We start from the raw sequence: 60,948 nt of genomic DNA on the forward strand, positions 1-60,948 counted from the left end.
GTTTTTCATTATGGCTAGTTGGGTGCTATTTATCAGTGCAATGATGTGAGCCTATCTTCATTTACTATTTACTTTTGATAATGCAATCTGCTTATTTAGTATTGCAGGCTACTGCGCATATAGTATATGAGCTAACCTACAATGAGCCATGAATGTAAAAGCTTGCAGTCTGAATGAATAGCATAATGGGGATGAGTTCGCTTACAGACTAATGGATGATTAAATATAGTATTTTATTAATTAAAATGCGTTATTTCCAAAGAAACGTCTGCTTTAGACACCCTCACTGCCTCAGATTTGGAGAGGCACCCGCAGTTGGCCACCAGACCAGACCTCTTTTCATCCCTATAGCTATACTACTGGTACTGAGAAACGTTGGACAGTGGCTGTATAGTAGCCTATACTGTTCTGCCTGTAATCGACACTGTCATAAATAGATTGTAACATCTTTAATGTCTCTCTCACAATCCTACTGTACTTAGTCTATCTGTCATAAGCCATGAATAGCCTGACCAATGATGCATATGTCCAGAGATGGCAACCTGAGGACCTTTTCATAGCCTATCATGTGCATTTTAAAGGAAAAGGGCACCATAGATTATGCTTAAAGGAAAGGGCACCATAGATTATGTTGTTCTCTTATTAGATTTAAATGAAAACTATAAACTGCATGGAGTTCAGCTCTAACAGGATAGAGGGGCTATGTAACTGTATAGGTAGGTGATATGGACGAAATGCTTTCAAAATGTGCTCACTGACACTGAGTTAATCAGATATAGCTACGCCTTCTTATAATTCCCAGTATCTCTTCCGTCTTTCACTATCATGATTGCATGTACTGTATATTCCTTCTTATGCAGGCTTCAGCATATGGAGCATTGTGTTCATATTGTAAAAGAGTATTGAGCTGGGCACGTACAGCAGGTCCATTCAGTGGTCATAGGTCAGGAGCAATCTGGCTGATGTACTGGACATCTCCGCTGACTTTGACACGTCAATGACAATTTTATGCCTCTGGTGTACACCCCTTCACCCGTTCACCTTACGTCTTAAATCAAATAGGGTTGGCCGTGTGACAAAGGTCCCTTGTTAGGGGCTACTGTGTGCCATCATGGTGACTTGTCACATCAAGTCAGGGGCAAACCATAATTAATTCCAATTTCTGTGGCACATGATGGAGCTACTGTACAATGCCATGCCGTGTCAGCTGATTCTCTTGTGAAATGGAACAAAAAGAATGTCATATATGGCTGATTTGAACAGATTGTGACACAATGCAGTGATCTCAAGCCTACTTTTTAACTGCACAATTCCTATAATGTTATTACATAATGTCCACATACAGTAGGTCCCCATATGCTAATGGGTCACTTAATTCTAACTCTATCCATATAATTTATAAAGCACTTATCAAAGTGCAGTGAAAAATAAAACATAAAGAATAACATTTCAACATTGTCATTATGGGAAAGTCCTTTTACGTATCCAAATGAAAGATGTGATCTATAAGAATACAGTGCTTTGACAAGCCTGAGCTCCGCAGGTCATTCCAGAGTGGAGGAGCCCTGACAGAAAAGGCACGGTCACCCCTTGTCTTTAGCTTTGACTCAGGAACAACCAGCATGTTGCTGCCTCAGGCTGCATGAGGACCACAGGCTGTGTGCAGGCTCAGTTATGCCCAGGCCACGAGGTCCCTTAAAACTTATCAGCAACATCTTAAAATAAATCCTAATAAACAGGCAAGCAACCAGTTAAGGGAAGTTAAAATAGGAGTAACATTCTCCTCTCATGGTTAGCAACCATGTTCTATACGAAGAAATAAAAGCATGCATGATCTTGGTAGCTTTAAAACTCAATGATGTTATGAAAACTTTTGAAACTGATATTATCCTAGATAAAGTACTATGTTCTATCCGTCTGTCTTTCAATGTTATATGAGATACTTAAAGTGTGGTTCCTGTGGAAATAAGCCTTGGCTTTCTAGGATCTCCTTTTAGTTTACCTTGTACCAGTGATTTGTACTTCAAATAAATTCTTCAATCAATCAATCAATCAATCAAAAGTTATCTGATCCTGAGATGAAAAAAATAACATGTTTGTTAACGTGGCTCTCAAAGTTTAAGCTGGGATCAAATAATTTTTTGTTGTAATCTATTGATAAGAATATTATTATAAATAAAGTCAAAGGCTGCACTTGGAATTGCATGGAACATCACCAGTGTCAGCATCCATTAAAACATGTTTTTACTTTAATCAATGCAGTCTCAGTACTGTGGTGCTGTCGAACAAATATTTCTATATATTATTATCTTTCACAGCTGCCAGAAAATATAACAGGTCTTTTCCAGAATTCTTTTTTAATGAATGGCAATTTAGAAATTGGCTTGTAATTGTTACAAATGGGTGGGGAAGACCTTCCTTTTTCTTTTTTCCTATTTTAAATTAGGGACAGATCCAAAAGATCGATAGCTTTTTAAGCAAGTAAGAGCAACTACATCCAACACATCTACAAGAAATCTGGAGGTATATCAATAGGACATAGAGTTCAATTACAAGGGTTGGCATAAACTGTATGGTAAGTGAAAGTAAATGTACATCAGTAAATTATATCTGAGCCGACATCAGACATAATTAAAGCTACAATCAACGATGTCCGAATTCCAATGAAGATGGCAGCACATCATTGTCCATTCTGGTGCACTGTCTGCTTTATTGCCAAATTTCTCAATGAAAGAGTAAGGAGACCACCACCTCCAACGACTGCAGATGTGCTGCTTGTATTGTATATCATACATTCATACATATTGGTTAGATATTAGAATAGCATTTTCTTAATTAAATGAAGTCCCGGCAGGGCTGTATTAACCATTGGGCCGGTAGGGCCGTTGCCAGGGGCCCTTGGCTCTCAGGGGCCCTTGGGGGAACTGGGCCGCGTGGTCATTGACAACTTACTCAAATTAAATGTATATGTTAATTCAAAATCAAATGTGTGGGCCCCTCCTCTGTTGTATACAGGTGCTTTCTTGGCCCGCAGGTGATCATCATGGCTTAAAATCCGAGCTGGGTAGTGCGTGTCGGGAGGGAGGGGGGTGTATTGTGGGGGGTGGGGGGCACCTAAAAAACTATAGGCCAGGGGCCCTCGTGGGGGTTAATCTGTCCATGAGTGGAATGTAGTTTTAAGAATTTCAACTGTTGGTGTGAACCTGAAGCTTCTCCATCTACATTCAATCAATTACAATACACATGTTGCTATTTAGCAGATGCTCTTATCCAGGGCAATTTAGGAGATCAGAGTAAATTGCATGAACCCTAGTCAACAAACAGGAAAATGGTCAGGTCCTCCTAAGTTCTTTTTTAAAATTCTGAATATTCTCACTGATCTAGGAAATGGCCATGTATTATTAATTATTACTGTATGCTTAATGCTAGATGTATTTTAACAGATGCTAACACAACTAAAGTAGAGGTATAGTCTAGAGTAGATTAAAACCACTAACTATCAACATCAGAATGTTGGGATAAGTTAACTTTAGCCAAAAAGAGGGACGTATAGATTTTGAGGCCGCTTTTTTAATACTTGTAATTTTAAATTTCTGGTCTATTATAACACATTGGGGGAAAAAAAATCACATTACATAAAATGCATGAGTTATTATTAGACACAGAGAGATAACCTAGTTAAAGCTGCACTATGTGACTTTCCTCTTCTAACCTGGATTTGAACCCGGTGCTGAAATGTTTACTATTAGCCCTATTCACGGCCCGCCCACTCAGCATCCCCCGGGTGCTGAAGTCACGTTTTGAAGGGGAAAATCCTACTATAAGCCTATAGAGTTAACACAGAAATAGCTAATTTAATGCAATTTCCGAATAGTAAAGTATAAATTACGGCTAGCATGATCAAGAACACAAGATAGTAAAAGGCACAAAGCATTATAATTTACTTTACCGTTCGAAATAATGATTTGTTGGCTTTAAGTCCAGCTATTTTTGTTATAGTTTCCCCTTCTAGATTGATGTCAGCACCCGGGGGATGCTGAGAAATTTGCTGAGTGGGCGGGCCGTGAATAGGGCTAATTAAGCATGCCTGCTTGCTCAGGGGATGAATTGAATCTTGACCATCAAGTAGGGCATTCAACAAATATTCGAATATTCGAATATCAAAGTCACTATTCGACGTTGTTCACCGAAGTCGAATATTCGCCTTTTTCTTTTTTCTCTCTTTAAAAAATATATAGTTTATAAAGCTTGGCTAGATAGGAAGTCATAAGAATGAGTTGTCATTGCCCCTGGTGGATGCATTTGTTAATGCTCTATAGCAGGACGTGTTCTCAAACCTTTTTATGCTGTGACCCCCAAAATAAACATATTTGAACTGGAATTGTAGGTATTACATTTAATGTGACTCGGTTCCGCAGATAAATATTGTGAAAATAGCAGATCTACATGCTCACAACGCCTCGCAGCGCGACTCGAGGCATTGTGAGCATGTAGATCGGCTATTTTCACAATGTTCGCCACTTGCTTACTTAATATTTGACAGTTTGGCCAGTCCTGTCGAATATTCGAAGAATACTAAAAATCACTATTTGTGAATGCCCTACCATTAAGTCAAAAATTGTGTCAGATCCTGTGTCTAGGTGAGACATGACCGTTGCCACAATCTAAATGTCTCAATATATAAAAGCAGGGAGACAATATAATTAGACTGATCAATGATCATCTATCTATCTATCTACCGTTATCTATGATCAGAGGTTCCCAAACTTTTTAGCCGTGACCCAAAAGAGAAATTAGACATTTGCCTGGGACCCAAACTAGTGAAAACAGCAGAGCTCACAACGGGTCGCTTCGTGCCGCGTTGAGAGCTTGTAGATCGGCTATTTTCGCTATTTCTTAATCATTATATTTTATTCATGGAATTTCTTACATGTGTGTTTGAACATTGATACATTTATAACATTCTTATTTATTTATTTATTCAAAAAAAACGAAAATGGGATTTCTACTTGAGTAGTGAACCATAAAAATTGGTTTGTGACCCACATATGGGACCCGACCCAGTGGTTGGGAAACTGTGATCTACATGAATATTTAATTGGCAAAATATCTCATAGGTATAAGTACCATAGAGCAGTGGTTCCTAACCCAAAGTAGAAATTTGACGTCTCCTAGGACTCAAACTAGGAGACGCACTAGCGTGCGCGCACACACGCACGCACGCACGCACGCACGCACGCACGCACGCACGCACGCACGCACGCACACACACACACACACACACACACACACACACTTAAACCTGAACACAAGCGCCTAAAAACTTGAGATTTCACTCAGAGTAATGGGCCAGCATATTAAAAACAGCTACACTCCCACTATGGCCAAGTTGTCTGGACCGACTAAAACGCTCATAAAAAAATCACTCTAGAATTCAGTAAGAGCGAGATCATTTAGCGACCTACAACCGGGTCGCAACGTGGTCGGTAGTTTTCAGCGACCGGGTTGCTAAATCGAGCGTCCGGGTCGCTAAATCAACCGACCGGCCCAGTAAATCACCGACCGCACCGCTAAATCGACGACCGGGTCGCTAAATCTACCGACCTGCCTGCAGTTTTAGGTCGGTAGATTTAGCGACCCGGTTGGTAGATCTAGCAACCCGGTCGGAAGATTTTGCGCCCTGGTCGGTCGATTTAGCGACCCGGTCGCTCGCTTTAGCGGCACGGTCGGTGATTTAGCGACCCGGTTGGGAGGTTGCGTCGGCAGGTTAGCCTACTGAGGTAAGGTTACTGAGGTTAGGTTTAGGGTTAGGGTTAGGGTTAGGGTTAGTAGCCCGGTGGTCGGTGGATAAGCGACCACCGGTCAGTGGATTTACCTACCCAGTCGTGGATTTAGCGTCCCGGTTGGTGGATTTAGCGACCCGGTCCGTGGATTTAGCGTCCCGGTTGGTGCATTTAGCGACCCGGTCCGTGGATTTAGCGTCCCGGTCGTTCGATTTGGCGACCCGGTCGCTCGCTTTAGTATCACGGTCGGTGATTTAGCGACCCGGTCGGAGGCTTTAGCGGCACGGTCGGTGATTTACCGGCCTGGTTGGATGCTTTAGCGACCCGGTCGCTGAAAACTACCGACCACATTGCAACCCAGTTGTAGGTCGCTAAATGATCTCGCCCTCTCTCCCAGAATTTGACCATCATCACCATGTTTTTACTACGTCATTGTTAAACACATGAAAATCAAGCTTAGCTCATCATTCAAAATGAAAGTCTTATTTGAGATTGAACAAACAACATTTTGCGATCGTATTAGAAGAAGATGGAGCAACATGTTTAATTTATGCTTATCAAGGTTATTGATATCAACATAATGATTACACATACCTGAGCTTAAGGCAATTAGCGTTAACATTTCTGTGTACAATAGAACAATGGCTAGGTCTGTGGTTAATAATTTCAGGAATATTAGAACATGAGTTAAGGGCTTTGCACACAGGAGTGTTGCGTTATTTCTGTATGCCAATGGGTTTTTACCGCATGCGAAAAGACGCACTAAACGAACTGGGTTCGATTTGGAAAAAAACATACTGCCGCAGCCACTTGTCACACGTCAAATTCGGAGCCGGTGTGCATGAGGTCATAGAGAATCATTGTATTCTTAAAAAAATGAAATCGTCCTTTTTTTTCTGTGTGAATAATTGCGCACATCTGCAAAGCCCTTTACTGTCGGTAATTTGAGTTACATTTCTAAAATTACAGTCAGTGTCTTTACATTTAAAGAATGCTGACTGCATAACTTTCTTTAATTGAGACGTATCCTGAAGCATACCTAGAATCAGTGAATGTACACAGAGATCAATTATTTATGTTAACACTTTCAAAGTGCTGTTCTTCGCCTACTAGTGTCACCCGCTGGCTAGAACCATGGAGCCATGAATATTCAGAGATTACACTCTGAATCTCACCACTTGTCACTCTATTGAAAGTGAGAATGAAGCCTCCCTCCAATTTATTTTTCCTTCAATGGGGTGAGGCAGTTCAGTGACTCATTAGGACCATGCTAGGACGTATTGTGCTCATTATGATGTCTCTGAGCTTTTCCTGGAGAATGAAGACAGAAAAGCATTGAAAATGTTGGATGATCAGAAAAAGAAGGCCAGTAACTGTAGGCTATATAGTAGTTTCTGTATGCCACATGTACTACTGATGGTGAATGCATATACTGCGTGTGTTTTTCACTATATGTTGCAGTACTATTGGAAAACCATAGTCAGGTTGAAAAATGAGCACTCGTTTTTCGTCAGGAGACGAAGCGAGCGGGAGGCTTTTATGTTGCCGCGGTACAAACCGAAGCTCTGCTCATGGCCAAAAGCCGCGCCCCGGGTGGAGCTTACCCTGGCCTTGTGGGGGGGAAATGGACGCAATTAAGGTTGGAAGCGCCCGTTTCATAGCGTGGGCACTCTGACTGGTTTTCCCATCTGTATACTGTGCTGTATTTACTATATATATATAGTATATATATATATATATATATATATAATCTGAACTAGAAGCCCATACCGTAACTGAGCTCCCTGTCCACATTTATTATGCGTCCGGCCGTCCGCTGGTGGACAGCCGTGGCCGGAGGCGTTATGTTTTCAGATTTTACACCGTCCGTCCAAGGCGTCCATCCATCCTTAAATTGTGAACGTGATATATCAGGAATGCCTTGAGGAAATTTCATGACATTTGCCACAATTGTGGACTCAAGGATGAACTGATTAGAAGTAGGTATAGCCAAAGTTCAAGGTCAATGTGAGCTCACAAAACACGTTCATCTTCATTCACTACTACCTGTGTATCTGTCCAGACATGGATGTAGAACAGCAACTGGTTGGTGGAGGCATAGGACGCTATTAGGACGGCAATGCAGTATTTCTAGTTATATCCAGTTTCTATTTCTTCCCAACAGTCACCCTGGAGAGGATGTGTAGTCTGTCACTGTGAAGATGGCCATACGCACATCTCTCACAATTTAGCCCCAAAACCAAGCAATGTAGAGCAGTGATTCTCAACCTTTTTTTTTCAAGGACCCCAGTTTGATATGCATTAGGCCATTGATTCCCATTTCATAAAATCAATCTAGACTGTAAAAACATCTGTGTTAATTTAACTCTGAGAGTGTACAAATGGAACCAAATTGACCAATAGAGGACCATTTGGTTCCAACCACTTCGATGCACATTCTTGGATTCACCGACCCTTAAAATTCCCATCACTCATTTATCCGTGGACCCCCTGGAACCCCCCAAGGACCCCTGGGGATAGAGAAAGCTATTATATATCACACCTGATGTTCTTGTGCACTCTGTGGATGTACAGTACAGTGTGATTCATTCATCCGTACAAACTGTTCCAGATGCTCAATTTATAGAGGAGATAGCCAAATGTCCTCATCACTATTTGATGAACAAACAATAGTAGAATACAAAAAGACTGTGGACGTTTCACTTAGAGTGCAGCAAAGTATAATCAGTCATTGTTGCCACAGAGTCAATTTCATGTAAAACCACATTTGTTACTTGTCTGGCATGGTGGAGACTGATGACTAATCAAGCGAATTCACTCTAACTCTCATGGCGGGGAAGAGTAGAAGAGACAACACTCATTTATATGCCCCTCATACAGCAGCCCTTCTGATTTAGAGGTTCAGGATGGCGACACAGACCACAGCAGAGGAGCCCTCACTTCCATCCCAGGTGACTAACAGGGGTGTTGCACCAAATTCTGGGCCCTGGGTAGAAAAATAGCAGATATGCTGCACCGTGTGCCGTGCTGCGAGCTTGTAGATCTTCTATTTTTGAAAAATCCTTGTCAGTGGTGCTCAAATATTTTCATGTGAAGGACCCCCAAAATGATATGTATTTGGCCACGGACCCCCATCTCAAAATATTTAGTTCCAGGGACCCCCCAGAAGAAAAATCGTAGTTACAAATGTTCGCTTAAAAAGTACATTCAAAGATTTGCACGCATTTTCACGACTTTTCAAAAATAGCAGATCTACAAGCGTGCAGCGTGAGCTTGTATATCTGCTATTTTTCAATAGCTAAAGTATAAAATAATTAAGGCCCCTCCACCTTGGGCCCTAGTAACTCAGTCCCACTTCCCCCCCTTGTGACACCCCTGCTGACTAATCAAAGCATAAGTGGTTGAATGTTACTGTAAACAACAGATGGTTGTGTTCTTATTTGTTAACATATGAGTAACTAAAGTAGCCATAAAAGAGTCACTGAGTAAAACATTAGCATTCATCTCCTCCTCTGGATTTCTGTCCAGGGCTAATATTTCCTGGATGCTTTAGCAGCATCTACAGTAAGTAGTAAGTACTAGCCGAGGCTGGACAATTTTAGGTCATGTTTGATTAATGTGGACACTGTGCTTATTTGTTAAGCACCATGACAGCCAAGTACAGTAGCTGCCTATTACTTTTTGCTCAACCTTGATTTCAGATGGTCCTTTCCACTTAAAACCTTTTTACTGTGTTGCCGCTGAGCATTTTTAAATTACTGCATTCCCTGAATTGCAAATAACTCCTGGCAATAAAGATAGGGTGCAGTGATTCAGAAAGTGTTAAATGTGTGTTTTTATGTGGCCACACCCACCTGTTCATTAAGTATACCTTGTTTTCAGGTGGGTGTTGATTGATTGATTGATTGATTGATTGATTGATTGAAGACTTTATTAGGAGTTTGCATAGGAAAGGTACAGTTTCATGACAGTTCACTGGTACAAGGTCTACTAAAAGGAGATCCTAGAAAAGACTAAGCTTATTTCCACAGGAAACCATTTAAAGCTATACTGTGTAAGTTGCTCAACTAGTGGTCAGTAGCGTCCGCGTCTTTCGGCCGTTTTTCGCCGCGGACCGGGCCTCACACCCCCGCGTCACCCCCGCGTCTGCCTCCACCTCGACGAGATCTATCTTTAGAGGGGTCCCTGGTTCCTGTGCGTTCAGGCATTCCGGAGAAACGGAGTGTTTCACCCGAGTATAGATAGAGACACACGGGCGCCTACAAATATGGCCGCCCTATTGTGATAGCTAGCGACCCCACTTCAAGATGCGCTGTGATTGGCCGGCAGTGTATAACCCTCGCTGTGATTGGCCGGTAGTGTATGATGACGTAACTTTTGCGCGAAAACCGGACCCCGGTCAGGATCATAGAAAACATATAAAGAGAAGGCTTCAGAAGCTGAAAATAACGGAGTGGGTGTTCTAAAACTTTAGCGATTTAAGAGTTAGGACAATTTTAAGATTTGTTTTATAAAAAAAGTTACATGGTATAACTTTAAGTTGACCCCGCTGAAGTTAGCCACACCCACAGCTTCTGCTATTTTGAAAAACATTTTAAAATAGTTTAACTAGCCGATCTACATTGACTCGTTGTGAGCTTGTAGATCAGCTATATATTTTAGAGAACTCCATAGTCTAGACACATACAAAACAGAAAAAGAACAAAACTATGGCACCACCTCTTTAACACAGTTCACTTGAGAAAACAAAAATGTACTTGCCCAGATGTTTTTGTCAGCTTCCAGTATTAAGACAAACAGTTTCCCATGATACTGAAGATCTGGACAGTTGTTTCAGAACACTTAGGCAGTGCATTATGCTATTATTAGGATTCATTTCATTCCAGCTGAAGGGCATGGTGTATGAGAAGACACATAACCATTGATAGTGTTTCATCAAGAAATGTTATTATTATTACTAAATGATTTGACTTGAAACCCAGCACCGTTTTCTGGGGGGAACATTTGCAGAAAGTAGCATATGTACAAGCTCACAACGTGTTGCATTGATTTGCGATGCCTATTTTCAGCGAAGATATTTAATGTAGAGCAAACGGAAAAGACACTTGCACTTGACCAGTAAACCATATTGGTTTTAAGTGTCTATTTTATGTGTCCTCTGAGTGTTTACTGTAGCATCACTTTGATCTAGTCTGTCAATATGCCAAAGCTTTAAAAAAAAATAAAAAAATAAAAATGGTGCATTTATATAGCGCTTTTAATCCAAAGCGCTTTACATAGATTGTGCATTACATTCACCCATTCACACACACATTCATACACCGGTGGCGGAGGAAGCCATGCAAGGTACCAACCTACTCACCGGAGGCAATTAGGGGTTCAGAGTCTTGCCCAAGGACCCTTCGACATTAACTCAGGGGGAGCCCGGATTCGAACTGGGAACCCTTCGGGATTTATACCCTTCGTGCTCTAATACCAGTTTCTCTACCCCTGAGCTATGCCGCCCCATTGTGACATTTAACATTGTAACGTATACTCTGCACAACATGATACCCTTTTCAAGCACCAAGGTCCCAAATTAGGCCCTTTAATTCTGCCTGGACACATTTCCAAAATGACAATATTGAATTTTTACATGCCATTGCACCTTGTGTTATGTGCCATTCTGAAATAAATCACCAGAGTGAATATTGTGATTTATAATACTTTAATGACCATGCCCGTTTCATAGCGCCTAATTGAGACGATGTAAGATAACATGCTTCGCTTATCCAATCCATTTGCCTATAGGCTCAAAGTTTACATTAATATATCATATGTTAATGAAACACAGCTAATTGGTTCCAATTAGGGAATGCACTGGTAAGGAAAAGAGTTATTGGGCTGAAGGGTGACAGTTGACCTCTAAACAATCCTTTACTCTCTTTTAAGTTAATCACTGCATGTCACCACACACCATACAGCCGCGTTCGAGCCCATGCGGTCGTCTCCACTGTTCCTCGACATCCTATGCAGGGGCATCACAAGGGGTAGGAAAGTGGGACTGAGTTCCTAGGGCCCAAGGTGGTGGAGGGGCCTCAATTATTTTATACTTTAGCTATTGAAAAATAGCAGATATACAACCGAGTGCCGCGCTGCGAGCTTGTAGATCTGCTATTTTTGAAAAGTTGTGAAAATGTGTGCAAATCTTTTAATATATGTATTTGTTAAGCGAACATTTGTAACTCAAATTTTGCTTCTGGGTGGTCCCTGGAACTTTTGAGATGGGGTTCCGTGGTCAAATACATACCATTTTGGGGGTCCTTCACATGAAAAGGTTTGAGCTCCACTGACATAGAAACATAGGTTTTTCAAAAAACCTCAGAAGGATTTGAAATATTCAAAGATTTTCATGATTTTTCAAAAATAGCAGATCTACAAGCTCGCAGCGCGGCACTCGGTGCCGCACTGTGAGCTTGTATATCTGCTGTTTTTCAATAGTTAAAGCACAGGGGCCCCGCCGCAGTGAATTCTTGTACCCAGGGCCCAGAATTTGGTGTGACGCCCCTGATCCTATGATATAATAAGGAACCAGTTGTGAAATGGAATGATTCTCCTGGACCACCTGATTGCCGAAGGCACCCCTTTGCCAAAAGCCATACATCACAATCAGGAAGGTCAGGAGCTTGGTCCATAAATGTGTCTATCACTAATTTACTTCTGTGCTGTATCACCCATGAATGCATTTGGCGTATAGAGAGCGGCACTGCCTGTTACTGGGTCTCAAGTCTATTGACTGAGAGGTAATAGAGGGCTTATATAGAATTTTGACAGTTGCTTTAACGTGACACAAAACACAAGATGTCACTCTTGACTCCGGGTAGAATGATCAATGAATGCAACACTCATTTAAGTAAGTACACAAAGTAGTCCTCGTTGAGCTGGAGATGTTGTTGGTAAATGCAGCGCTGCACAAAGAGCTGCTTCATGAACTGAACCAACCCAACAAGAAGACCAAGTGCTCTGTTTATGATTCTGTCACACAAATTGTCAGGTGAAAAGAAATCTGCAGACCTGTCATGAAAGTGTAAATGCAATGACAGAGGATATTTTGTAATGTAGGGTGTAGACACAAGTCCCCTGTGATTGACACATGAATTCAACTAACTCCTCTCTTCACCTGACAAGAGTTTCACAGGGAGGATGTGTCACCAAGGGAAATCATACTTGGATCTCAAATTTAACCTGGGTCACTCCGCAAGTTATAGGGTAATAATAAGGTAGTTATGTCGACCACTGCATAGCAGTCCCAGTTTTGCTATAAGAACATTATGATCAGTGGTGTCAAAGGCCGCGATACAGTCCAAAAGAAGTGTCAGCGTTCATTAAATGATTGTTTGTGACTCTAGTGCAGTCTCACTACGGTGGTGCTGTTGAAATCCCTGTGAATTCAAATTCGACTGCCAGAAATTATAGTAACACCATTCCAGATTTCTTTATTCTCTCAGCAGGATAGACTTGGATAGATATGGAACCTTTTGGAATACAGCACTAACCTAATGATTGCATTCAAATGCTAAATTACCATCACTTGACATTAAACGATATTTATGATAATCCTATATGTTACAGATCACAGCGCAAGTAAAACACAGACAAAGCCCATCTCATTTTGCAAGTATATTTGCTGCTGCAACACACTGCAGACAGTTGCTCCACCTGCTAGGCAAAATGGCCATTTGTCATCCACTATAGGCCACAGCTGTCCTCAGATTTAAGAGATGGAGTTGTCACAATCTCACACATCACCCAGGCAATCTAAAAGCCTGCTACTCACTTTCACTCCTTTACCATTGTGAACCATTGTGTCAAAGACAAGAACATTATTTGAGAAACGCTGCTTGTTGAATGGGTAGCAGTGCTATATCCAATGGAGTAGCTGAGAGGAGCTGACTCAACTTAAGTGACACAAAAGGTTCGGTCTAGAATAATGCCTTGTATTCAGAGAACTGCTCGCCCTCGCGAGTATTTCATGGGCATCTGCTGGGATGAAGTAATCATCCCTGAGTCACCAAAAGGTTTTTTTTCTTGTTCTTTTCTCTCCTTTGACCGGGTATAGACATACATTTTTAAATAAGCCCCAAAATACTGTCAAGATTATAGTGCATCATCCATCAAAGGAGAGCTGTGGTATTATCTCTGTCCAATTGTACTGTACATTATTGCAGTCCTAAAGTATAGTGAAGTTGAGTTCACAAATATGTGTAAATATTAAACTTCTCTTATTTCCCATCATACCTGTATGCTTGTCAAAAGAATAAAGTGCTCAGTGCTGTTTTGGAAAGTTGAAGGTGATTCCCTAATATTCCAAATATAAAACCATATTGCAAAACATCCTGAAATGACATACAGTAATTGATAAGCCTTTCAAAGTCCATAATCTAGCGTTAAAATATGTAAAAACCAGGATCTAACTAAAACTAGCAGATGAAATATGATTCAGCCTTCGCTTTCAAGTCAAGTAGGGTTAACTGGGTTAAGACGCCCCCCCCTTAAGAACGTTGTCTATTTTCTTTCAATAGATATATAATTTGAATATCAATATAGTATTTAAACAAAACGTAACTATGCTTAAAGCAGCACTATGTAACCTTTTTTAAATGAATAAAATGTAATTTTGTCCAATAGAGTATGTTAATACAATATAACTGGGGTGGTTGTATTTTGTCTGACATGACATTTTAGCTGGTGGTCAAGATTCAATTTATCCCCTGAGCAAGCAGGCAGGCTCTATTTGCTCAATGGTAAAAATGTTTGCACTTGCGCAGGAAACCTGGTTCAAATCCAGAGTAAAAATTACATTGTGCAGCTTTAAGTAAAGACATTTAGAGGGTAATTAAATCATAACAGACTACAACTTCATTATTATAAGTGTGTGCGTGCGTGCGTGTAAAATCTTGTATCATCTTTCCCCACCCACAACATGGGGATGATGCAAATAACCCTTTATTACTGTTCTAAAAGGAATGGAGTCTATTGGCTTCCTTGGAAATCGAACAAACCATGCTATACTTTGGCAAATGGTCTGCTGTAATGTTAAGTATACTATGAATCATAGTCAGTGGGCTTAAAGGAACAGTTCACCCCCAACATGACTTTTTTTTCTATTGATTACTCATGACATAGAGACTTGAGTTAAATTTTATATATATATATATATATATATATATATATATATATATATTTTGTATTTGCATCACTAAGACAATAATTAGATTATAATAAATGTACCCCCATTGATTCTGGAATCAATGGGGGTACATTTATTATAATCTAAGTATTGTCTTAAGAATGCGACAAAAACATTTTTATTTTATTGAACTCTCCATGAAGTCTCCATGGGGTGAGTAATTGAAAAAAAGTCATTTTGGGGGTGAACTACTCCTTTAAAATGCCAGACCACGGCTATGATCCATTAAGTATACAGTATATGTTGGACTTTTCTCCCATTATATGTACAGTAGTGAATTGTTTTCCCTGATTTATATTCCTTGGTTCCATGTCCTGCGTCTACTCTATTGTAAATGAAATTCCATCATAGACAAACAGATTTGCATATTTCATTGAGATTACTGGTTCTGTATATGCAGAATATCAATGATTTATGCATGAGATTTTGTTTCAAATGCAGATACGTTTTAATCTCCCACAACAATGATCATAGTAGCAACACGTGCATTCTTCAGCTCAACAAAAAGGTTTCAGTGAGCCCACAAAGCATACTAAAGAGCTGTATGTCTCAAAGGTGTTCTGTTGGAAGATAACAAATCACCGTGGAGAAAATTATTTGTGCCTGGCATACAAAATGCAAGGAAACAGACAAATATAAGCAAATTGCCTATTGGCATTCAAAAGGTTGGAGCTACAGGTTGTACGAAGTGTGGTATTTGAGAGCATCTTCTGTAGATGAGATCTGACATTCCTGCGTTCAGCTTGGCTTTTGATTCTGACTTGTGTTTAGTTATTTATTTCCTAGTTCTTGCAGTTGAAAACAAACTTTGAATCACTTGTCATTCAACATCACACATAATTTCCAGCACACATACTTTCTGTCTGTTCACTATTATCTGTTTTGGGTTTGATAAGCCCTTTGAATTACAATTAGGAGTTTTTAATCAACATTCTTGACTTCATTACATATGCAGTGTTTTGCTCTGAAAGCATTATGTTTCTGTTATGCCTTTTATTGCAAGTAACACAAGCTTTTGTGTGAATGTGCGTGTTTGCGTGTGCGCATGCATGTGTGTGTGTGTGTGTGTGTGTGTGTGTGCGTGCGTGCGTGCGTGCGTGCGTGCGTGCGTGCGTGCGTGCGTGTGTGTGTCTGTGTGTGTGTGTGCGTGCGTGCGTGTGTGTGTGTCTGTGTGTGTCTGTGTGTTTGTCTGTGTGTTTTATTCCAGCTCATGCTGGATCCCAGCATCTCTTCTCCTGGTAATGGATTTCAACCCTTAACCACATTTAGGGTTAGAACAATACTTGGGGTCACAACCTGGTGCTGCTGTATCACAAACACAATCAGCGATTGTCAAGGATAACCCTTGCCACAGGATAGCCTTGGTCTGCCCTTCAGCAGCGGCTCCAAGTCCAACAACCTGCAACAGCAACTAGCAGCCAGGAGAGTTGACCTCATTGCTCTCCGCTTCAGTCTGACAGCCATGGTCTGGGAAGCTCAATTGCTACGGGCTGGATTAGGGATCAACTCTCTACTCGATGGCTAGACCTCCCCATAAACAGAGCTGGGGGCCTTTCTTCTGAGGTAAGTAGGGTTAGGCCTACCGGTATATCTTTTCCTCTCTTGTTGCCCACAGCTGTCCATCCATCCCTGTCTGCCAGTATGATGTAAGAGCAACATGGCCACCATTTGAATATGGTCAATTTTGGTTCTGTAATTCAAGCATAAGCTATTTATAATCTATGTTGCATAAAAAAAGAGAAAGAAAACTCACATGGCAATCATGACTGATTGCAACAGAGTGGAATTGGCTTATGTAAAGTAGGTACCGTATGTTAGACTGCTTGCACATAATCATTATTGCAACTCCTTGTGTAGCCTTATGTGTGTGGAGGGGGTTCACATTTTACTATTGAGCGTTCCTCTCATTTATGACTAAGCCTACTGTTCCATTACCATGACTACTGGCTTTGTGCGTCCCCTAAGGGTTTGATGCTCATCCTGACATGTATCAGGTTCAACAAAGTTCATCTCTGGGAGCAATGGATTCTAGTATTGAAACCTTTATTAGGATGTTCAGCCTCTCATCTCTGCTAATGAATAATTTATTATCATTTAAAGGTCTCTACTTTTGCTCCAAATTGCACAATGGAATTTAGTTTTTTGAACAGAATTTAGAACAGGCATACCAATGGAAATAAATGTAAAAAAGGAAGAAGAAAAACTGATTTTCTCTTTGCACTCTCCAGGCTTCTATGAGAATAGAACCAACACAATGAAAATAGACAAACTGCTAACAAAAACAATTCTTTCAATTGGAAAATCCATTTCGCTGCAACAAATCAGAACCGCATCACCGCAAGATAGATAGCAGCTAGCAGATCTAGAGGCTCACAACATGTCGGGATGCTACTCAGCTTGTAGATCTGCTATCTTCAGTGCACAATGCGATGTGAAACCAACTATAACTCAGCCTAAACCTCATCATCTTTTTGCTCCAGGACAGCCTCCCTCACTGCACAGGTGGCACATGGATTTCAAGACTTCAAATGAAGAGGTAAGATCTGAACGGTCCTCATTATGAATGAATTGTAACTGAAACTAATAGGGTCAGTTATGTCATTGCCTCTGTGTTTAGGTTCGTCAAATGTTAGGTGTGTTAACCTTTGGTCAGCATTTAGCATCATTGATTAAGCTCCAGTATCTGACGGCAGCTTGTTAAGAAGAGATATCCTTGTTGCATACGGTACCCGGCGATGTCTGTAGTTTGAATTGTCATGTACATTATTGTATCTGATTGTGGATGATCATGTAGATAATAATAGTGTGGAGGGGGAGGGGGCTATGAAAGGAGAGCATGATAAACCATAAAATGGGATCAGAGATAAGGCTAATTGCATACAGTACATGCTCTACAGCGGGTCAAACAATGCTCAGCCGCTTGAGAAATTGTCTGACCTAGCAATGTACACGTTACGACATTACTGCCCTGATTTTGCTTCTCTAATGACTCTCTCCCTCTCCCTCCCTTCCTCTCTCTCTCTCTCTCTCTCTCTCTCCCTCTCTCTCTCTCTCTCTCACACACAAACAGAGAGAGAGAGAGAGAGAGAGAGAGAGAGAGAGAGAGAGAGAGAGAGAGAGAGAGAGAGAGAGAGAGAGAGCACTCACAGATCACATATAGACTTACAGACATACTCTCAGGCATCCCCTCCCTCCCTCTCTCTCTCTCTCTCTCTCTCTCTCTCTCTCTCTCTCTCTCTCTCTCTCTCTCTCTCTCTTCCTCGTGTTCCTGTGAATCCTGCCTCTTCCTAGCACAGACACACATACTCACACTGTGAATTGTTGCTCTCATTTCATTCTCCACAAAGGAAGCTGCAGGCATAGACTAATTTCTTAACCTGAATAAGAGGTCTTCACTTCCCCTGTGTTCCTCATTGTAGCTAAATGACAATTTACTCTGTAAAGTGAGTTAGATTCAAAGTTTCATTTGCAATCGAGATGTTTCCCTTAGCGAAGGCAACCATGGGACTCTATCTATGCCTTGTTAACCAGTGACTAATGCATGCAGGGTGACAATGATGCTGACATTGGTGCATTTTCCATTAGCAATCTTGTCAGGTGAAGGTGGTTCTTTTATTTAGACCTTTCTAAGTCTCAAGGACGAGACAAGCATTCCAATTAGCCCGGGAAGAGATAGCTATGCAAAATGCAAATTTATGCGGATTTGAATGTTTTAAATGGCTCGTCTCCTCATGCTACTTAACACTGAGAAATTCATATGTAAGGTACTGTTCATTGATGAATTCAGCACATTTCTGAGCTTTACTCGCCGTTTCTCGTGGGATAGATGCATTACTATTTTAGAAAATATCACAAGAGTATATCATTGATATGAGAGTGAATGGATGATGCATCTGACGGCTGAACGCTTTGTGTAAACTGAGTCATCCAAGTAACACATATCCCTGACCATGTTTTCCTCAATGTGAATCGTATCAAAAGCACTTAATGTTGCCATGATGATCATTCAGTAGTGTACTGCACAAGTGTATGAAATAAGCACAAGTGTATGAAATAAAGTGGTATGAAACTGATAACAAAAAAGATCTCAAAGAATATAAAGAAAACAGGGACCCTTAGGCCCTGGAGTTACATACTTTGGTAGGTCACAAATTCTGGTTTAACAATCAATCAACATGAAAGTGGACAGATTTAACTTAGACTTGCGGGTTGCAATGTGACCCACACCCACGTGGTGAGTCCTTCACGAGAGGAAGAACATGGCACCATGCCATACATTGGTCTCTGTCTTCATACAAATCAACCTTTCTCCATCGTTCTCTCATGATTTACGACAGCTTGGACTGAGGTGAATATGTGCAGAAATCTAGATTGTACCGGTAGTATTTGTTGGTTTGTTTGGGTCTGTTTATAAATCTATTTTGTTGTTTATCATATGAGGGCTTACAGCTGATTGTGTTTAGTTTTGTGTGGACTATCTGTCTGTCTGTCTGTCTGTCTGTCTGTCTGTCTGTCTGTCTGTCTGTATGTATATCTGTCTGTCTGTATCTCTCCCTCCCTATATACGTAGCTATCAGAAATGAATATATGAAAAGGCCTCTGAATGAATATGTCTCACATCAGTTATCCTTACCAGGCATCTGTCAAGGTTATGTTGCGTACATCCCAGTAGTCCATCTGCAAGCGCCAGAGTCAGTAATCCAAGAGAACAGACAGTGCTAGAGTCAAAGTGGGAGTCAGTAATCCCAAAAGAACAGAGCAGACAGTGGAGGTCTTAAACTCTCATGGGGGTCAAACTTGGTTGTGGAGCCTGATGGCTACTGACCATAACAAGCCAAGGAGGAATAGCTGACATAGTGATAGGCAAGCTACACTGTCTGTCACATTCTTCAAGTTCATTCCGCTCTGGAGGAGCATTTTCTGTGACATTTCATTTCGTGGCCGCTTAATTTAGTTGCGAAGGAATGATGAACGATGTTGTCTTTTTGATTATTTTCAGACAAAGACTGGGATTTATTTGCTGCAAGAAGGTAATGAGGAGCCATTCAATATTCGACTTCACTTGGCCAAAGACATTCTGACCATTCAAGAGCAAGATGTCATCTGTGTGTCAGGAGAACCTTTTTATTCCAGTGTAAGTAACCCAAGCTGTCTAATACTAGATGTTGACATCATCTGCATTTCTCATGACACATGCATTAAAATCAGATCAACATATTGTCAGTGTGTTGTGTTTATAATGTGCATGACAAATTAAAGTTATACCATGTAATCTTAAAATCGTCCTAACTGTCAAATCGCTAAAGTTTTAGAACACCCACTCCGTTATTTTCAGCTTCTAAAGCCTTCTCTTTATATGTTTTCTATGATCCTGGCCGGGGACTGGATTTCGCGGCAAAATTACGTCATCTGCATCATCTGTATACGTTGTGTATATGTTGGCCAATCACATCGCGGATCATACACACATGATACACTACCGGCCAATCACAGCATATCTGCCGTCTCTTCAGGAAGTAGCCTCCCTCAGCTATGTGTTTACGATGGTGAAGGATTCTTAACCTCTTAATCCCCAAATCCTGGCCAGAAAATTACGTTCTACAACTCCACGGATTCGTATCGGTCGCGGTGGTTTGCGGCGCCGCTCCGGTGGTCCGCGGCGGTGGTCCGCGACGACTCCGGGCGAAAAGAAAATGCTTCACAGAAAGGGGTCTGTTCTTAGTTCCATCCCTCTGCACCAAATCTTGCCATATGCGAAAATAGCTGAAAATACATGATCTACAAGCTCACAATTAGCTTTGCGACGAGTTTGTAGATTTGTACATTTAGTGTGAATGTTCATTTAATTTTGAGATGCCCAGAATAGGGATGCATATGCATGTGACTAAAAAAGCTTGTTTTAGTTTTTCCATTGCCAGACTCATTTTGACTTGGTTGGTAAATATGTAATGTCCACCTTATTTGACTGACAGTTAGCTTGGTCAGTTCTGATGGAGAGTCCCATTGGCTTGTCAGAACAGAGACTAGTCAACGGGAGGTGCAGGTGCACATGCAAGCTTAAAGCCCCTCTATACTTCGGTGCACGGGTTTTGCGCACCGGAAATCTACAAGCTCACAGCAAGTCGCAGTGGCAAATGCCTTGTGAGCTGTGTGTAGATCTGCTATTTTCAGTGCACAACACCAGCAGGCGACTAAGCATTATTCAGGCGCAGGAGCATGCTGGGCAGGCACGTGCACACATAGACATCAATGGGGGCTTGAGCCCCTGCCCCTTTATCAGTCTGTAAAAAGTGCCCTCTCCAGACCACGAATGCAGTTTTTACTATGGTGAAAGAAATGCAAAATTGCAAATGCCCTCTTTCCATGCCATACCTGAACTCCTGAACTTGAATGCAGCATCTTATGTTAAAAGAATTCCCTCTTTTTTCGATATTTTCACCAAAAGGCCCTTTTAGAAATGTCAGTCCCTGACAATGTTAGAGAGGCGCTCAGCCTCTCTAACATTCTCTGCACGTCCCTGATGCTGGGGCGGGCGGGGGAGTCCTTCTTTGATTTCTGACCGGTTTCCCATACTGGGATCTCTGGTGAGAAGCATACATTTGATATGTCTTACTTGTTGTGGATCAAAGTCATGTCTGTTGCAGCACTATGCACATATAGACAGGTGTCTGTACATTGTTACTGTCGGGCTTGTATCTCCATATTTCAACTTTTTGTTTACGTTTTTTCATCATACTGCAGTGTCACACAAAAATAGCAAAAATAGCTGATCTCCAAGCTGACAACACAGGAGATTTGGTGCTTAATATCAATCCAGTGGTTTGCGAGTTGACAGACAGACAGACATACGCGCACGCACGCACAACACACACACACACACACACACACACACAATTCTGAAGAGAACTTTAGCCAAAAATAGCAGAGAGCTTGTAGATCGGCTATTTTCTGCAAATTTAGAGGTAAAAAAGTACAAAGTGACAGGTCAAATTTAGTAAGTAACGATAATTTAAGTGGTCTATGTATGAAATCCATGAAAATCCATGAAAATCTGTATCACACATTTATACAATATGTAGAAGGGGTCCCTGCTTCATGTCTCTGTCAGCTAAGGGGTCCTTGGAGGGGTCCTTGAAGACCCCTGATGTAGTAACGTGGGTCTCAAAGTGGGTTCCTTGAGGGGGTTCCAAATGGACCCTTACAGGTCTGTAACTGTGAGAGTGTACAAATGGAGCCAAATTACATTTGTACTCTCTCAGTTAGAGTACAAGTTATGGGGCCCTTGAAAAAAATGAAATAATTGAGAAGCGCTTCTTTAGCATATCACACATCTCAAATAGGCATCTCCTGAAATCATTACTGTGCTCTTCTACCCAAATCTCTTAACAGGAGAGGACTGTAACGATCAGAAGGCAGACTATTGGAGGTTTCGGGCTGAGTATTAAGGTAATTTAGATCTCATTGATCTAGTCTACTCTCTACAGCTTTTTCCTTTTAATTTACTGTCACCTAACATTATTGACCTTTCTTTTCTTTTTTTGTCAAAATGCATTAAATAGCGAGGGTTTTGTGAAAATGGAGTTGCTCCCACTTATCTTGTCTCAATAGTTCTTTGGTCCTCTAATAACTCTGTTTATGTTTTCTTGTTTGATCTCCTTTACCCCCTTGCCCCCCGCCCCTTCTTCTTCCCTTCCTTTCTTCTATGGAAAATAATAGGGGTGTAACGATACATTTAATAGCGATACGATACGCATCACGATACACGGTTGACGATACGATACATTCATGGACAAACCCGCACCTCGACTTGAACACAGAGATTACACACATTTATCGATAGACCAAGAGCGGCGATATGGAATGGAAAAGTAATTAGACCCCTCTTTTTCATTTCTATTCTTAAAGGAGCTTTAGTCAACTTTTTCATTGTAGGGCCGACACTTTGTTTACATCCTAGTCTATAGACTAGAATGTAAACAAAGTGTTGGTCTGACAATGGCCAAAATGATTATTTTATCATTATTTTACACTTTTTGTGGTCACTTTTGAATAGAAATACATATATGAAGCTTATTTTTTTATAAAATATTTTCAAAACATTATTTTTATTTTAGCATCCGTTTTTCAAGAAAAAGTTGACTATAGCCCCTTTAAAATTGCTAAATACAAGGCACAAATACTTGTGTAATATCCATACATTATTTGCATTGCAAAACGATAGGATATTTTGCTGTTTGCATATCGATATAGTAGATTGTTGCAAATTTAAATCGATTTTTCTATTCAGTTACTATATCGTTACACCCCTAGAAAATAACGATACAATGGGAACAATGCACAAAAGCGAATTTCACCCACTTCTTTACTTCTGTAAACCTGTAATGTGACAGTAAAGCTCATTCTGATTCTGATTCTTCTCTTAGGGTGGAGCGGAACACAAAATCCCTGTTGTGATCTCAAAAATATCGAAAGAACAAAAAGGTAAATCATTATCTGTGCTAGAGCCCGACCAATGGCAGATTGGCAGATTATCAATGTTTTGACCAATATTTTCTTTCGAAGAATTGTTATTGTATGGCCTATGGTTCAAGAGTTATATGCCAAAACATGAAGCGGCTGATTTAGAAAGGTTTTGGGTTCTTCCTTTGTTGCTAATCTCTGCCAATCAGTCCAATGGTGCCACAGATCAGCTATTAGCAGACAAATGGACACACAGACACACGGAAACACAGGACTGAAAACATAGTCTCCAGCCTCTGACGGAGACAATAATGACCAATATATCGTCCAAAATCTATATATCGTCGTTGACGGGTGAAAACCTTGTATGTCCAAAACCGTTCGTTGTGCATTTATCATTTTAAAAATGATTCAAACTAGTGAAAACAGCCGATCTACATGCACACAACGCCTCGCACCGCGAGGCGTTGTGTGCTTGTAGATCTGCTGTACGATGCTGTACGATGGTTTCCGCCCGACAACGACGATATGTGTCTGTCTCTAATCCCTGCACAAGCCATTAGTATGCCTCGTGTTATTCCATGGATGCTTCTTTACTGAAGTGATTCTCTCCTTCCAGCTGAACTCTCTGGGTTGCTCTTCATCGGAGACGGCATCCTCCAGGTATGAGAAAGCAGACACACCATATTTCATTTAAATGCTTGTTTATACGTCTCGGCCCACTCTGCAAAGTGAAGCACATCTTTAATATTTCATACGCCATGTGTCAGCACCGCTGCTGAAAACACTCTGCAGTTCTTCTATAGGTGTAAATGTCAGTGTTGTTGCATAGGTTTTGCAGGGGTGAAGAAAAAAAAGGCGGGCTGCGATGCAGTCTGCAAAGATAACGTTGACAGGATAGCAATACAGTATTAATGGCAGCTGTGAATGTCACCCTGTGTTTACAGGTTTTAGTCCAGATAGGCACGGCAATTGTATTTGTATTGCAAAGTGCTTTTCTGCACATACGGCATAGGTAGGGAATTAAGAAGAGATAATTTAAAAACAATATAATGTTAAATTAGGTACATTATTATGTAGAACAATGATAATATTGGCTAACACTTTATATTAAGGTAAACCATTAATTCATGTTGTCACTTTACTTAAAGGTCTCAAAGTCATGCTATAGCATATTATTGATAATTACTATATTTAATAAACACATTGGTTATAATGCATTATAACACATTATAGCACTTCTCTATGTGCCTTTATAACTAAGTAAGTTATGATGGTAGTTATAAACACTTATAATGCGTTATAAACGTGGTTATAAGCTGTTTTAAGCTGTTATACATGATTATAAACATTTATAACAAGTGTTATAATGCCTTATAAGCACTTTATAATGCATTATAAATGAGCTTATAATGCATTATAATGCATTATAAAGGCGACCTTAATTAACATAAAGTGGTACCTAATATTGTGTATGTTTCTTTAGTCAATATATTGAAGATAAGAACGCTAAAAATAACTGTTGATGTTATTATTTTAACACCAACGTTTTGATTTGGATTCCAGATAAATGGAATAAATGTAAGAAGCTATCGCCATGAGGAAGTGGTAAGTTGTCAACTGATATCTCATACTTTACCTACGCTGCAGTAACTCTCACAGCTCATTTTTATCTTGTTTTACATTGTGATCATTATCTTTTAGACTTTTAGATCTTTTATCCATTTTGAATTTAACAGCTTCACAATGTGTAAGCACTATAACTTCAGGGTCATCTAAAGCCCTTATCTAAGCATTCCTTTCTCTACAGAATAACTGTTACACAATGCCTCGTGTCATACATCACACCAAGGGGCTAGCAGTAAGCTTTAATGTTTAGCCACAAATAGAGATTTATACTGTAAATCGTGTACATATATTTCAGGTCCAGGTTTTGAGAAATGCCGGTGAAGAAGTGACACTCACTGTGTCCTTTCTAAAGAAGACTCCAGCCTTTCTTAAACTACCCCTCTGTGAAGATTGCACATGTAAGAATACTCACATACTGAGTAAGAAACGCCTCTTTTACACTTCATCGTACAACGGTATTCCATGCGTCTAATTAACGCTGCAGCGCAACCTGCATGTAAAAAATGTCAACGTTAATTGGCTAATATCAACGAAACAGAGACAAGCACGCACTTCTACAAAGGTGCGACAAGAACTAAATAAAGATATTAATTGCCCAATGACAAAGAAACAGAGACAAGCATGCACTTCCACCTGAAGAAACATTTGACAGAGACACAACAAACAATGTGCAAACAATTTACTGCTAAACGTGAAGGCATGAGCCCTTCATTACAGACAAAACACACACTGAGAGGTGATTCACAAATACTGTACCTATCATACCTACGGCTTATGCCAAGTCACTTGAACTGTCACCTTATCTGTAAGGTAAGCAAATATTAGGGTACCGTATCCCTAATATGTGCACAGTGTGTGTGTGTGTTATCTCTAATATTTGCACAGCGTGTGATATGCCGCATAGTAGCTGATGAGTATAATTCACTTTGAAGGATACCCTTGAAATGCTAGCTCTTTACAGAAACTGCTGCTGTGACATTTGAACACACATCAGGGGATGTGGATTTCTTGCTTGTCCCTTCAGGTGTTCCCAGTGACCAGAGTAGTGGGACATCTTCTCCTCTGTGTGACAGTGGCCTCCATTTGAACTATCATCCCAACAACACGGTAGGCTACTACACAAAAGCTACGACAGTGGTTCTCAATTTGTGGTCCAATGCTGGGATCCCCCCAGGGGTCCTTGAGGGGGTCCCCAGCTAAATGATTGATAGCTAGGAACCAAATGGACCCTTACATATCTGTAATTCTGAGAGTGTGCAAATGGAACCAGTTCCTTTTACACTGGATATTACAGTGTAGATTGGGGTACCAGAGATAAGAAATGGGCGTCTGTGGCCTAATGCCTGTCAAACTTCCTTGCAAGGTTGAGAATCACTGGTCTATGACTACGTTCTATAACTGTCCTTCTATCACTATGCGGCAGCGTACCAAAGGCCAACAAGCTGTTTCCATGCAACTGTCTCTATTTTGCTGAGAATCAACGCACTCCATCTTTATCTTAGAGGTGAAGTGAATCAAATTCCCCTGCTCTCCCCATCTGAGCAGCTGCGGCAGTGCGGGCACCGACTGTTGACATTTCAGCTGTATGAAATGAGGCGAGGGTGAGAAATGAGCGTGCGGTGGGAAAAACGATAAGCTCCTCTCTCTGCCTTGTGTTGTGTGTCGTCTCCAGGACACCCTCTCCTGCTCTTCCTGGCCCACGTCCCCCGGGCTGCGCTGGGAGAAGAGATGGGTGGACCTGCGGCTCATCCCTCTGCTCCACTCGCGCCTGTCACAGCACGTGCCGGGCTCTGACGTGTGCAGGTGAGTGCGCGCGGGGGGACCTCATGTTTTGTCAGAAAAGTGGCTCAGGCAGCCAGTTTCCGACCTTGTCACTTCGGGTGACGGCTTGTAGGCTCTGTACCTGCAAGCTGAGTTACAGTAGTTGTCCCCTGCCGAGACTCCTCACGGCAGCAGTGTCGAGATGACTATTCAGACGGAGCCGACACGTTCCAGCAGTAGACAGTAATGCTGTCTGTGCCAATATGTTTGGATGTTGTTCAAAAGAGTTCTGCAGTACAGTACAGTATGTCTTGATCATTTAATCTAAATAAATTACATTACAATTTTGGATCATATAAATTTGTTTTATTTAAGTTGGATGGAGTGTTTTCTTAAATGCTATCCTTCAGTCGAATTTATACTATGTTTCATGACTGTGTGGCTTGATTAAATAACTGATTCTCAAAAGCCTTTAATCACATTTTCTGAATTATTTGATTTGCCCCTATGTGTTCAGGAAAAATGCTTTTCAAGTGATAGCTGTTGATGGGGTTTGCAGTGGTGTCATTCAATGCCACACAGCTGAAGACTGCTTAGACTGGCTTCAAGCAATAGCCAGCAACATATCCAACCTCACTAAGCACAATGTAAGTATTAGACAACATCAGAAAGATTCCAGCAAATATGTTAGCTCTTTTGCTACATGTTGTTGAAGAAGTAGTCAAAGTGCTTAGGCGTTTTGGACTACATAAACAATAATATTACAAATGTCACACGATAAGTAGACGTATACTAATGTCTTCACACTAAGAGATAAGTGCATACTCTTCTAACGGCCTGAGGTCACAATAACAGTGTTAGCACTTGGCACTGTACTACATTTACTCCCTGAAGGTAAAATCATGCGAATGTATTATCTATAATTCATTACAATGTATTATATAATAATGATGCCAAGGGGTGGAACACACATTAAAATAACTCATGAGATAGCAATTCTGTATTCCATTTCTCTTTGTGAACACATTTCCGAGCTTCACAAGAGTTAGGAAAACATAGTGCTTTCATGTCAGATAAAGTAGGTGAAGCTCAACAGATCAAGGCCACATGCAGATTGTTTATTAACCATATCTGTTTTTCAAGCCTGTAGCATTTGAATACCTTTCAAAATACCCTTTTAGGTGTATTGTCCTGTATGTCAATGTGACATTTCTCCCATTGATAGGTACATTAATAGAGTTAAGAAAGCCAATGCTTGCTGCCGGTTCCTTTTAGACACTCCCGGGGGAAACACAAAAGCTCCAGCCACCTGTGTTGGCGTGCTACTCAACATAAATGTCCAACAATTAAAAACCTCAGAGGGTGGTAATTATGATGTGGTGTTTGGGCTGGCTGTATATGAGAGAGCTGTATGCGAGTCTCCGGGGGATAATGGAGCCCTGGCTAATTTGGAGTGCATTAAGTGAGGGTCATACTGAACATAACACATATTACTCATTGTCAGAATGGATTGAATTATTGAAAGGTCATTTCTGGCCTCAGCCTTTATTAACAAGTGTGAGCCAATGAAATAAGCTGAAGTTAAGGACATACAGATTTCTTAACCACTTAAATACTTAGTTGACCAGAGTCACCCAGGGCTCTGTGCTAAGTCCGCTCCTTCTTTTTTTTTTTTTCTACATCAAATCTTTTTGCCAAAAATAGCTGATCTACTAATTGAATATTCACACATTTTCAAGTGTTATGAGCTGGTGGATGTGTGGATTATTTTAGCAGAATGTTCTAGTGACGCTATGGGTGAATGTATTGTAGATACTATGACCATTTTTTAATGGATGAAATGTAATCTGATTTTGACAGCAGAACAGACAAGTGCTAACCTGCAGTGGAAGGAAGACAAACCCACCGGCACACATGTGCCGGTACATGTGCCATCCAGCTCATGTCTTTACTGTAGTCAGACTGTTTCTTTTCCCGCTAGCAGAAAAAGATTAAACATCTCGCTTCCTCCCTGGGCTCACCCTCAAATGAGATTTCAAAATTAGGACTTACCAGTTGTTCTCCATTCGAAGACGAGAGACAGTTTGGAGGGTCTAATTCGGCGCTCTGTTCCTTGAGAGTGAGTTATTGATAGCGTGGTGTGAATTAGGAATGCCTGATACCTGGGATCTGAACCGAATGTTTTAATTTAAAGCCTCGCTGCTCTCTCTCTGTGCTTCCCTGCATTTATAACCAGCATTTAGGGAGAGCCTCAGGTCCTTGTGGAAATTACTTCTATGAATCTATCCCAGTTTTCCAATTTGCATACATTGAATTAAAGTAGCCATAACAGCGTTCCGCTGATGCTGTGGAGAAGCACAAACACTTGTGTGACTGTTAGTTTGTCCTTGGAGGAAATGTTTGGCCTGAATGTGTGTTCTAATGGGACAAATGCCAGTAGTACTCTAGACAACGTTTTAAAAGTGGGGACCGGCAGGGGGCACCAGGGAGCAATTGGAAAGGACAGGGACAAATATATCTCTGCTGTCGGGCCGAAACCTCCTAACTCCAAAATGTAAATTTTCTGGAACTCAAGTGAAGTTAGGAGGTTTTGACCTTTCATTGGTTCAATATTATTTTAACCAACACACAGACTTAAATGGTGTTCAATAGCACATATTTATGAAAAAAAGAGAGGGCCAATCGGGTGGAGTTAGCTGGTTTGACAGAAAGTGTGGAGTTAGGAGGTTTTGTACCAAGCACTTTGTACTACTTTCCATTGATTCAATATTATTTTAACCAACACTCAGATGTAACAGGTGTTCAATAGCCCTGATTTATGCCAAAAAATCTAAAACCTCAAAAATGGAGTTGAGAGGTTTTGGCCAGACAGTGACGATATACACAATTCATTCAGATAACTTACGATATGATTAACAATGTTTATTATTGATGAGTATAACAAGTGTATATGTAACATTTTTACTTGGCGTCGGCTCTGCTTCCCCCTGCTCAGCGCAGCCCAGAAGAACATCATTAACCATTAGGAGCAGGGGGATCTAAATATATAAATATATAAACACCCCCCATGGGGAACAGAATTAGCAGAGCCTACTGGTGGAGCTGGGGAGGCGGTGGGGGCAAGCAAGCGCATAGCACAGCAGACCTGGAAGGCAGCAGCAAGAGAATGACAGCCTGGGGGGGTTACATAGCTTGGCAAGAGATCAGCTGACTGCCAGCAGGCTGCCACGTCGCCTGTGACGTAGGACTGGCGTAATAGTGTAGTAACAGACTTAAAGCAACATAGTGCGCAGTGACCCCTCAAGTGTATCTGTATGAACTAACTCCGCTGGCTACATACATTTCATAAGATACATTTTTTGGGGAGTCATTTTGTAATAGCGGGGCCACAGCCAGATGCTATGGCTACTTGGGGGTCCTTGGCATGGAAACATTTGGGATCCCCTGCTCTAGATCGCTCCAGTAATTTCTCTCTGATGCTCCTGATTTTTCTTAGGTGAAGAAGATTAACAGAAACTTCCCGGTGAATCAACAGGTAAGTCAATCAACTGAATCTGCCTTGCTGTAGTTCTAGATCTGTGAAGCTTGATACCTTGTGATGGTACTGTGCTTTCTATTGGGCATTTTGAGAGATACGCTTTGTACCTATTGCTGTAAGAAAACGTTGAGTCATCACCGGTATATTTCCTCCGCATGAAACAGAATGTCACTATAATAACCATGTTGGTCAAAGAAAGAACAGGGTCAAATCTTTGCAACTGTTGCAAAAGAGGCAGAATGTTTGCGTCATGAAAGTCCAATCCATCGACTGAAAAAATAAGCAGCTCAAGTGCCTGCACACAGATTGTGAATTTGGTGTTTTCATAATTAATTCAACAGTCGCTGCTTCCCATTTGACAAAGTACAAAATCACATGACTTTTCATCGCTGCAATTAAATTGCATTACAAGAGAATGCTCGTCCTGAATCTTTCACTCAATGGATTTGGCATTCATCAAGATCTCCACATGGCTGCCAAACATTCTACTGGTTCTGCAATCGCCCTGAATGTGATAAGTACAGCCTTGACGCCTACAATCCTTTTACATGCTTTAACTCCCTCTCTTTGTCTGTATCTCCCTAATGTATACATATATAACTTCCTTTCTACATTGTGCCCTACATGTGCACCTCTCTCTCTGTATGTTTCTATCAATCTCTCCTTTGATCATCTGATAGATTATCTACATGGGCTGGGCAGACGAGAAGGAACAGGACTCTGTTCAGGATCGAATGTACTCACCAAAGTTCCTCGCCTTGAGGGGTTCTGCACTCTTCAAGTTCTCAGCACCTCCTGTAAGTCAGTGTTTCTCAACATGTGGGTTGGGACCCCCAGAGGGGTCCCCAAATTAATTTGTGGGGTCCCCAGATGAACCCATTCAGGCCGGGAACACATTTTGCTGTTTGGGAGGGGCTTACAGTACATGTACAGTATGTAGCAACATATTTGTTTTGTAGGCTAATTTCTGATTTAGCCCTATTCTATAGGTTAGGCCTAAATGGGTTAACTTAATGTGAAACATTGTTTTCTCACTCAACAGTAAACAAACCAACATAAAGTTTAAGTGTGTAGAGGGTATCTGCACAGTTCTAAATACTTTTTAATACCACTAAAATGACAAAACATTGGCCAAATTGTCAAATATTAGATGCAGACATTGCTATTTTCACAATATAACCATGTTATACAAAATGTAATGCCTCAAGTCTCAGTGCTCGTAGGATGGGGGGGGGGGGGGGGGGTCCCCAGTTAAAATATGATTATCTTAGGGGTCGCGGCTGAACCAGGAGGACCACTCCTGTAAGTTTTGGTTTGTACGTGGGTGGTAGCTCTGGTCCATCGCGTCAACTCCATTGACGCTCTGACAGACCCGTCGGCAAATGAATAGACCGGGATTTCTCAGCCCCTACAAGCGCTCAACTTGAGTCAAAATAAGCTAAACCTCTTCACTACTCACCAAACCAAAGATAGTTTTGCGTTGTTGAAAGTCTATTCTCCACGGTGGTGAACCCCTCAGCACTCCACCCACTCTGTAAAATACACTATTTTTGTCATGAAATAAAGTGCATCGAACTCGACCGCTGCTTATTTCCGGGTTGTGAACCATTGTATCTGCGGTGGCCGCTGAGAGGCTCGAGGTGGGTGCGTTTTATTTTATGACAAAAATAATGTATTTTACAGAGTGGGTGGGGTGCTGAGAGGTTTCCCACCGCGGAGAATAGACAACGCAGAACTAACTTTGGTTTGGTGAGTAGTGAAGTAGTCTAGTTTATTTTGACTGAGGTTGAGCGCTCGTAGGGGCTGAGAAATCCTGGTCTAGTCATTTGCCGACGGGTCTGTCAGAGCGTCAGTGCAGCTGAAGCGATGGACCAGAGCTACATGGGTTTTGATTGATTGATTGATTGAAGGCTTTATTAGAAGTTTGCATAGGAAAATGTACAGATTCATGACGGTACAGTTCACTGGTACAAGGTCTACTAAAAGGAGATCCATGAAAAGACTAAGCTTATTTCAACAGGAAACCATTAAAGTATCTCATATAACATTGAATGACAGACAAATAGAACACAGGGTGGTAGAGGTGGAGGTATTTCGGTTCAGTTCGTCACGTCTTTTACAAATATTTTTCTTTTTTTTTAACAAATAAAAGGCTTGTGTTTGCATTGAGCTTGTCCGGCTTCCACCAGAAGCAGCCGTGCCATGTTGTCGATGGACAAAAACGTTTTCCTGCTGGAAAGTGTCGCCTATATGACTCAAATAAAACCAATTGTGCCACATTGATCCAGATTGAGATTGATGATGATCATCAACTCTGTGTTTACATTTTGTGAGCCATGTAAGTGATTGTGACAAGAGAGATAAGCTATTGATTTTAGTGAGTTAAGAGATGGGACATGATTGATTAATAAGTAAAGTCGCAAGCACCCTTTGAATGTGCCAGAGGCTAAAAGAGGAGAATAGAGAAATGTTAGCTTTATATAGATTCATGATTGATTAATGAGAAAAGCTGCAAGCACCATTTGAATGTGCTGGATAATAAAAGAGGACAATAGGGAAATATTTAGCTTTATATAGACGCATGTGCTCTAATTTTTCATGTATGTCAGAATAAATTGTTGAATGTAAATGAACATAATATGAATATAAATGATAGCAGTTAAGACCATGTTAAACGAAACAACTGAGCTGTAACTCATTTTAAAATAGGCAGTTTTTAAATGAGCAACCTGGAGAGAGAAATACAATGGCTAAAGTATTAGTTCTGGGGGCAGCTCTCATCCATTCATTTCTTTAAGAGCCCCAGCATAGCTATTCAGTAAAATATTCATTGAATATATTAAATCAAATCCAATTAAACATGACATGTTTCAGGTGACGACATGGGACTGGACCAGAGCAGAAAAGAGTTTCACTGTGTATGAGATCATGTCCAAGGTCTTGAAGGTAAGGCAGATATTTTATTATGCTTGAGGCATACCTTTAATATTTACAGGCAGAAATCTCAGTGTCTGGATGCACTTTTGAGGTGAAAGAATGAATCTGCACTTGAATTAGTTCATTTATTATATATTTTAATGCATTCCCTTGCAGTCCAACCACTGTGAGGTTTGACGTTATGGTGCAAATGCACTTGCCTGGTAAACCATCCCAGTCACAAGAATTCACATTATCATGTCTTCTACCACTTGTTGCAAAATTGCTTTTTTCAGGGTGGGGTCTCTGCTCTTTATGTGTCTAGAGATAACTTGTTATGATTTGACACTTAAATAAAATGTAATTGAATTGAATTCTACAGACCGGTCTGGCTCCAAAAGCTGGGTGGGTGTTTTGCAGACTTGTCTGTAGAAGACATGATAATAACGTGAATTCACTTCACCGGGAAGGTTTACTATAGGCTACAAATGCACACATGTTTTGTATTTGCATTTACAGTACATTGCATGTCATCTTGAATTTGAAATTTGAATTTAGATTGAGCTTATCATCTACCATCCCACCCCTCCCCCATGCCAAATTTCATTGACATAGATTTTGATATCTAATTATTTACATGTTGGCCTCAGTGTAGCATAACTACTGTAGCATGCCTTTTATGTTATTGTCTCCGCCAGGCCGAAGGTGTGGCCAAGACTATGTTTTTCCCCCTGTCCGTGTGTGTCAGTTAATTCGTCCATCTGCGAACAGCTAATCTCCGGCACCGCTGGCCCGATCGATGTCAAACTGTGTATGCACACTCCCTAGAGATCAAAGAAAAACCTCTGCCCTGCAATTTTCACATCAGCCTTTTATAGCACCAGGAGGGCGACTTTTGCAAAAAATGTATTATATTCCTCTTACAGATTTTGTCCAAACATCACGCAAATATCCGTATGAATTATCTCTATAGTCATGTGATCAAGACGGATCTGTTAGATTTTTCATATTCCTTCCTGATTGGCAAAAAGTTCATGATAGGCTTGTTTTGAACAAAAAAAATTCCTCAAATCATGAACGCAGTGTTTAATTGTTGTGCACGCACATTCCCACTATTGAGGAAGAAATGCCACCCTTTTCACATTGGCCTATTATAGCACCACCAGCAGACCAATTTTCGCTAATTTGATATTTTTTCTACTTTTGATATTACTCCTACAGATTTTGTTTGGTCATATTTATATGGTCATATGCATCTAACGTTTGCAGAAGTGTATCCCTTGGAACAAAATGCCTCAAATCATGAACACAGCGTCCGAGCGTGCAATAGCTTCATCAATATTAACCGCTCAACTTCTACACATTCCACTCACCTTTATAATTCCGAACGTGGCCCACAATAACCTACCTGGCCTGGCGGAGAGTCCGGAGACCTGTGCTCAGAGGAGCACTTTTTCTTGTACTTGTTCGGTTTTGCTGTGGGAGCTACAGTACAGCAAAACATTGTTTGGTGCAGCATTTTCTGTGGTACCTTAAACCATATACTGTATACTTATTTAACCTGCTAGGGTCCTCCAGGAGTCTATATACTAGGTCCGCTGTTATAGTATTTCCTGCTACATCAAATCTCAACACAGAAAGTAGCCAACCTACTGTACAAGCTCACACCACTATTTTGGCAGAATGTTTTCCCCAGAATAGGGATGGGGGGGCATGGGGTTAAACAAATGAAGAGAGCGTGTTGAGTATAACATTCAGACTTTCCATGCTCTTCAAACCAGAGCAAGCAGAACAGCTTCTTTGGTCGCTGCAGAGTACAGCAACACAATAATATATCACTACCACTTTCTGTTATCACCGAGTCGCTGTGCCCAGGGGCGTCACAGCGACCAGGGGGGGAAAGTGGGACTGAGTTACTATGGCCCAAGGTGGAGGGGCCTTTATTATTTTAATGCTTTAACTATTGAAAGAGCTTGTAGATCTGCTATTTTTGAAAAGTTGTGAAAATGTGTGCAAATCTTTGAATATACATATTTTTTAAACTAAAATTTTGCTTGGGGGTCCCCTGGAACTAAATATTTTGAAATGGGGGTCCGTGGCCAAATACATATCATTTTGGGGGTCCTTCACATGAAAAAGTTCGAACACCACTGACCTAGAAAAATAGGTTAAAAAGAAAAATGGATTTGAAATATTCAAAGACTTTTTTTTTTCCACAATCTTTCAAAAATAGCAGATCTTGTATATCTGCTATTTTTCAATAGTTAAAGTACCCAGGGCCCAGAATTTGGTGCGACACCGCTGGCTGTGCCTGTCTGTACATAATGGTCATGGCAGCATTACTGTGTTATCTCAGGACAATGACCTTCTGGACAAGAGGAAGCATTGCTTCAGTGTCCAGGCGGAGACGGGGGAGGATCTATTCTTCAGCGTGGAGCTGGAGTGTGATCTGTTGATCTGGGAGAAGGCTTTTCAGATGGCCACATTCCTGGAGGTAGAGAGGATACAGGTCAGTGTGTAAACTGCAAAGGGAATGATGATGATTGTCATCTTTCAGCCCTGTTGTTTTAGTAGTGGTAGAGTCAGATTCATGGTCTTGTGACATGCTTGACATGTGAAATGGGATCTTTTCTGTGCATGACTCTGGTAGCCATAATGTCTTGTTCTGCTCTACAGTGTAAGACGTACGCCTGTATTATGGAGAGCCACCTTATGGGGCTCACCATCGACTTCAGCATGGGATTTGTTTGCTTTGATGCTGCCTCAAAGGTGAGTGGTGATTCTGGTGAACAGGGAGGGGGGTAAGAGGTGGGCTCGGGTAAAACTAGTCCTGATGTCTCAGCATCTCTTTTTGGTGTTGCTAACTTATTCTGTGCGGTGCGTGTTTTGTAGTCTGAGTGCATTTGTTTTGACGGCCTGGCTTCCAAACTCTCACTTGGGTTCGTTTTGGCCTTTACCCAAGTCTGAGTGCCATGCAAAACACTGCTACCCATTATGTGAATTAACAGGACACAGCCGCTGTCTATTGTTTTCTCGGATTTGGGCCCAAGTCCTGCAATATAAGATTCTTTCCCCCCCGAAGACTCACAATGCTGCCAATGTATTGTATACAGAAAAAACACAATCCATATGTGAAGCCCAATCACCAAACATTACATATGGTGGTATTACTTAATAGTTTCAATTGGCAAGTACAAATTTGAATTCTAAGACAATTGACAACCTACAGTAGCTAGCTTGTTCGTTTTATTGTTTATTATTATATAGAGACAGTGCACAATTAAAAGTAATTGCACCAGAGTTAATTACCATTTATTGTCCCTTGGCAGGTAGACAAAAACAACCACTGAACAGCAATAAAACACATAAAACAATACGCAGCACAATACATAAAAGTGTGAGACAAAAGAATCGGTACGATAAATACTATTTAAACAAGAAAGACATTATGTCATGTTTTGCACTGCCTACTCATGTCAATCTGCTGTTTTGGCAATATTTATATATATACATTTTATATATTAACAACTGAGAAAACAAAACAAGCGCACCTATCCGAGCTGCAACCCTTAACAACACCGCTCTCCCTGACGTGACCGCGGTTTTCCCAGCAACGGTGGGGGTCAGTGGTGGGCAAGGAGGTAGCCAGGTAGGGAGCGCTCCGTTGTGTTCACTTGGACCGCGCCGAGGTGCGGGAGGCTCATGCGACCGTCGCAACACTCGACACTGCGACTCGCTCGCTAACGCTCGCTCGGCAGTGTCTCACGTGGCTCATGGTCGCCTGAGACGGCGCGCCTCCGTCGTCATCACCCTTGCAGCCCCCCGCGCCCCCACTGTTGCGCTCAGGGTCCCTGGGAAAACCACCCAAACAACCTCTTGATTATCACGCCGCTGCCTGGAAACTAAAACAAACTAAAACTAACCAAAAACAGTCGGAATAATGTCATCTTTTAATTTACAGCCAACACAGACAAACTAAATGTAGTCACCGACATACAGTAGATGCTGCTTTATGCTCGTGCTCACGGGTGCTAAAAACCAACCCATTGGTTGCACGTTTGCGTATCAACATTCATTCCAACCAATCACCAATCTATATCCTTTACTTTGCACCTCTTGACCTTATCGTTGACTGAATAGAAACAGTACAGCCACTTACAGTATATTGACAGTAACCGTTTACAAGCTCTAGGAACCTTGCGAGCCTGTCACAAAAACAGCAAGACGGCAATCTTTGATGGTCAGCCGCTGACTTTAGCTAAAGCTTGAGGCTGTTTTTAAAAATAGAGTTCAAGAAACAAATGTGCTCACCTACAAGAAAATCTTCTTTTGATTAAATCTGGTGCTGGATCTCATAGCAAGAGACTTACGTAAAGTTAAAAAAGACTCACTCTCAGGAAAACTGTATTCCTCTTCATTTATTCATTTAACTTGGCCTCTTGTTGCAGCCAAACATTTCAGCAATGCCTTCCTCAGTAGCTGCATCAATGAAGCTACTGAGAAGCTACAAAGCCCCCTGAGTTTCCAGTATTTGTGGATATGGAATATAAGAAAGAAAGAAAGAAAGCAGATTGACTAAAGGCAGTTTTTCGAAATTGCGGTACCCAGTCACCCCTAGTAGTTTAGGGTACAGCCAATGACAGGATATCAGGCATCCTCTAAGAGGAATGGGCGCAAGATTATCAATATGTTTGCATAGAAAATGTCAAAGTAGTGCATCATTGAACTGTGGGAAGACTGGTTTCTGAGGCGAAGAACTAATCATTAGACCACTATTCCACATCTCAGGCTCTCTTGGAACATGTCTCTTATTTAACATTTACTTTTTTTTCCAAGGCTAGAATAATAGAAATAGGAGAAAAACAACGTCAAAACACTAAGAGACCTGTGCCCTGAGTTTCTGAAAGGTATTAAAGTGGTTTAATGATCTGACTCTCAGCAGGGAGGTTCCATATTCAAACCACAGTCTACTTATAGTTTGATGGTGGAGTACTTTGGAATGTTCTTTGTAAAGATATGCACTGGGCACCTGAAATATGTGTTTTTGGGTGGCTTAGTTGGAAAAGCTCTTGACTCATTAACGGAAGGTCATGGGAGCAAATCCCAGCACCTCTGCATCTGAGCAATTGACACTGATGGGTTGTTTTTTCTCTCCTTTAAAGTCCATTGTCATTGACAATGCATTGGGCGCTTAAAGTTAAATATTTCAAAAGCTACAAAAAAAATTCAAGAATGCATGTAAAGACTATATCTCTAAAACCATGAAACATTGCAAATATTCATTTTCAGGCAAACATTTCCACAGTAAGCTGAACTTGATAGAGTTTGAACTGTGTTTCTAGGTGTAAGTTTGTAGCTCTAGTAGCCTGCCAAAGTTTGTACTTTTTCCATTGATAATGCATTGGGCGCTTAAAGTTAAATATTTCAAAATATGTGATGGTATCATTAATTAAAAAGATTAACTGAATTATTATGTGGAATACATTAATGGTCACTCATGATTTAACTAGCCATTCCAACACCCTGCTCCTTGCAGTTGTCAGTTCGGCTGCATCATGTTCTTTAGTTCGTGTATGGGTACACAGTATCATCAGCATACATTTGGATGCTAAAATCTGGACATAATGCGGGAGATTAATACTGTATATACTCTTTAAAAGTGTCCTAAAATCGAATCAAATGAAGAACACTTGTCATCCATTCTTATTTGAGTAGGATTATCCAAGCCAGCGCATTGAAATATAAAGAAGTAAAATGGTATGATTAATGCCTTCTTAAAATCAGTTGGAAGGATACGGTATATACTGAAGGGTCTCTACAATTTGATGGGATCGTTCTTTCACCTGAGACAGGGGTCACTACTGAAACTGTCCAGGAAGAAGGAAAACAAGGAGTTTGCTATTGATAGCTTCTCCTTCCATCCCCTGCTCCCTCTGAACCTTTCCACTACAACCATCCCTCCAGCTGCTCTGACGTGTTATGGAGTCCTTGTGGGTGCAATTGATATGAATGGGATGGGTATAATGCTCTCTTTGAGATCCGCTCTGAAAAGCCAGGCCAATTCTTCCAGTGTGTGTGGGTGTGTATGAGTGTGTGCGTACGTGCAGGCGCGCGCGTGCGTGCCCGCGTGTGAGGCATTTGAAGAATTGCGATTCTCTCCCTATACTGACCTCAGCGATGCATCAGAAAATTGACTGAACTCATTTCCATTATGAATAACTATTCAACAACGGCACATTCAAATATTACTTACAGTGCATTGTACAGTGTAATATTCCTACTTTCAGTCAGACTGGGAATGCAATCTTGCACAAAATGATGTACTCACCAGATACATATCCACATGAGACGCGTCGCCAGCTGTCTACCAGAGATGCTCGAATGAGAACTCACCGTCGTCTATGATATTGTACAGCTTCTGTTTATTATACAGCTCGACATTAATTCAGTTATGAAAAGTGATACAGTATCTTACCCCCTCTGTTTAATGTGACATTCACAGTGTTTAAACTGCAAATAGAACAGCTTCAGTTTCAAATGTCCCATTTGTTCTCTCTTGGTATGTTTCCTATACAGGCTGTGCTATGGAGATACAAGTTTTCCCAACTTAAAGGATCATCCGATGATGGGAAAAGCAAGATCAAGTTTTTGTTCCAAAATCAAGACTCCAAAGCGATAGAAGCAAAGGTAACACACCTGTACATTTCAATAATGAAATATATGAAAGGTAACTATATGGATTGGTGGATTTTAAATCAAAGTTTAGAGTAACTGATTTCTGTGCAACATCAATATTGACTTTCTGTTACAGGAACTGGAATTTTCAAACCTCTTTGCCGTGCTACATTGTATCCATGCATTTTTTGCTGCCAAAGTTGCTTGCCTGGACCCAATGTTTGTGGAGAGTCATGGCACTGCAACTACCACGGGGATGCCATCTCTCACCAGTTTCTCATGTAATTCACAGACATCTAAACTCAAATATGCCACTTGACAGGCGCCTTATCCTAAACTTGTAAGACATTGCACTTAATCATGGCTATGGCCTAAATGAACAATTAAAACACGGAAATGTGTGTATTCAGTGTGTGGTCATCATATTATGAAGGTCAACTATATCAAACAGTGGAACTATTTTGGTGAAAGACCTTTTTCTGGAGAAATGTACTATAATGGAGGATTTCAAGGAAAAACTTGGATTGATGTGCTTCTCTTGGACTTGAACATCACACTGTACATTGAACAACTTTGTAGCCAACAAAAAGACTCCAGTAATGAAGAAAACGAATTGTGTAATTTAAATCTTCTGAACGAAACTTTCTTTGGATATAATTTGGTTGATCATCAAACATTTAAAGCAGACATTCGTTTTAATTAACACTGTCAATAAATGACACAGTTTTATCCTCAAGGCTCCTCTTCTATATAATAGAAATTGATGTATGGTGGACTCCTCAGCACAGATTTTAGTGTTAATTTTTCATTTTATAGATACTGTATGTCACTTGCACTTCCCTAATGAAAAGTTATATTTCTCGACAAATACTTTCCACATAAAGTTGATTGACTATTGATGTTGATGTGGTATTGTAAATTGCAATCATAATAATATTTCTCTTTTTGTTTGATTTTGTTGTGTAGCAGAGATAAACCTTTATTTCCCTACATTTATCCTTCAATTATTTTTCAATGGAACATAATTTAAATCCAATTATTACCTAAACGCCAAAAGCATTTACTTTCATTAGTCTGGGAGAAGTGTAATGTGTTGCCATTGATACAATTGTTAAAGGTGATCATTGATCGTGTGTGGGGATCTATGAAATACATTTCCTTGCAGATGTAAGTGGTACTGCAGCACACACCCTTTTAGCTTATAGATTATGCCCATTTAATACATTTTAACACAAATATATATGTTAGGATATCATAACCTTGACTATCCAGTTAAATACCAGTGTGCTGGTAGTTTGACTGAGATTGGCCCTAGATACAGTATCTGTAAACATTATGTGTAATGTTATGTTTATGTTATGTTACGTTACTTTTGTTTAATCAGGTCAACCACAGAAATGGTTCAGAAATGTGCTTCATGGCTCTACTCTTGCAGGACACGGTTTACAGGGCAGATTCACAAACTAGTAAATAATTAATCGCTATAATCGAGAAATGTGCTGCACACAACAACGGGTGGTTGAAGCAGTGGTTGTGTGATAAATGTCTTATACTGCTCCAAATGTGGTTAGGAAAATAGACACCTTATGTGATGTTTTTATTGATTTCTCCAGTTCTTGATTGTGTATATAAATACAGTACTGACATTCAAATGAACTCTAAAGATTAATTAATTATGGAGACTTTTTAGGGATTACTTTTAGGGATTATGGCATTTGTTAATTTGATGTGTACCGAAGAATAGGTAGCTTATATCCTCTTGATCTCTTTATCATTAACCCTACGGGCCAAGTTAAGAGACTAAAATGAGTTATGGTGTACTTTCATCTCATTTAAATTTAGCCTGTAAATAGTAGCCTAAATTATGATCAATCTTCTTTGGCAGAGCACCATGACAATACAAAACACACACATAGGCTAAAGGAGAACCATGTAGCATCATAGCCTGGGGGGGTTGAGATGCGTCTCAAACTGTCTCACTACCACTCTTGTGTTTTCTCTGTATTTTGAAATGATGGAGTTGTGACTACAAAGCCAAATTCGAACATCTTCAAAGAGACTTATGGTCAATTAGTGCAGCCAGTAAGTCATGCTCTTACCTTCAATTTCCCTTAGTAGGATCAACAAAAGAGAGGACCATGGGTAAGTGAACTCAGAGGATAGGAAATTAAATGGAGTCATTGAAATGCTTCATGTGTGTTAGTTAAGCTGACATGCAGTCAGAGAGTGGACGATGGTGATGCAGCCTATGCAAAGAGAGTTTGAGTGATGCGGTTGCGGTCGTGCTTTAAAAAATGACCTTTGGTCGCATACCCTTTGAACACAGGATCTAGAAAGTGAGTTTTATTTTATTTTTTTGCAGATTATACCTGTTTTATTAACAAATATGACGTGTAATAAATTAATAAATGAGACATTTCTAACCTTTGATTTTGACTACATTTTTTCACAGAATTTGGTTCAAATTTAAAGTGACTGTGGACTCAACAGCTTGTGCAACCGTCATATGCACTGATATTCTCCTATAGACAAAAGAAGAGACTTTATGAAGATACAAGCAGACTTTTTATTCAGATGTTAATTGCCATATGTGAATAATTATGAACTTGCTTGTTTGCTTGTTAGAAAGGATGTATTAAAGTTGTTCAGTAACTAACTACATATGATGCAACAAAATAATTTGCTGAAATATTACTGAAATGAATCTGTTTATTCTATATGCATAAAGCATGTAATTTGTTAATGTACATTTACTAGCCTGGAAACCAGACGAATCTGCCAGTGGTAAAAAAAGAAATAGCCCTTGGCAGATTTGCTCTGGCTCCACTCGGTGGTGGCATCAATCAGGGCACAGTATCCATATTTGGGGCGGGTTTATCTCTAATGGCATTTTTCTATTGGCCATTTGGAAATGCAGGTCCCACACAGAGAACCACTGCTCATCTTTGATTGATTGAATACTTTATTAACAGTTCACAAGAAAAGGCACGTTGGCACAGATTTATACAAAAACATGCTAAAAGAATAAGCCCTCAGGGCTTGTTTCCATTAAGGTTCTGTATATTCAATTCATCTAGACATTTAAAGACAAACAATAATATACAAGGGTTACATTTTGCCAAAAGGAAACCAGATGAACCATAAAAGGCAGCCTCCACACACTCAAAACTGTGCAAAATCAGATTTATTCTTGCTTCAGTTTTATAGCAAGCTTTCAGACATAGACCTGGCCTGAAGAAGTTCAGGCCAGGTCTATGTAAAATCTTGAGTGTGCAGAGGCTGCCTTTTATTTTAAATCTACCAGTGAAATCTATCAAGAAGGTGGCATCCAAAAATTGGTGTGGAAAATGACCGAAATGCTCTAGAAGCTCCACTTCAGAAAGGATGTCACTTTTTATTTTTTACCTATATGCCAAGTACAGTATGACTCAATGCATGACTACAGCTTGACCACAAGAAATACACAGCAAAGAAAAAATTAAGCGTTGAGCATTGAGATACCAGATAACTGAGAAGATATATTGTAATATGCAAACAGACATTATCCACTTGTCAGGCAGTGTGTTGCTTCGACGTGTCGATGCCTCGGACAGTGCATTTAGCCAGTTCATTTCATTGTATGGGTCAAACAGGCTCTCTCTCCCTCCCTCTCTCGCTAATCAAGCTCTGGCCGACATCATCACATGGGTGAAACAGGCTCTATATCTCTCCTTCTCTCTCCCTCGCCCTATCCCTATCCCTCTCCCGCTCCCTGGCTGCATCCATTCCGAACAACTTGCCCCACTAAGTGAGCCTGTGCTGCCCTTGCCTCCATTGGGCAGGCGCCAGTGACACACACACACACACACACACACACACACACACACACACACAGTTGTCCTCATCCTCTTTTCCGCCAAATATAACTGTTGCAATAAAATATATTGTAACAGACCATTAGGTAATATATTTAGCGCCTTTCAAAACAAAAGTTCTTCCCTGCAGATCCCCAATTCTTACCAGTCCTTTAATTTATTGAATAAAGTCCAAAGTCAACTTTATTCATTTCAAAGTGCCTTTCAAAACAAGTGTTACATGTTGCTGTACTAAATCCGTCTTTTACTGAATAACAAAATGTCATCCAACCCTTTGTATTTTAATCTTTATTACAACAACAACCAGTCATTTAAATCTCCCAAATCTTCTCAGTATGTTGGTCATATATATGAGCAAATGGTGCTTGTGCTGTGAACAATTTAACAAAAAATAAAGCAATTTACAATTTATTACAACAGGGGTTATTGTATCCATACATTCTGTCCCTTCAGAGCTTCATTGAAAAAAATACGAATTCACCCAAATGCGTTAACATCAGACAACGGATGTGTTGCACACTGCCAGACATTTTGAACGTTATTGTTTTTGTGCTCACATACCGGCTAACCTGTTAGTTATTGAGAGGATAGTATCAGTTTACATAGCCAGTAATCTCTTGTGGTACAGTGCATTCATCATTAAACATCTTTAACTGAAAATAGCCATCTACAAGCTCACAATTGTCCGCTTGTAGATAGGGATTTGTTGTCGAATGTTCGCCTATACTTTTGCTGAATGTTCACCAATTACAACATGCCCAGGATAGGGACACTAATGTGGTTAAGAGTGGCCGACTCTGCTGTTCAACTTAGATGATAGGGCCGCACTCTTGTGCCATCTGTTGTAAAACACCAATTCATCTTAATGTTCATTGTGTGTGGATGTAGGTCATAACTCAAGCCATGATTATTTGGCATTGCCTCCTCATCTGCCTTGCCTAAAACTGAACAAAGGATTTGTCAGTGATGTCACCACAGTGTCATAGAACATTAGTGTTTCAGACTGATGGATGGGGCCAATGAACTTGAAAGTCAGGCAGAAACCTTGTATCTCCAAGTTTCAATTGTGCAGGTTGTTACGTGATTGTAAAGCCCTGCTTCATCACGCAAGGGTGTCGCACAAAACGAATGAAAATATCTGATCTGTATACAAGCAAACAATGCCTCACGGTGCGAGGTACTGTGTGTTTGTAGATCGTCTATTTTCACTATTTTAAATCTCTTTTAAAATGATAAATACAAAACGAATAGTTTTGGACATACAAGGTTTCCACCCGACACCAACCGAATACAGCATTGGGCCCCATGATTCTGACACACTTCTGCAAGTTAAAGCTTGTGACATCACTGGCATCAAAGTGAGCATTTTAAGATTTTTAAGAAATAAATGACATCTCCTAGTACTTCCACCATTCATTTGAAGCTCTAATATTGCTTGAATGTGGTTCCGAAAAGGTGTGTTGATGTGTGAGATTATCTCTTTAAATGATATCATAATAAGCAATTGTTTGTGACAGCCAACTTTCTTAATTTATCCAACCCCCAATGCAATAAATCTTCTGGGGAACCCATGGGAAGTAACTACCAAGTTGGCTGACAACACTAGAACAATACAGTAAGCAAGCAGGCAAATGAATGTGACAACATATCAACCAAACAAGGTTGGGATAAAAAATATAGATATTGTACATCCTTGAATCCATTTGAAAACATCAATTATCTTCATATCTATCAATATGTAATCCCTTTATCCTTGCGACACACATGACCTTTGACCAGCAAAGTTAGTGAGAAGAGAACATAACAGGATTTGCTTCTAACAGACACACATACAAACAGGAAAAAAAACAACCTCCTTGAACCTCCTTGAAACAGGAAAAAACACAACCTCCTTGAACTGTATGAGAAATTAGCATAGTCCTGATAGAAAAGAAAAAAGAATTTACAAATCCAACTGGTTATGAAAAGGGTTCTTACTTGTTGCTTTTTGTTTCATCACTTGAACCCTAGCATCCCTATTCTATTTGGGGGGGGGGGGGGGGGGGATTTACAAGCTCACAATGCCTCGCAACACAACACACAAGCTTGTAGATCGGCTAATATCAGCAAAGAGATTTTAGAGGGGGAAAAGAGCAGTATTACTGCAGTATTACTACGTATAGAGTTAAATCCACTTGAACACTAGCATTCCTATTCTATGGTGTTCTGCAAAGGGACACATTTTGAGCTTGAAGATGTGCCATTTTCGTAATTTAGATTTGATATTGAGGGGAAAACGAGCAGAGTATAGTATGACATGGATTCCTGGGGGACTTTGGTCAATTAAGGAGGGTTTTAGTGGTTAATCGATCCTGTCCACCTTACTATAATAAAATCATAGGAGTCCCATTAACATCATTTGCAAGTTGACTTGAGAGGGTTGTACATGTAAGTGCCCTTTTTTCCCAGAGGCTAATGTCTAGATTACACTTAAGTAAATTGTTGCACCGACTTCAATGGGGCATGCGTGTCTGTGGGAATTAGTGGAAAAACTGCATTACATCAAAAAACTGAGCGTAAAAACAAAACAAACAGAAGATAAATGTTATCTCGCCAAACACACATAAATGACCAATAACCAACAGAAACAGTCCTATTTAAAACAAAAATATTTGACATAACACCAGAATAAAATGAAGACCGTGAGCACTAATGTCTCCTCTATTCAACAGACAGCAGTGGAGATTGTGATATACAGACTTCCCAGTGTCAAGATACAGTACAGCAAGATGGCGCTACAACAAACCAAATGCAAATTATATCTTATACAGAACCATATAATCATACCAGTTTTATACTGAATATAATCAATATGAAAAACATTTGACTTATCTTTCAGAACACACGCTAAATTGTTTTTAAAGTAAGATGTAGAAAACGGACAGTTGTAAAGCTTAAAACATACATGATGGCATACCATTTTTCTTAATTGTGGAATGTATACCATAATTTGGGCAAATTCACTGTGACAACTCAAAACTCACAGAATCCCAAAGTGATGGGGTATATTGGCACTTGAAAACCATCACTACGAGAGGACCTCTGTAAGCAAATTGTAAATTGATTCTCATGACTTACATGTCAGGCCCACAATACAAATTGGGCCTCAAAAAGATGGCACCTTTTTTTTTTATTAAAGACTGCAGTATAAGGTGCTTCACTGGGACACTTCTGCAGTGCATATAATTCATTGACTATAAAAACTCCCCATGATTCTGATTTTGCATCACTCCGACTAAAATAAAAATAAAAGAGTACTATATAGATTCAGAAGTTTTCGTCTATTCACCGTCTGTCTTATCAAAGTTCTTTACATAAATGTTCATTCAAAACAGACTTTAAGAACTGATCACCTGGGACATCACTTCCAGTGATCGAGTTTGTATGTAAAGGAGAATCATTTACTTGATAAAAAAAATAAAATAAACAAAAGAACTTGGGAAAAGAATGCAGCATGACCTAAAGTGAATAAAAAACAACTCTTGAACCACACACCCTTATTCACCACTGATGTGATTAAACTCTATGCATGTCAGCAAAAAAAAGGGGGTGGTTTACTTTCTAATGGATGTGCATTCATGGCCATAAAATGTAATTACCAAATCAAACTGCCAACTCATATAAAGCCTAATGCCAGATTCTTAAGTACAAAAGTGAGATAAAACATGAACATACAGTATTGCCTAAGCTTCCCTACAGAAATATTTCTTTTATACTCTAAAGATGCCCTGCAGAAGGAATTATAAACCAATCTCGTCTCCCATTGATCTCTTATGGTAGCAACAGTAAAAGACCTGCCTCGTTAATGATTATACCCCAATTTCTTAGTCTATGGCTTTAAAGTAATTGAAAGGATGTGGCTGGAGTAGCCTTTTTTTTTTTTTTTTTTTACTTTGTGCTTCATTCAGCATCCATACATTACCAGATATCAATGGCGAGGTTAAAGCTGCTAGAAAAGGTGCTGTAAACTTCCTCATTTTCTGGTCAACATATATTTAACAAATATAATAAGAACTTTGTTGTTTATACAATTGTCAGTCTGCAACACTTGTGCAGAAATATTAACATTGAGATAAAATCGGAATCTTAAAACAGGTTTCAGAAAGGATTTCCATGATATACATGTTGTTCTTTTATAGATTTTTTGATATACAAATCAAAAGCTTAAGTCAAAATAAACAAAGCAACTTTATCTTGATAGTCATAACATCATTATCAAGTTTTATCTATAATAAGTCTCTCTCCATTGCCATCAAAAAGAAATGGAAATGATGCTACATCTTCACTGAAAATGGCGAGGAAAAGCATTTCAGCAGGCTCTGAACCCATTAAGAATGGATATCAAGTGAATCAAGTCATTTCTCTCTGTAATACAGCAGATATGCCTTGAGCGACTCGGGCAAAGGCAGAGCCATTATTTGTTCTCTCAACACATTAACTTGCTTGAGGATCTCGATATCGCCAATGTCTCGTTCATCCTCCTCTTCCACCTCCTTGTGGTTTTCCTCCTCATTGTGTTTTTCCTCAGTCTGTTCCTCCTCCTCACTCTCCACAGTTTGCGGTATCAGCTGGTTGCCCACAAAAACGTAAGTGCTGATGCGTCGACGCCGGCACCGCCTGCGTTTGCGCTTCTGGGGAACTCTCTGCACAAGCCCCTTGTCCTGATCGTCCTCCTCCGCCAGGGCTCTGAGCGTGCGACGTATGTAGATCCGGGACAGGTCCTGAAGACTCCTGACTGTCACAGGGGCTGAGGGTAAGACGCGGAAGACATAGGACAAGACGTCAATAGGGCCTAACAAGAAGTATGAACACCCAAAACGTCTGTGTCTTTCTCTTTCCTTCAACCATCTCAGCACAAAGCTGAAGAAAAACTTCCACTGCTATCTGAAGGAAAAGAATAATCGTGAGCTACCCGCCGGCCAGGCCTTTTTATGTCCGAGCAACAGTCACTAGCTCTTATCGCTCAACTTTGAGTAAGAGCTACTCATAATGATGGCTAATTTACACTTCAAAAAGAGTAATGCAAATTATATAAATATAAAAAAGAAATAAGCTGTGTTGGAAACTTTTATGTTTTTGAAGGAAAGATAGATAAAAACCTGAGAAAGACATTGGCAATATACAGACTGAGTGATCATATAGTTTGGCAATAGAGAAGGACAGACAGACAGACTTGGCTGCCCAGAGAGGAGAGGCTGTGCTCTCAGTATGATGAGGGAGCTGTAGAGACAGAATTACACTTCCTAAAACAATGTAAAAACTACACAAATATTATTTGTAGAGTTATTTCCCAAATTCAGAAGTCCGAAGTATGACAGAAAGGGAGAAATTAACATTCCTTCTGGGGGAACAGAAAGAATGTGCAGTTTTAGCTGCAAAATATGTCAATTCCTATCACAAGAAAAGGGACAACCAGTAGGACACAGATATGCTATGTTTTACTTAAAGGAGCTATAGTCAACTTTTTCATTGTAGGGCCGACACTTTGTTTACATCCTAGTCTATAGACTAGAATGTAAACAAAGTGTCAGTCTGACAATGGCCAAAATGATTATTTTATCATTATTTTACGCTTTTTGTGGTCATTTTTGAATAGAAATACATATATGAAGCTTATTTTTCTATAAAATATTTTCGAAACATTATTTTTATTTTAGCATCCGTTTTTCAAGAAAAAGTTGACTATAGCTCCTTTAATACACCATCTTCTTTATTTATCTAATTTAATTGATTTTATATTGTTATGTTGTTTATGTCATAATTGTAATAGTGCTTAGGCAACACTTGTGAAATTTCATGCCAATAAAACCTATTGAGTTGAATTGAGAGTTTATAAACTCACGCAGTTGAACAGCATCAGGCTTGTCTCCATCTGCTCTGCTCTGCTGGACCAGGGGGGCGAAAGACACAGCCAAGATGTTTTTGCTCTCCCAAGTGCACTGGCCTGTCCTGGTGATCTGGGTCAGCTACGCCAAAACAGGATTTACCACAGATAAACTATCAACAGCAACACTTGACTACAACATTTTCATACAACATCAGTATATAACATTATGTGCCGGCGATGGAGGAGTTCCCAATGCCACTTTAGGATGGCAAACTGAGGAGATCTACCATAACTGCTGAAGTCAGCATGGCGTCAAATCTTTGTAAACATTTTTAGGCTCCTTTCTGGCATATACAGCATATTATCAACTTGCCAGTATGTTATACATGCCCTCTCATGTGCCATAACAGTCTCTCTGTAGTCAAACATCCCACATGTTCTGTCTGTACTATAGTTATTTTATTCTATTATACCCATCAGTGACGTTACAAAGCTGATAATCCAGAGCTATTTGTGGCTCTATAATGTATGTGAATGTTACCTAACAAGTTATGCAGGCCAAGTCTTTTTCACTGTGTCATTCTTCATATTGCCTGTAGTAGAGGTCCATTGTGATTTATTGCCATTGAGTTATTTAAAAATGTTAGCATGGCTTTAGTAATGAGGGATGGTAGTCTAAATGTAATAGACCTATCATAAGTCCTTGGTACACAGGGACGGACTGGGACTAAAATTCAGCCTTGGCATCTTGGCCAGACCAGCCCCCACAACCAGTGCGCGCGCAGATACTCTACCGACTCGTCGGGTCGAGGGTGGCACATATAAATACACAAGCTTTTAATACCACAACTTTTACCAACAACATAAATGATAACTATACAACTACACAATCCATACATTGTATAAGTTAGCGTACAGTTCTCACCACCAACAAGCAGAGTATGAACATGATTAGTGCCAAAATGTGTCAGAACTTTGGCTAGTTATCTAATGAATGGAAAAGAAGCATACTGATCTGAGAATTGGACAAACAAGTTGTATTTGATTGCTCAGTATGCAGTAGACTATAGGCTACTACTGTATGTTACTGTCTTTTTTTTTCTTCTTTCTTTCTTTTTTTTTTTTGGCCACCAGCCCCCCAGCCCCCTAGCCTACCAGCCCACCGGGCAAATGCCCTGTATGCCAGAAGGCCAGCCCGCCCCTGTTGGTACAGTATGAGGGTGTGACGTCATCCAAAGTACTGTTTTTGTCTATTCTAAATTGTGTTCTTTTGGTGAAGACAATATGAGAACTACAGAGGTGCTCCATGGAACACATATGTCCACTAGGGATGGGACGATATGAAAATTTCATATCACGATTATTGTGACAAAAGAAATCGCGATTTATGATATTATTGCGATAATCAAAACCATTATCCTGGGGCGGAACATTTGCCAAAAATTGCAGATCTACAAGCTTACAACGCGTCGCAACGCAACGCGTTGTGAGCTTGTAGATCGGCTATTTTTTGGCAAAGACATTTGATAGAGAGTGAAAAAAAGACTGTATTAAGTACGTACAGTATATTATAATTACCTTTTACCAATTATAGAGGGTAAGTGGTACAGCTCTGCAAAATAAAAGGGGAATTGATCCCAGTGCATGACGGAGGACGATATCACGATATATTAACCGATTATAACCGATTATATCGCTTATCGTCCCATCTCTAATGTCCACCAGGCTCGGGTGCATAGCCAGGGCTATGTAAGTTGTGGGTTGCCGCAGTCCGGACCCGTGGAAGTTGCAAGGGTAAATTGCATTTTAGTGCACCCATCATGGGTAGACGTGAAAAGTGAATTCGGAGGTGTGATTTACACCTCCAATAGGCCCCTCAACATTCAATTCCAACTAGGCTGCACTCTGTTGAGGTGCCAACTTGAGCCTTGTATCAGGTAGCACTTGTTGGTGGTGACGTCACCGTGAACGCTGCTTCCTCATTGGCTAAAGGCCCAGCCAACAAGATATGGCCACATACATACCATACCCACCCACAGACAGAGCTCATCACCCTACATGCGCTCTCTGCTGGCTGAATGTTGGGAGGACCGACCGGCTAGCAGACCTCTGACGTCACGGTCACGTCACCATGACTCAACCATGACCATATAAAGAGTTCCCAATGCAGCTACACCCAAATAATCCAACAAGCTATTTTTGACACAGAGAAATGTTCTACAATGGACCATATTCACACGGTGGACATTTTGTTCATATGTCGAGTTGGGGAGGGTTCCGAGTAGGACATTAGAACGAAACGGCCACTGTGTGATTATGATCAATGGCTAGGACATCACATGGCCACAACATAAATAAGATGTGGCATTTCCCATCTGGACCTCTCCAAGCAATTCCAGGCCAATAAGTATGTACTTCACATGCTTGGCACTGCTTACCTGATCCTCTATAGGCATCACCAGTATGCCCCCAATGTTGAGCAGCACTTTCATGTAATTTTCATGATCCTTCTGCACTCCTGCCCCGCAATAGATGCGGTCATATTGGTGACTATCCGTCGAGATTTCAAGGCAATTTCCGACCACAAAGACAGGCTCACAGAATTCAAACCTATAGTGACAATTCACAAGTGGAGAATGAAAAGAAAATGCATCAGATAAACATGGAAAATATATTTTCCTAATCTAATCGTCACAATTTTGAGTAATTTGAAACAAATAAGCTCAATGAAATACTTTGAAAATGTATGCCATTTGTAAGAAGCCTTCAGGCAAAGAAAAACATGAAAATCTATAGTGCTTAATTTTGTTATGAATACACGCATCATTACATCCGCTGCAACATTTGTGGCAACTGATGAAGCATTTTCTCACTTATCAAAGCTGTCACTATTCTTAATGAAGTCATCCAGTTTCTCTCTTGCATATTCAACCACATCCTTGTGGAGTTCAACCCCATGGTTCACACCGAAAGGCCCTAGAAAAGAGCAAAGAAACAAAACAATATTTTGTTTACAACCTTTTTGTTTCTTTCAGCACGGTTTCTTGCAGTATTATCAGTGTTATAACTACTAGAATCATACTGTAATTTTACAGCAGTAGCTTTGCTTACCTAGATTTTCTCTAAAGTATCTCAACCTTCACACAGGAAAAACACAACACATCACGTGATATTACACCTACCTATGATGAGGCCAACCATCGTGCTCAGGTAGCCAGTTCCACTGCCTAGATTAAGGAAAGATAATCCCGGCTGCAGTTTGAGTGCCTCCATCACCTCAGAGTATATGCATGGGGCGGACAGGTGGATGTTGCCATGCTTCCATGCCAGATCTTTGTAGGCATTGTCCCGGTAGTCATCCAGATAGTAGTCGCCACGGTCTATGGCCCGAAAGGCCTGCTCCACTTTGTCTGTGCGAATATACTGAGCCTCCTTCAGGTTGTCGATCAGGTCGTCATTGTCTTCCCCAGCGCTCACAGCTCCCCCCATGGTGAAAAAAAAGATGGCGCGGGTTGGAAGACTTCCTCAAGTCGAGAGATGCAGAGTGTCGTCTTATAATAGCATGGATACTAGAAAATGGTTGACGGCTCCTGCAGTTGTTTTTCCTTTGAGGTCGCGGTTCAGATCATGGTTAAGACCAGTGAACTAGGGAACTGAGAGAGAAACAACAATAAATATGAGTTAGAATTACAAACCTCAAGGCATACAGCATCTGTTCAGACCTGTCAGGATGGTGTTGTTGGCACATCTCTACAGGAGCGTTCTTTCACAACTTGGCTTAATGGTAACAAAATAACACACACACACACACACACACACACACACACACACACACACACACACACACACACACACACACACACACACACACACACACACACACACACACACACACACACACACACACACACACACACACACACACACACACACACACACAATTGTCAAATATATTCATACATTTTCAAGCTTTTCCAATAATAGCGGAAATGGCATATAAAAGCTTATTCATACTGTATGTTCCACTGTTCAACGACAAAAACACAATTATTTGTATGACAATGAAACGCCAACTTAAATGTTGGCGATTAATTGTCATACAATTGAGCATAAAGATAAAGATAGTCCATCCCGCAGCTAGCCTGGATTTGAATCCGACCTGAGGCTCTTTGCTGCATGTCATCCCCTCTGCCCGCCCTCCACCTTTCCTGTCTCTCTCTCTCTCACTCCAGAATAATGAAGCAGAAATGCAGGCAATTCTTTTTAATAATAAATAGGCGAAAGCAAAGCACCTTCCTGACATGAAACCACCCTGCCGACTATGCATTGCGAGGGGTGACTAACCATAAATCAAGTCCCGGAAGGAAGTTCAACATGGTGAAGCCCACTTCCTCTCAGCCTATCGCATTATTTACATCACAAAACAAAATTTTTTGGAGGCCCCTTTGATAAAAATAAAAATAAAACCTTGGTTCGAAGTGGAGCAGTGAATCTGAGCAGCTATACGCTGTGTGTGTGCGTGTGTCTAGTCTAGTGCGTGTGTCTAGTCACAATGCCCTTCTCAATCTGTTCCTGTCTGTCAGTAATTTACAGTAAAGTATTGGTGTGGCTACTAGGCTGCACAACAGTGCCCCCTTCTGGTCAGCCATTGTCAATGCAGCTATTTATGCTGGACGGGACATGGAGACACACAAAGCTATCCATTGGGAGCGCTGTTCCACACCGCTCCAAAAACATTTTTCAAAGGCACCTGATGAAGCAATGATGGTAAGTACAGGGAATGAGGGCATTGTTGTTCCACAATTAAGCCAGCAGCGGTCATAATATGGACTGGAGATGGATACAGTATGTTGCATAATTCTGCATATCTATCTCCATATAGTAGTCACAGAGCCGAGTTGACTTCTGTATAAAAAAGGGACAGTTGGCAACTCTGCATGGCAATAGAGGGGTATGGCTAAGGTCTGTGCACCCTTCTAGCTCAAACCACTTGCAGCTGCACCCACAGCATCATTTCAACTGCAACTGCTCGACCTGCTTCAATGCATCCATTTTCACAATCTGGCACAAACGAATTATAGAGAGAGAGTATTTTCAATGAAAAAAGAAACAGCTTTTATTTTGTGAGAAATTGGACGAGGCAATCATCTCGCCACTTAAGTGGCAACAGCAGCAGATTTGAATCAGTTACTCAAAATGAATAAGGCCTGGCCTAAATAATATATTTTTTCCAATATCAGTATCAGAAAAGCTACCGATACTGCTTAAATCTTTTGAATCTGAGTTTTGCTACGGTTTGATTGCGACCATTAATAATGGTCGCAAGTTACTATGAAAAGCTCCACCGGCTGTCTGTCTGTCACGTCACATCACGTCACACTTTTGCCCCTACTCTTATCTCTGCCACCGTTGGCCCTATCGATGCCAAACTTTGCACATACACTCCTTGGATGGCAAATCACAACCTCCCCCCTGATTTCTCACATGGCCCTCTTCTAGTGCCACCATCAGGCCAATCTTTGCAAAACACATTTTTGGACACCGCTTTACGTGATTTGTTTTGCCTTAAAATAACGTAAAGCGGTAAACAGTATCTTCCCTCCAGATATGGCTACGATTGCCTTCTAAATTTTGTTTATGCGAGCAGCAAAGTGACGGTCGCTTATCTCTCGATTAGGGAGTCTTACTGGTGCTTAGCGATCGTTGTAAATGTACAACAGTTGGCATCTCAAGTTGCGTGTGAGAGTGAAGGAGAAATATGGAGAGAGTGAAATTAAGTTAGTTAACTTTGGAATGATCAACCGAATGGGTCGTACCACTTTAACAAACATGCTTTTCTTAATATTTAAAGCTGCCTTTTTGTCACTGTCACTGGTGAAGGAAAATGCTTCAGTACAGTGGTGTCTGCGTTCTGCTACGTCGTCAGTCAATGCCAGTATTTTGTGAAATAAATGCGTAGGCTATAAGTTGTAAACATACAGCCTAATCTAACAGCTGTCATCTTAAACAGCAGAGTGAGGCGATTCATAATAGTATAGTTAAAAGTGAATGTAAGCAAAAGTCACAGTGTGACTAAATGTAAACAGCCACATTGGAAGAGCATAAATGATATGACCTTTGCATTGTAAACAATTTCAGATGACTAAAATAGGACTATAGACTTAAGGCCTGTCCATACTTTGACCGAAACAGCCGTTTTCGGTCAAAAGGTCCTTTTCTACCATAAAATGATATCCCGCGGGACTTCTGAAAAGCATTGGACCGAACGAGAGTTCGGAAATTTGCACATCGGAAAACAAAACTCACCGAACATTTTGGTCGAAGTATGGAGAGGCCTTTAGTCGACTAAATATCAAAATCTTAGTCTTTTAGACAGTCTTAATTTTGACGGCAAAGATTTAGTCTTAGTCTTTTGAATAACACACCATTTAGTTTTAGTCCTATTTTAATCACCTGAAATTGTTTGGTCTTAGTCGACTAAATATCAAAATTGTAGCCTTTTAGTCTTAGTGAACAAAATTAACACTCAAAGCACAACTCTCACTCTGTCTCTCTCTCTCATGTTTCTAATCAGTCACCGCTCACCACAGTAACCTTTCCAACACACCCCCAATGGGGTTCTGATTAACTGGGTAGCATATCAATTATTGAACCACACTTTGCTATAGAAGCCTCTAAAGCAAAAGAGAGGAAAATTCCAAAGACTGATCTGATAAATAAATAAGAGTCCAGAGATTGATGAATCGGCATGGCTAATCTGTAAAACCTTGAATGAGAGATGCAGCAGTGGGAGGCGACTCTTGAATTTTCCCCCTGCCTCCTCAGCATCTCCACATCTGACTCAGCTAATAAAGATTAAATTCAGGGGTGACATTGTAGTGGTGGGCTTGTTGAAGTACTTTTCCATTGGGCCTCCCTCTCTCTCTCTCTCCAGCAAAAGCATCATTGGTTCATTCTCACCAAGTCACCATCAGCGACAGTACAGCAGTGTCTTTGTCCTAGTTATCCCCCCCGCTCTGTCATCCCTGTAATACATAGACCTTTGAGTTTTCAGTTGCAAAATAAAAGTCAGCAAAATGGGGCAGGAAATGTATTGTACAAGTAAATTGCTTATGGGCATTGCAATACAGAAAATCCATACAGGTCATTATTCACGCACACCTCTAAGGCCAATCAACAACTAGCTCGGTAATAGCATTCCTTCTGTAGCTGTAGCCACAAGCCTGACACAGAAACATCGCTCCAATCTAAACTAGGATGGCCTAGGTTGACCCCCAGACATACTGTATGTATATAGAATGAGCATGCCTGCCATGCCTAGAGAGACTGTCTGCTATCGGAGTGTACTGGTACTGGAGACAGCTCATTGAGCAAGCCTGCTGCCAAATCATGTAAACAGATCCCTGGGAAATGCTAGAAGGTGTACACTACACTGCTGAAACTCAATAATCTGGGCATGACCTGTAGTAGGGAATCGAGGGATGCTCAAATGCATAATGATCTATGGACAACAGAAATGTACATGTATCATTTTGGCTGCCACTTCATTAATGTTGGCACAACTGAAGTGATGAGGGCTGTTATGGCTTGCATCGTCTCTCAAGAACAGACTAACTGAGCTCTAGTCTCTCTAGCTCCAGAAAGGGACCTTTTCTTTGACGATGGCTAGCCAGATTGTGGCTTGCATAATGCAGGTCCAGCCAGGCATCTACTCAGTTGATTTTCAGCAGCTTATATTTTCTGCAAGGATTTTGCTGCCTAAGGAGCAGGGAGGTTTCTGCAGTGCCTGGCAACACAAGTGCGGATACTCTCAACTATATAGCCTTCTACTGTAATGTCTTGGCTTCAGCAGATGTTTCTTCATTTCTCAGCATGACTGACAGTTTACGGAACCAATCGTCTCATCAGCAGGTCATGTGCTACAGTTGCCACACAGAGCGGAGCTCTTCAGCCAATCATGACGCTGAGACCCTTCTTCCCCACTGCGTTTGATGAGAGAACAAAACAATAACATGGATGTCATGAAAGGCATGCGTCTGTGTGCGCACAAATCACTTCTCCAAACTCACTCCGCAGCTCATAAATTGAGAGATCACAGAAGTGTGAGCTTTATATCCAGTTTTGTATCTTCCCCCAACCGAAACAATTGCCGTGCAGCAGTGGTGTAAAATAACTAAATATATTTACTCAAGTACTGACCTAAAGTATAATTTTGAGGTATTAGTACAATAGTACTTAACTTGAGTATTTCCAATTTCCATTACTTTTACTTCTACTGTCTCCCCACCACTTCTCAGATCCAAATATTGTACTTTTACTCCACTACATTTATTTGAAAACTTTAGTTAGTTGTTACTTTGTAGATTATGATATTATTACAAAACATACATAACCACTTACTTCAACCGTATACATTTTGGCCATTTGAAAATAGCAAGATCTACAAGGACGCATTTTGATCTGCTATTTTTAAAAGATTGTTATACATGTGAAAACTTGACACTCTGCCTAATGAGTACTTTTACTTTTGGTACTGTCTGTTAGTACATATGGATGCCAATACTTTTGTACTTTTACTTGTAAAAATTTCCAGACGTTTACTTGTAACAGAGTATGTATACATTGCAGTGTTGATACTTTTACTCAAGTATATAATAAAATGTGAGTATCGACACCACTGCTGGCTGCAGTGCTATGTATGAAGCTTTCTAGCAGCAGCAGTTGAACTGGTCTGTTGGGTCTTCTTGGCTGACATACATATCACATCACATTATATTCACAATGGTTCATGCCAGGTCAGGTCAGTCCCACAATAACAACACGCCATGCATGGCTGACTTCCAGCTTATGTGATGTTGTTGTAAAACTCGACCAAGAAGCTCGCGTTTCAAGCTCAAAGTTGACATAGAAAACCCACACAAAAACAGAAAAAATGCACCAAAAAGGAAGTTCGCGCGCATAAATTACCGTAGCCAGTATTTAATAAAAGTAACAGTTGGATCGACGAGCGTCAAAGAAGTGGAGAAAAGCGGATCGTTTATTGATATTCGACCCGGGTGTAATCTAGAAAGAATGGGGAAATCTCGCTCTAATAACGCGATTCAATGTTACATTACGATTATAGTGTGCGTTAATATTTCGTCATACTAGCCTTTCAATCGACAAAAAAATGACGTACTTTAAACTCACTCAGGTGGGGAAAAGTATCGACACAGTTTCCCCCCCGGTTATGTTTTAAAAAAGCAACACATTCGTCGTACGACGGATGCTATAATGATCCTTTAAAGCTGGCTAACATTAGCTTGTGTGCTGTGCTGTGCGGGCCTGTGTGCGCCATCACCACCGTCAACAGAACAGGCAGACAAAGCAGGTTGGAACCACGGCGTTAGATAACAACCTGTCTGCGAACACATCTCTCGTCCAACAAAAAAAAGAAGACACGTCCGTTCAGCGTGTCGTAGTAAACAAAGTATACATTTCTGACATGCCACAACAACACGCAACAAAAGCTAAAAAATATATATATAAAAAACAAACAAAACATTTACTTAAGTCAGTACCAACACTATAATTTGAAACATACTTACGCGGTACGTGTCGCATCAACTCTGTCTGTATTGTAATGTTAGATCATGGATGAAGTGGTTTCGGTTGACAACAACAACGTCGTCCACGCAGACACAGACAGACAGAACAACGTTTAGAGAGTGACAACAACACAGCTGATCTGTGATCGGTTCCTTCAGCGGCCAAGTGGAGGAAAGAACAGCTGAGAGGATGTAAACACTGATCACGTGGTCCGCAAAAATATTGATAGATAGAGAGGTGTTCCTCCTCCCCTGCCTGCAAGCACCGAGATATAATCATATTTTAACTGGGGACCCCCGCACCCTGACGAGCAATAAGAGTTGAGGCATTACATTTTGTATAACACGGTTCTATTGTGAATATAGCAGATCTAACACTAACAGACTACATGCTCACATTCACAATTTCTTCCTCTAATATTTGACCCAATTTGGCCAATGTTAAGATGTAGGCTATTAAAAAGTCCTTAAATTGTCACTTTAGAAATGTGCAGATACCATCTCTACACTAACTTTATGTTGGGTTGTGTACTGTTGAGTGAGAAAACAATGTTGCTAATTATTATGCTAATTATTTGACTGGAAAAAATCCGGAACTGTAGTGAAAACATGCCTTAATCATCTGGGGATCTACCAAAATCATTTAGGGGTCCCAAAATTATTTTGGGGTCCGGTCCCAACCCACAGGTTGAGAACCACTGGTGTAAAGTAACTGGGTAAATTTACTTAGGCCTACTGTACTTAAGTACAATGTTGAGGTATTAGTAGTCTACTTTGCTTGAGTATTTCCACTTTACAATACTTTTACTTCTAATCCACTAGTCTAGGCCTACATTACATCTCTGATACCAAATTTACTCCACTATACATTTATATGAAAACTTGAGTTATAGTTACTTTGTATATTTTGATATTATAACAAAACATACATTAACCACTTCAACCCTATGTACATTTCGGCAATTTGAACATCTACAATCTACACATCACAATGCATTCACTGAAGACCATAGCTGGTGCAATAATCCAGCCCCTCTTTGACTATGGAGTCCACGTATGGTATCGTGACGCCCCACAAGCCCTAAAAACTAAACTCCAAACAGCCCAAAATAAACTAATTAGGGTCCTGCTTAACCTTCCCAATCAGACTCACCTCACCGCTACTCACCAGTTAAGAGTGGGGTGGCTCAGAGTAGATGACAGAGTACAGCAACTTGCAATGGGCCTGGTGTACAAGATACACTACACCACTATGATACCCAAGTACCTGTCAAAATACTTTATAAACGTTAAGGATGTCCATAATTACAACACCAGAGGCAGTGCCACAGATCACGTTCAACCCAGAGTCAACTCAAAGAAAGGGTCGAACTCGTTCTTCTGCTACACCACAAAAATGTGGAATGCCTTACCGAAGGCCATAAAGGAGTGTGGATCACTAGCATCCTTTAAAATTGCCCTAAAAAACCACTTACAGGCAGCAGCCGTTCACAACTGGTAAAAACCTAGCCCAACCCTACCCTCCCTGCCCCTTCCTTGTATATACTGTACATACTGATTGTTTAGACTTACTGTTACCTGCCCCTTCCTTGTATATATTGTATATACTGTACTTACTGATTGTATAGACCTACTGTTTTCTTTTTTTCT

At 40.5% G+C, this 60,948-nt stretch overlaps 2 protein-coding genes across 5 annotated transcripts; one reads left to right on the top strand and one right to left on the bottom strand.

Annotated features, from left to right (window-relative positions):
• Positions 1 to 17,521: 17,521 nt before the first annotated feature.
• sntg1 (syntrophin, gamma 1) lies at positions 17,522 to 40,310 on the top strand (the record flags this gene model as incomplete). 2 transcript variants are annotated; one of them, XM_080726217.1, is made up of 17 exons in its annotated part: positions 17,522 to 17,548; positions 20,012 to 20,146; positions 22,402 to 22,458; positions 23,436 to 23,493; positions 24,092 to 24,135; positions 25,039 to 25,080; positions 25,397 to 25,499; positions 26,126 to 26,208; positions 26,774 to 26,904; positions 27,380 to 27,509; positions 30,359 to 30,397; positions 31,081 to 31,197; positions 33,275 to 33,346; positions 35,673 to 35,825; positions 35,993 to 36,085; positions 39,842 to 40,003; positions 40,128 to 40,310. In XM_080726217.1, 17 exons carry the CDS (start codon positions 17,522 to 17,524, stop codon positions 40,308 to 40,310), a joined length of 1,629 nt encoding a protein of 542 aa, XP_080582343.1. The 2 variants fall into 2 exon arrangements, with proteins under 2 accessions (XP_080582343.1, XP_080582344.1); XM_080726218.1 differs by having other exon boundaries at positions 39,893 to 40,003.
• A 3,803-nt stretch (positions 40,311 to 44,113) lies between these two features.
• On the bottom strand, positions 44,114 to 59,416 carry pcmtd1 (protein-L-isoaspartate (D-aspartate) O-methyltransferase domain containing 1). Of its 3 annotated transcripts, none has more exons than XM_080726740.1 (7): positions 59,299 to 59,370; positions 56,672 to 56,736; positions 52,894 to 53,364; positions 52,585 to 52,687; positions 52,150 to 52,321; positions 49,727 to 49,850; positions 44,114 to 48,631 (listed from the first exon to the last, which is right to left on the bottom strand). In XM_080726740.1, the coding sequence occupies exons 3-7, from the start codon at positions 53,198 to 53,200 to the stop codon at positions 48,240 to 48,242; spliced, it is 1,098 nt and encodes a 365-aa protein (XP_080582866.1). In that variant the 5' UTR covers positions 53,201 to 53,364; positions 56,672 to 56,736; positions 59,299 to 59,370; the 3' UTR covers positions 44,114 to 48,239. The 3 variants fall into 3 exon arrangements, with proteins under 3 accessions (XP_080582866.1, XP_080582867.1, XP_080582865.1); XM_080726741.1 differs by having other exon boundaries at positions 56,611 to 56,736; positions 59,299 to 59,362; XM_080726739.1 differs by lacking the exon at positions 56,672 to 56,736 and having other exon boundaries at positions 59,299 to 59,416.
• Between the last annotated feature and the right edge of the window lie 1,532 nt (positions 59,417 to 60,948).

The sequence above is a fragment of the Nannobrachium achirus genome (assembly GCF_963921795.1).
Source record: "Nannobrachium achirus genome assembly, chromosome: 5".
In the NCBI taxonomy this organism is placed as follows: domain Eukaryota; kingdom Metazoa; phylum Chordata; class Actinopteri; order Myctophiformes; family Myctophidae; genus Nannobrachium; species Nannobrachium achirus.

What these genes read in the sequence shown, in the direction of transcription:
- pcmtd1 (XM_080726739.1), bottom strand. Translation starts at nt 53,200, where the DNA reads ATGGGGGGAGCTGTGAGCGCTGGGGAAGACAATGACGACCTGATCGAC. An exon ending in AATAGTGACAGCTTTGATAA is followed by an intron (nt 52,322 to 52,584) that starts GTGAGAAAATGC and finishes TTGTCACTATAG; the next exon opens with GTTTGAATTCTGTGAGCCTG. An exon ending in TGATGCCTATAGAGGATCAG is followed by an intron (nt 49,851 to 52,149) that starts GTAAGCAGTGCC and finishes GTTTTGGCGTAG; the next exon opens with CTGACCCAGATCACCAGGAC.